This window comes from Leptodactylus fuscus, chromosome 4, assembly GCF_031893055.1.
Source record: "Leptodactylus fuscus isolate aLepFus1 chromosome 4, aLepFus1.hap2, whole genome shotgun sequence".
NCBI classification, from domain to species: domain Eukaryota; kingdom Metazoa; phylum Chordata; class Amphibia; order Anura; family Leptodactylidae; genus Leptodactylus; species Leptodactylus fuscus.
Window position 1 is genome coordinate 52,047,414 of NC_134268.1, and position 72,089 is coordinate 52,119,502.

General features: G+C 43.6%; 2 protein-coding genes across 2 annotated transcripts; both read right to left on the bottom strand.

The window, feature by feature from the left end:
- Positions 1–4,078: 4,078 nt before the first annotated feature.
- ADHFE1 (alcohol dehydrogenase iron containing 1) lies at positions 4,079–42,295 on the bottom strand. Its single transcript, XM_075270441.1, has 15 exons — positions 42,214–42,295; positions 38,518–38,591; positions 35,984–36,021; positions 35,744–35,781; positions 33,811–33,864; positions 32,572–32,726; positions 18,840–19,036; positions 17,368–17,445; positions 15,359–15,464; positions 13,205–13,357; positions 12,968–13,066; positions 11,874–11,952; positions 11,458–11,554; positions 8,108–8,265; positions 4,079–4,569 (listed from the first exon to the last, which is right to left on the bottom strand). Exons 2-15 carry the CDS (start codon positions 38,571–38,573, stop codon positions 4,486–4,488), a joined length of 1,392 nt encoding a protein of 463 aa, XP_075126542.1. The 5' UTR covers positions 38,574–38,591; positions 42,214–42,295; the 3' UTR covers positions 4,079–4,485.
- Positions 42,296–50,123: 7,828 nt separating this feature from the next.
- RRS1 (regulator of ribosome synthesis 1) lies at positions 50,124–51,427 on the bottom strand. The gene has a single exon (XM_075270389.1). The coding sequence runs from the start codon at positions 51,404–51,406 to the stop codon at positions 50,378–50,380; it is 1,029 nt and encodes a 342-aa protein (XP_075126490.1). The 5' UTR covers positions 51,407–51,427; the 3' UTR covers positions 50,124–50,377.
- Between the last annotated feature and the right edge of the window lie 20,662 nt (positions 51,428–72,089).

Consider the following 72,089-nt stretch of genomic DNA (forward strand, 5'->3'; position numbering starts at 1 on the left):
CCGTGTTGATTCAAAAGACCTTCCGGAGGAAGACGTATACCTTCGCTCCGTGACATATATGATTCAATAATCTGTCCATGGGTTATAGTGTTAAAACATCAGAAACTTTAGAAATATCAATTTGCAAGCACAAAAAAAATCAAGCAAGTTTATGAAACTTCAATGGGTTACTATAAATGGGTTTGCCAGTCTTTTGATATTGATAATCTATCCTTAGGATGGGTCATAGATACCACATAGATCCAACATACTGTAGATCTTCTGTTTCCAAGCAATCTGGACGGAAATATATTTAGTTATGTATAAGACATGTGATCAACTACGAATATGTACCACAACTAAAAACACAAAAATAAGAGACAAAACCTCACTTATTCTTTATTTTATATACAGTTTCTTGAAATTTTGCACAGTGCACTGTTATAACAATGTGCAGGAAGTATGGTATATAACTGCCCTCAAATATTTCCTTCCTGCCCTAGTAATAACTAGAGATGAGCGAGTAGTATTCCATCGAGTAGGTATTCGAACCAATACTATGGTATTCAAAATACTCGTACTCATTCAAATACTATCGCTATTCGCAGTAAAGATTCGATTCAGAACCAGCGTTGATTTGCCAAATACTATACACTGTATAGCATTTGGCAAATCAACACTGGTTCTGCAGCAGGCTCGTCCTTGCTAGTCGGGAGAGCTGGCAGCTTGCGTTTATGCGGGAGCTGACTTTTTCTCATAGGAATGCATTGACCAGTGTTGATTGGCCAGTGTACAGTATTCGGCCAATCAACACTGGTTCTGCCGGAGGCTTATCTGTAAGGAGGCGGAGTCTAAGATCAGACCACAGCAGTCTCCATAGACTATAATGGGGTCCATGCGCTTTAACTGCACAGCGTTCCTCTTAAACACTCTCCTCCTGCTACTAGTGGACTTGGTGACTCTCCTTTAGTTGAATAGTGGTTTCCCCTGAAACAAGCATTTTTTCCCATAGACTATAATGGGATTCGATATTCGATCGAATATTTCACTACTCGCTCATCTCTAGTAATAACGCATGGTTATGACAAAGTGCAATCCAAAAACCTGCAGCAAAGATCAACTTACACTGAATTTTTTTTCCAGAATGTGGATGAGATTTGATAAAATCGATGGCTAATTCACAGTGATTGATACTGTACATCTAGGGTTGCACCTGACATGAGGCCATCTGAGGGGCAAAATTTTTTTAATCGTCCACTTCCTACAGGTTTATTCCAACAGATATCTTATTCTCTAATCTCTGTTCTGTCCAGTCTGGCCTCCGTTATTCCTCCAGAGGGCGCTGCAGCATCCCTCAGGTTTTGCACCCTCCATTCAGAAGTGGAGGCCAGATGCGACATAAGTGGGGATCTGTATGTAAAGCTTCTACCACAACCTATTGGAATAATCTAATAGGTTGCGGATGAACTTGTACAGCACAAGGGGAGGTGAGTGAAAAAACAACAGTTAAACTCACCTCTCCTGGACATCCAGCAGATCCTCAGCATGCTCTTCAGGTCTCTTACAATTGGCATCTGTCACGTGCTCCAGGGTCAACACTGAGGCCTGTGATTGGTCCTAGATGGTCATGTTCATTAACTGTGGTCACTAACTGGGCTTACATGCCCCATGTGACTGCAGAGGCCCAATCCCAGGCCTCAGCGGCGACCCCCACAGAATGTAATGTTAGATGGAGATCTGAAGAGGACACTGGGTACTGCCAGCACCATGAAGATGCCCAGGAGAGGTGAGCCAAGGTGAGCATAGGTGTTTGTTATTTTCCTCACCTTCCCTGGGCCTTCTCCTATTATACTCTAGAGTCTGAGGAAACCCCAGAATATTGGTGAAGAAAATTCAAGTTGAATCTAAGGCAAACATATCATTGTGTGGGGGCATAGTCTAGAATAGTCTATGAATATGGAGCAACCAAGCAGCAGCCAGATGTGGCTTGAAACCATTCCAGCATGTCGTGGGCATAGGTCTTTAAATGGTGGACATGTGGCCATTACCAATTCATTAGAAAACAACACCAATTTTTGGCCGCTACTTGAGACCGTATCTTGAAAAGGCTTCAACTACGGTAACTAAGATTAATACCATCTGATGTTGTACCACACATGATCTGATTAAGCCAAACCATTATGAAATGAATTAAACTGGCCCAGATTTAGGCTGGAGCCCCACATAGCATAAATGCTGCGGAAAACCCCCCAACATTTTACATTCACTGTGTAATGGATGGGATTGTAGCAAATCCCATCCCCATAGAGCGGTAAAATACGTGCGCCAGACACGCTGTGATTTCCAAAACCATTGCAGTTTTGGAAATCACAGCATGTGAAATATACCTGCGGAAATACCAGCGGTTTCCTATACCTATAATGGAAGTAGAAAGTCCACAGTGGTTTCCTGTGAAAAATGCTGTAGGAAAAACCATGATGCGTTGCCACTGCGTTTTTTTCCACAGCGCTTTTTTTTTTGATCTGGCTCAGGGTTCAACATGAAGTAGAAGGCTAAAGCCCCACTTAGAGAAACACTTTTTTCTCATAGTGTCTTTCACTGAGATTTGGCTGTGTTTTTCTTCCTGTATTAAATCTATTGTGAGAATACTTGCAATTCCAGCTAAAATTAAAATGCTGCATTTTTTTTTCAAACATGCATACGCACCACATTAGTAAATCTGGGTCCTTACACCAACACCAATAACTGTGGTCAGTTTCCAACCAGTTTTAGGTAAAGGATACTCTGTGACAGGGTGCGGTAAAGAAAGATGGAAGTAATACCAGCCTATAGATGACACCACAAGGTGATACCAGCACATTGACTTTTACCAGCACATTCACTTTTAAGCCAATAAATAATTATTGCTGTCACCCAAACACAAAGGAAGAATCTAATGGCCTTTTGGCTTTGTGTGGGTGACAAGAACAGCCCATGAATAGTGAATATGGGATTCATCAGACAACTAATATTAATCTTCTCTACTCACCACCTAAGTTGTGATATTGGAGACAATCGGTTTCAAATGAGATGGAAGAAAAAGCACCATATGGCCAGACATGGGAATGGGGAAGAGAAATAAAGTTCCATTTCTCAAATTTGGCAGGCTGTGTTTCCAATTATGATGAAATCCCCTTTTTCGTTGACCGGGGGGGATTGTTGATACTTGATCATCTCTTCCTGCGTAGAAGACCAGCCTTTATTCAGAGACAATCAGCCTATGAGTGGACTTAAAGGGGTTAAATAAGATTAGAGAAAAGGGTATACTTTACTTATAAAGCGTCACCTTTTACCTAGGGGTGGTGTTTAATATTGCAACTGAAGGCAAGAATGATGCTGTATCTTGAAAAGTGAAAACCGTTTCTTGTAATCCCATAAACCTTAATGAGCAATTCTGAATATAATATTTTCATCGGAATTATTTTACGTAGTATTGAGAGTATCCTCAATAATACAAGCAATGCTATATCTTTTACATAAGGCCTTGTTCACATCTGTATTGGTATTCTGTCCGGGGGAGTCCACATGAGGACCCCTTCCTGAATGGACTACCAAACGCAACTGCAAGCGGTGTGCCAGTGAAAGCACACGGACCTCATTATAGGCTATGGGGTCCGTGTGCTTTCACTTCACACCGCTTTCCGTTGCATTCGGTATTCCGTTCGAGGGGTCCCCATGCAGACTCCCCGAATGGATTACCGAACACAGATGTGAACGAAGGGTAAGGCAGATGTATTAAGCCAGAGATACAGCCATTTGAAGTGACCATCCCCCTTTGGCAAATGCTACAGCTCTACATACTGCATTGAGTACAGGTGTATGGGAAAGACTCTATCTGCCAATGATAGAAGGATTTGTATAGTCTGTTTTCTATTAAAAGGAAGTTAGATAGGTTAATTAAATGCATTACAAACAACCCCGAAGACAACAGCAACAAAAATAAAATATGTGTTACATGTTAAGGTGGTAATGGTAGAGTAAAACCTTATTACAAGATTTGTTATGGGGCCGCACGGTTACTTGTTATCCCTCTGCATGAACTAAATAATTTTCCACAATAACAAGGCAATAGATATGTTTTATTTAATTGTTTAATACAAACCTTTTGTTCCTGTTTTTAACTTAAATTTAGAATAACCAAAGCTAGAATGGATATTTCCAATATGGCACATAAGATTCACAGTTTTTAAAAAGATCAGAAATTATCACTGAAATGCAATACTTTCCTGCATGGTAGTTACATGGAAACAAGTCCTATATTTGCTCAGATTTAATGTATCTATTGTAATGTCATTTACTGTAATTCATAGGTATTTCCCTCAGTCCACTTGTGCATATACTTTCTCCACTAGTACAACCATTATCCTAGTACTTGTAATCCCCAAATCAAATGAATGATACAATGTGCGATAAACCTTATTTAGAAATATCCAGAGGCCTCTTTAGATTTGTCATGTATGCTGTAGGTCAATAAAGCTTCATGGATGCCTCAAACAACTTAGAAAGGTCTTCTTCAGAGTGCTGTCTAGGGGATAATCGTGTTACTCTTTCCTAAAATGTAAAAGAATACACACATACATTTATTAATTAGTCAGAAACAGAATGAAAGTACAACACAAATAATATTATTATGACATTATTGTTACATATTTAGTGTTCACAAAAAATACAAGTCTTGACTAAGGGAGCTTTCACACTACCGCCACTGTCCGCCCCAGGGGTCCTGTCCTAAATCCTAGGGAAACTGGATAGGGGACGACTTGCCGGCAGTCAGTTTTAAAACCCATTAATTTTTTTTGCACGGGCACAAAGTCCTGCATTTCCCACTTTGCAAAATAAGCAGTTTCCAGGTGGAGAGGCTGCAAATGGATTTAGGACAGAAACCCTGGGGTGGACAGCGGCAGTAGTGTGAACGCCCCCTAGGGTTACATTCAAATTTGTGCTGGAGTCTCAGTGGGAGAATTTGTTGCAATGTCCACCTGTAATCAGTAGAAGAAAAAATCTTGCATGCGTGGTTTTTCGTCCATCAGTTTAAGCATAAAAACAACAGATAACTGACAGACAATTGATAGCTATCACTATTAGATGTCTGGGGGTCAGGCTCCATTGCCAATCAGCTAACTGAAGGGACCGAAATGTTTGGGTACGCTCTGTAACCATTTCAGTGTTTACCAACTCAGTCCCATTTAAAGAGGACCTTTCATGTTCTCGGCACTTGCAGTTTTATATACCACTAGAAAGCCAACAGTGCGCTGAATTCAGTGCACTGTCGGCTTTCCCGTTATGTGCCCCGGGGGAGAGATATCAGTGCAATTACTGATAATTCTTCACTGTCAGAATGGTGTTCCTGACAGTCTAGCTGGGAACGCCCATCCTGACAGTGCTTTGTGTTTCACTATACTGTCAGAGGGGACGTTCCTTACTGCCCAACCATGACGCTGAGCAGTGAGGAACGCCCCCTCTGACAGTATAGTGCTAAACACAGTAATGTCAGGACAGGCGTTCCCAGCTAGACTGTCAGGAACGCCATTTTGACAGGGAAGAGCTAGCGGTAAATGCACTGATATCTCTTCACCCAGGGTACATAACAGGAAAGTTGACGGTGTGCTGAATTCAGCGCACTGTCTGCTTTCTAGCGGTATATAAAACGGCATGGGCTGGAGAACATGAAAGGTCCTCTTTAAGTGAATGAGAATATGTGCATGACCCAGCAAAGTGTCTATACAATGTATGGAGCCATTTCTGGTGAAGAAAAGGTTGCAGCACGTTCCTGATCACTGCAGCTCTTTAAATTAGCTGATCAATGTGGTTGCCGGGAGGTAGACTCCCATTTATCTGATACTTGGGGATTATTCTCTCCAGGTAAAATGTAATAAGAGGGTTAATTTAAATATCATGATATATATTTCCTGCGTAATCTAACGTCGCGAATATGCCCTATGACCCCTAGTATAATGTCACATCACAATACGTCCCATACCTAGTAATGTTACAAAACAAAATTGTAGTGGAGCCATAACTAAATAAGGTTCCAATATATACTCAGCAGGGGAATAAAAGCTAATAACATCAGTTCCTTGGTACATAGTGACAGATGTGCAGTATTTTCAGACTTCTCATAAGAAATGCAAATCATCATATATCTACGGCAAACAGGAGCCAAGCACAAGACAGCTGTTTCCTTCTTAAAGAAGTACCAGTCAAGCACAGAGTGCTCCTCCTACCCTTGTATAGCGAATGATAAGGAAGTTCAATGAGAATAGGCTACTTTATGTAAGTAAACCCTCCACTTTGTACAGGTTTTGAGACCACCCAAGTTTACTTTATGTAGAGTCCACTATTCAGCCCACCACTCATTGTTGCATTATTGAGATGTTCAGCTGTTTTTAGACTTTGGTATGGTTTTGTGATGTCTCTTTTATACTGATATAATGCAGTATAATTATAATATAATGATATTTCCATCACTGAATGCTTTGTCTGTATTCATGTAGGTTTTCTATTGTTAGTCCAGTTTTCTCCTGTATTGGGTACACATAGAATAATTTTATTCCCATAAATCTAGGACTACAAAGCAACATCACACATCACACAGCCAAAGATCTCAATGTAGTACTGCCTGCATTACAGCTAATAAAATGGAAGGTGGTAGCGTTGTGACCCACAAGTTGCTTCTAGCAAAAATCACTAAAAATCCAGAATGATGCCATGCAACCCTAATCTGAAACTGGACTAGTAGGTTTATATACCAGTGTAAGGAAATATAATAATGAGCCCCCCTGGTGAAATGATCAACATGAATGAATGTCTGTGCCATAGTACTCTATAATATACATGAACAATGTCAATGGAGGCAGAACAAGTCATAGTTACATAGGCTGAAAAAAAGACATACTGTATGTCCATCAAGTTCAACCAGGGACCATCTTGTAACAATGGATGGACTGGGTCTTCCAGAATAAGAGTTGCTCTTTGTGGCTCCTTACTATGATTGACAGAGTAATTTCATGATCAACGAACCCCTATCCTCCATATATAGTAACAATCCATTCCCAAGGAGGTTCTTTTAGTTAGAAAACCAACCCCAAGTATATGACCAGTTTAATGAAAGAATTTGGTTACTACTCACGACAGGTGCCCCCCATGTTGTGTAACTATAATGTACAAAGCTGGCTGGATTGTCCTGAGTCCTTTTAGATATAGATGTGGTGGTGAATGCTGCCATCTATTGACCAAATAATTGGTGTGCCTGTGGTGAGTAATAGGGGGGTAGCTATAGGAGTAGCAGTCGCGAACCAGGCCCTAGACCCTGAGGGAACCCTGAAATTCCCTCAGTTCTATAAAATTTACCAGTATTCTAAATAGCACAAGGTAAGTAGGGCCCCATTACAGATTTTACATTGGGGCTCAGCAGCTTCTCATTACACCTCGTATAGAGGTTTATGTTTGTTATGACTGGTTTTGTGCTTTGATTTGTCTAGAAAGCGTGTAGGGCCGGCTTTTGACCATCTCACTGTCTGGTTCTCTGAGGGGAGGTTTTACAAAGTCTGACAGTAAAATGTAAAGTTTAGATTGCAGTTTGAGTGCTAAAGAACACAAGTAAGATCAGGTGCCAATCCGGGGATCCCTGCAGGGACAACCCAAGCTGGGATTGAGCCTTATGCTGTTGACAACTGTCAAGCCTTGTTTGATGTCTCCAGTGTGGTCAAAACAATCCAGAAATAACATGTAGGCAAGGAGAAGGAGACTCCCTCCCCACAGGCATATCACTGAAGATGGGGATCTCTGTAGAACATAATGGCTACTGAACTGTGTTATCGCTTTCTTTAATTCTACTCTGTACTCTACTAAAGACTTACAAGTAAATAGTACTTATACTGCTAATAGACTCTCTAAAGTTTGTTGCTATCGCGCCTCTACAACGTTACATGACAGCCTCTACAATGCTATATTGATCATTGACTCGGGATCCAGTCATCCATTATAAAAAGAGTTCCTGAGAGTTCTGTGACCTGTTTACCAAAAACATGGCAACAAGGAAGACTTTATATCAGTTTCCATTTATAGTGTTACATTATGGATATCATACCTGAGGCAAAGTTCCTTTCACTAATGCAGGAATATCTGTTGTACTGTACCCCACAGCTGCCAAACCATCATCCACGTTCAGGTCAAAGAGAAATTTCCGTAAAGTGTCGGCCAAGATAAGCCCAGCGTCTTTGATTTTGGCATTCTGGACGTCGGCCCCTAAATGAAAACATAAAGGTAACTTAGCATCATGTATCCACTGTAAGGGTGCTATGCCAGGTCTGCCTAGTTTTAGGAATTTCAACAGTGCCAGGCCTAGGTCAAGTGTGGGATTGATGCTGATGGAAAACTGCAGTGGTAAAGGAAGGAAAAAGCCAAAGACACCGATTTCAGCAGCCAGACATATGCTCTGCGCCTGCCTGCGGAGCCCTGCAGTCAAGACTGGAGCATAATATTGGGAGTCATTGTTTATCATAGGCTCAAAAACCTTCAGGTTCCATGGAGCAGATTAACGAAAATGCAATTTTAAGGGGCCGTCCTGGATTTTTATTTTTTATGGCCAATTATAGGCATTGAATCCTGGTTCCAGTACTATACAGTGCACAGACCAGGATGCTCAGTACACTGCTCAGTGGTCAGGTGCCGTTACTGCAGCTCTGCTCTCATACAGTGTATGGAGCTTCCAGCTCTGTGCACTGTATAGTACCAGTACCAGGATATATGGAACTAGGATTAATCTGCTCCACAAAGTCTGAAGATTTCAGAGCAGATGATAAACAATGACTCCCTGTATCCGGTGCATTTCCAAATGGTGGAATAGGTTGACAACCCAAGATAACAAGGTGAATTTCCCTTAGCTGTCTGAGGATTTCTAGGTCTGGCTGGGCACAATATTCATCAAAGGTTAATGGCAGAAATTTTGTGTGCTACAGCTAGATAAATTAACACATCATATTGTGAAGAGCCTGTGCATGTCTTAATAAATCTCTCAGTAGTAGAGACATCATGCAGCATCTAACAATATGTAAAAAAAAACCTGACTGAATCAGTATATTGTCCCTATAACAGCATTATTGTCATATTATATTTAATTTTGTGAGATGAATGTGGGTGTACAGCGACACCTATTGGTGATGCATGGTAAAGATTGCAATAATTTTCTGTCTGTAGATAATATTTTTTATTCATAAAGAATCAACGTACTCTGCATCAGTTTACAAATCATAGGGCTCATTTACAAACAAAATGAGACAATACAGAGTAATAATTCACAAACCAGGAGCGAGCACCCTGCTCTTGAGAGCTTACTACTTTATATGATGTCATGTATGTTCTAATTAATATGAGGATGCCATTGATGACATCAATGAATATGACATCAATACTATGAAGTCATCCATTATGTCACTGATAATGTCATTATTAGCAATGAGGATGTTATCAATGATGTCATTAATACGAGGTTATCGATGATGTGATTAACTATGATGATGTCATGACAATGGCATTGATGATTAAAATGATGTTACATAAGGTGATTATGACATTAATGATTTCATGGATGATGTCATTATTATCATTGATGGCGGCATCAATGATGTAAGTAATCTGATGATGCCACTGATGATGCCACTGATGATGTCATCAAAGATAATATGCTGTTAATATAATTGATGATGTCATCATTATCAGTGATGATGTAACCACAGATCATGTCTTCATTTACCAGCTTATACTATATACCAGCTACTGCTTATCAGTAGATGGCTTATAGTTATATATTATGTTTAAGATATTAATCATATATAGGTGACTGCTTTACAGCTTGATTGTTTAAAAATAAAATGGATATTAAAGACAATAGCACACAACAAACATATATCATATTAAGGGAGAACCCGTTCTTTGAGACAGAGAAAAGAGCTCCTAGCAAAAGAATGGTTTCTGCTTTGATGGAGCGCCTGTCCATTTATTATATAGTCCGCTATTTATTTGAAGATAATTTGCACCTATGTTAAGAAAGAATCCACTCTAACTATGGAGAATAGGAAGTAGGGTAATATACACTCACCGGCCATTTTATTAGGTACACCTGTCCAACTGCTCGTTAACACTTAATTTCTAATCAGCCAATCACATGGCGGCAACTCAGTGCATTTAGGCATGTAGACATGGTCAAGACAATCTCCTGCAGTTCAAACCGAGCATCAGTATGGGGAAGAAAGGTGATTTGAGTGCCTTTGAACGTGGCATGGTTGTTGGTGCCAGAAGGGCTGGTCTGAGTATTTCAGAAACTGCTGATCTACTGGGATTTTCACGCACAACCATCTCTAGGGTTTACAGAGAATGGTCCGAAAAAGAAAAAACATCCAGTGAGCGGCAGTTCTGTGGGCGGAAATGCGTTGTTGATGCCAGAGGTCAGAGGAGAATGGCCAGACTGGTTCGAGCTGATAGAAAGGCAACAGTGACTCAAATAGCCACCCGTTACAACCAAGGTAGCCAGAAGAGCATCTCTGAATGCACAGTACGTCGAACTTTGAGGCAGATGGGCTACAGCAGCAGAAGACCACACCGGGTGCCACTCCTTTCAGCTAAGAACAGGAAACTGAGGCTACAATTTGCACAAGCTCATCGAAATTGGACAATTGAAGATTGGAAAAATGTTGCCTGGTCTGATGAGTCTTGATTTCTGCTGCGACATTCGGATGGTAGGGTCAGAATTTGGCGTCAACAACATGAAAGCATGGATCCATCCTGCCTTGTATCAACGGTTCAGGCTGGTGGTGGTGGTGTCATGGTGTGGGGAATATTTTCTTGGCACTCTTTGGGCCCCTTGGTACCAATTGAGTATCGTTGCAACGCCAAAGCCTACCTGAGTATTGTTGCTGACCATGTCCATCCCTTTATGACCACAATGTACCCAACATCTGATGGCTACTTTCAGCAGGATAATGCGCCATGTCATAAAGCTAGAATCATCTGAGACTGGTTTCTTGAACATGACAATGAGTTCACTGTACTCCAATGGCCTCCACAGTCACCAGATCTCAATCCAATAGAGCATCTTTGGGATGTGGTGGAACGGGAGATTCGCATCATGGATGTGCAGCCGACAAATCTGCAGCAACTGTGTGATGCCATCATGTCAATATGGACCAAAATCTCTGAGGAATTCTTCCAGCACCTTGTTGAATCTATGCCACGAAGAATTGAGGCAGTTCTGAAGGCAAAAGGGGGTCCAACCCGTTACTAGCATGGTGTACCTAATAAAGTGGCCGGTGAGTGTATTTCCATATTATAAAATAACTGAAAAATTACTGAACCGAATTTTCACCATTTTGTCAAAGAGAAATTTTGAAGATATGTACAGAGTACTACATTTTCTTCAGCGTATAACTGAGAAATTCTTACCCAGTATCTCTGCTGCCTCAAGGTGGCGCTCTGGGCACATTGCTGCAGTAAAGGAGAACACTGCTGGTGATGTGAGCACGACTGACAGTCCATGAGGCTGGGGAAAGATATCATTTATTACAACCAGATGAATAACACATTTACAATAAAGAAATCAGTTCTGATCTAACTAAACTAAAGCCCATAAATCTACCCATACAATGCTATGGGGCACGGTAATGCTCACAGCAACACAAGTGTCCAAACTGAATAGTAAGTTCTATTAGTCTAAATCATTAAACTTGATACCGAGGTGTTACATTACATTTGATACAACATCTACGATTCCCATTGGAGGTGCACTACAAAAAAAGTCAGCTCTAATCTACTGATTACTATGGAGAATATTATCATGAGGCAAGTGAAGATATAGTTACCACTATTGGGTGGTCCACATTGTAATCCTTGGCTCGGTACTTCTTCACCAGCCCTGCAATTGGATAGGACATCCCGTGGCTGGAAATACAAGATATAATAATGGAGTGCTGTCACACCGAGGTGGAATGATGTAATGTCATATTTGATGGGGGTGTATATAGATTTCTGTATGGCATGGGATTTATAGATTTCATCCTTACCTTCAGTAATTTAATGCAAGCATAAAAGCATTATATAGGTCAGAAAAACAACCCTCGGACCCTCACCTATTCTGAGAATAAAGGGGCCCCTCTATTAATTCACATGCAGGTATTTAACACTGAATTTGAGGTGGAATCCACCTAAAATTCCGCCTGAAATCAGTCTCCCATTCATTTTAATATAAGACAATGACAATGAGCAGAAAAATTTTAAATTTTAAAACACGGATTCCGTCTGAGAACTTCCATTCAATGAATAAAAAGTGGAAAACAGACACTCTGTCAGCGCACAATTGGAAGTGGAATTTGTCAGAATTTTCTCATGGAATTTTCAAAATCAGCTTCATATTCAGCATCAAAATCCTTGCCGTTTTTTCTGACAAGCAGAAAAAATCAGCTTCAAATTTCTGAAATTTTTGACAAATTCAGCGTCAAATGTGTGAATGTCCCCTAGAATATTACATGTCAAAACTTTTATAAAAGTTTCATCATCCTTTCAAGGGGCAGTCCAGGAAAATGTTTTTATGCTCTCTTGTTAGGATGGTGGGGGCCAATAGCCGTCCCCCAAACCGATCAGCTGTATGGAGCCGCTTCTTGTAACTATCCTATACACAATACAGAACAAGAAGCAGAAAGCTCCATCTGCAGCTCCCATTGAAGTTAGTGGGTGCCAAGAGGCAGCTCCATGCAGCTGTTTGGTTGGGGGATGGCTGTTAGCCCTCTACCGATCAGGTATTTATGGTCTATCCTATGGATAGCCTATAAAAACTATAAACTTTGACAAGCCCTTTGAAGCAATTTATGAACAATCCTCTGTGGTAAAGTATTTAATAATAGAATATAGATTTCTACTAGAGGATACATTGAAAGTATAGAAAATAAAGTAAACTCACCAGAGATGTACTCCTGCATTCCCAAAGCCGATCCCTGCAAATGAACTTGCCAGGTGCATAGAGAAGCGGGCTTCACGGTCATCGGGGTTTTTAACTGCTCTGTATACAGAAAATTATAAGCATGTTACAAGAATCTTCCAGTTTAGAAATAATAGGAATGCTGTTTTTAAGTCCCTGGGATATATTATAGATTATAACATTCCATTATTTAGTAGACGTTAGGAAAGGCTGACCCACCGCTTCAAGTACTTAGCGACAATCCTTAATGCATGTTTGGCCCACACATCGCTGATGGGGTTACTGCCTTGGTACGCTGGGCGGTTGATGGGATTGGTCGGACAAGGACTGCGCATATTATATGGGATTGCCGTATAGGATTCCAGTGAATGGCTGTAAAAATATTAGATGTTTTACTGTTCAATATATCACAATAATAATAATAATAATTAATAATATATGGATAGATAGCTGGATAGATAAAGAGATAGAGAGATAGATAGATAGATAGATAGATAGATAGATAATTAGATGAGAGATAGATAGATAGATAGATATGAAATAACATATATATAGATAGATAGATAGATAGATAGATAGATAGACACATAGATAGAGAGATAGAAAATAACATAGATAGATAGATACGATAGATAGATATGAAATAACATATAGATAGATAGATAGATAGATAGATAGATAGATAGATAGATACAGTTAGGGCCAGAAATATTTGGACAGTGACACAATTTTCGCGAGTTGGGCTCTGCATGCCACCACATTGATTTTGAAATGAAACCTCTACAACAGAACTCAAGTGCAGATTGTAACGTTTAATTTGAAGGGTTGAACAAAAATATCTGATAGAAAATGTAGGAATTTTACACATTTCTTTACAAACACTCCACATTTTAGGAGCTCGAAAGTAATTGGACAAATAAACATAACCCAAACAAAATATTTTTATTTTCAATATTTTGTTGCAAATCCTTTGGAGGCAATCACTGCCTTAAGTCTGGAACCCATGGACATCACCAAACGCTGGGTTTCCTCCTTCTTAATGCTTTGCCAGGCCTTTACAGCCGCAGCCTTCAGGTCTTGCTTGTTTGTGGGTCTTTCCGCCTTAAGTCTGGATTTGAGCAAGTGAAATGCATGCTCAATTGGGTTAAGATCTGGTGATTGACTTGGCCATTGCAGAATGTTCCACTTTTTTGCACTCATGAACTCCTGGGTAGCTATGGCTGTATGCTTGGGGGTCATTGTCCATCTGTACTATGAAGCACCGTCCGATCAACTTGGCAGCATTTGGCTGAATCTGGGCTGAAAGTATATCCCGGTACACTTCAGAATTCATCCGGCTACTCTTGTCTGCTGTTATGTCATCAATAAACACAAGTGACCCAGTGCCATTGAAAGCCATGCATGCCCATGCCATCACGTTGCCTCCACCATGTTTTACAGAGGATGTGGTGTGCCTTGGATCATGTGCCGTTCCCTTTCTTCTCCAAACTTTTTTCTTCCCATCATTCTGGTACAGGTTGATCTTTGTCTCATCTGTCCATAGAATACTTTTCCAGAACTGAGCTGGCTTCTTGAGGTGTTTTTCAGCAAATTTAACTCTGGCCTGTCTATTTTTGGAATTGATGAATGGTTTGCATCTAGATGTGAACCCTTTGTATTTACTTTCATGGAGTCTTCTCTTTACTGTTGACTTAGAGACAGATACACCTACTTCACTGAGAGTGTTCTGGACTTCAGTTGATGTTGTGAACGGGTTCTTCTTGACCAAAGAAAGTATGCGGCGATCATCCACCACTGTTGTCATCCGTGGACGCCCAGGCCTTTTTGAGTTCCCAAGCTCACCAGTCAATTCCTTTTTTCTTAGAATGTACCCGACTGTTGATTTTGCTACTCCAAGCATGTCTGCTATCTCTCTGATGGATTTTTTCTTTTTTTTCAGCCTCAGGATGTTCTGCTTCACCTCAATTGAGAGTTCCTTTGACCGCATGTTGTCTGGTCACAGCAACAGCTTCCAAATGCAAAACCACACACCTGGAATCAACCCCAGACCTTTTAACTACTTCATTGATTACAGGTTTACGAGGGAGACGCCTTCAGAGTTAGTTGCAGCCCTTAGAGTCCATTGTCCAATTACTTTTGGTCCCTTGAAAAAGAGGAGGCTATGCATTACAGAGCTATGATTCCTAAACCCTTTCTCCGATTTGGATGTGGAAACTCTCATATTGCAGCTGGGAGTGTGCACTTTCAGCCCATATTATATATATAATTGTATTTCTGAACATGGTTTAGTAAACAGCTAAAATAACAAAACTTGTGTCACTGTCCAAATATTTCTGGCCCTAACTGTAGATGATAGATACAATAGATACTCACCACAAAACATCAAATCCACTATTGGCAACTACTCTCTCGGGCATGTGTAAGGTGTGCTCCGGGTCAATCAGTCCTAGAGTCGGCTTTATGGATCTTGAAGCTATACCTACAAGACACAATCTTATGAAGCTATATGCAGCTTGTACTATAACTGTTCTACTTCACTCCAAGGTAGGAAATACAACTACATTTCTGCATAGATCAATACATCTCAAGCTGAAAAAATAGGGGAAGATTTATTAAATGGTCTAAAAGCAAAACTTTCTTAGTTGCCCATAGCAACCAATCACTATACCGATTTAACTTTTCAGGAAGAGTATACAAAATACAATATTGCGTTTGGTATTCCGTTCGGCAGGTCCTCACACGGACTCCCCCGGACAAAATACCAATGCAGATGTGAACCAACCCTGACTCCCATTAAATGAAATCAGAGTCAGAATCCACATCAATATCAGTAACAGAATCTGTCATGTGACGCTAGGTTCACACCTGCGTTCTACTGTCCGTTCTGTGATTTCCGTCTTCTGCATGCCAGAAGACGGAAAGCACAGACCGGGTCCGGCCGTGAGCGGCGGTGAGCGTTTTATGCTCTCCGCCGCGAAACCGGATTTTTTAATCGAGACACAGAGTACTGCATGTCCGACTCTGTGTCCGGATTAAAAAACCCGGTTTCGCGGCGGAGAGCGCAAAACGCTCACCGCCGCTCACGGCTGGACAGCTTTCTCACCCATTCAAATGAATGGGTGAGAGAGACTCCTGCAGGTTTCCGTATCCTGCCTCTGTTTTATGCAAGAAACGGAAACGATGTGAACGAGCCCTGAAAGGACCCTACTATTCCAATTTTACGCTAACTATTAGTTGGCTTGGTTTCCAAAAAAAAAAGATCCAAAATATTGCTGCATTTTTGCCAGGATGTTAGGATGTTGTAAGCATGTCTCTTTCCTGCAAGCTATGCCTTTATCCAATAAACCAAGACCCTTGCTGAATAAAGTGAAGAAAGTATTAGGGTATGTTCACATTTGTGCTGGAGTCTGTGTTGGAGACTCTGTTGTAAATATCCCCCTCAAATTGGAGGATAAAAAAGTCCCACACAGATAACTTTTTTGTCCCCGGTTTCCGTTTTAAAATGACGGATTGTTTCCACATGTATTTGTTGCAGTCCACTTGTCTATTGTTCTGGTCCTCTGACAGACCAGAACAATGAACAGCTCAGAGAAAGTGTGTGTTTAGTGTTAGAAGGCGTCTGAAATGGTTAAATAAATGTGATGTAAAAACATTTATGCCAGTTATTTTTCTATGTAAATGATGCCAGAACTCTGGGGCATTTTCAATGGCAAGTCTGCCCCATTGTTATTTGTGGCTATCTCTTCTGAAGTTTTGTTACAATTTTGTTTTCATTCTTTAACAGGTTTCTGTATTAAGAATAAATTTATTTGTGGTAGTAACACATTGACCTGAAGAGCTTGTAAACCTTTTCACTACATTGGTCCAATCATTGTCATGAATCCCTAATCTGCGCAATTCTCAGAAATGAGTGTACTACTCTTTTCCATGTACCCTAGTTAGTAACATGAATGTCCCATAGGAGAGTCTAACAACAGAAATAAGCAGCACAAACAGCAATCTAGATCCTTAACAGTGGCTGGTGCAAGCGGCAATGCATTCTTGGTCTAAAGGAATCCACTCATCCATAGATAAAAACAAATACCTCAGGATCCCAATTATATGCAAAAGGTGAACTAAGGCAAGAGGGGAGTCCCTCACTAAGGAGCTGACAAAAATGGATCACATCATCACCAACAAATAAGGAAGGGCATTGGGTAATACTGCATTCCCCTATGTAAAAAACTTTTTCCTGGTGATATCAGTTGACTCCTGGGGCTTAGGAAAGAGGGTTCAATAAAAAAAAATACTTGCAGAATACCAAGTGCTAAATTGTATCAGTATATCAAGAAAGATATGCAAGAAAAAAACCCATTGATATAGGATATACAACTTCCTCTTACCAGTTTTGGCTTTGAGTTCTTCAAAATCAAAGATGGCGATTCCTGTAGTTTCACTTCCAGTTCCAGAGGTTGTTGGTACTATTAATAACAAACAGCATGATAGTAAGGTTAAAACTACACTACTTATAGATTCATAACATAATAAGTAATGCCTTACAAATCCCACACTACTATGGCTTTACAAATCCTCAGTCCACCACCATTTTCTATACTCTGGTCTCCAGAGATGACGTCCCAATATGGACAGATCATTGCTGGGGCCTATAACTGGCTGTGATAATCAAATGTCCATAATAGGATATCCTCACTGTAGGTCAAAGTACAGAGATCCTCAGGGGGCTGGGAAGGGGTGAAATTGGAGATGTGGGGGACTTACAGGAGAGTATGGCTGTAGAACCCTTTATTATTGTTCTTATACCTTATATGATGCAATATTGATCTAGAGCAGCGGAACTTTGGTCAAACGACCATTTCACAGAGGTTGCCTCAGACCATCGAAAAACCCATATTTCTGATGGTCTTAGGAACCAGGATACCACTCCAATACCTCCCAACCGTCCCTGATTCCAGGTTGTTTCCCGCAGACCTGGTTGGCAGGAGGCATGCCCCAGATTCCCCGGAGGGGACGCAAATGAGTTAAATACAGTGGTCAAGTAGGAGTGGACAGCCCCTACCTCACCGCTGTGCCACTGCGTGCTACGGCTTCAGGAGCTGTAGGCGTGATGTGATGACATCACTCACATCGCACCTGTAGCTCCAGGCAGGTGAGTATCAGTTTTCTTTATGATAAAATTTTGCAGCTCGGGACCGACTGCACCATGCCTATGATTGTTCCGGCATCAAAGCAGCTCGCTGGGATGCCATATAATGAGTTGGCGAAGATGATACTCCTAAGCTTCGCTTCAGGAGAAGTCTGTGACTTCTGGCTACCTTCATAGCTCTCGTTGTTTTAGAATTTTGCGACAAATTAGATTTTCTTTTTCGCCGACATGTTTAAAATTGGCAAACTGCCAATTTGGATTAGAGAGATTTTCCTATCTGCCTGGAGCAGATCAGATAATATGCAGAGGCTTGGACTCAGTATTATCTGTGTCTTTACATATAAGAGATAACAGACCAGGCTTTATCAGCAATCTCCAATTAACTGAGATACTGCTGCTGCCAAGAGCAGTTTAATATAGTATATGAACATAAATTCATAACAATTTTGAAACCATGTCATTTATCGGGATAAAAATTAGCCTATGTGTTAATCGAGGTTACAAACTATCTATGTGTCAAATTTCATCCAAATCCATTCAGCCGTTTTTGCGTGATCGAGTAACAAACACACAAACTTTCACATTTATAATATTAGTAGGAGAAAAGAGGGTATCACAATCCTCTGGTTCCATGAAAGTTTCCCCAAGCTCTAAAGCAACAAAAATGTATAAAAAAAAATAAATACTGTAAAGTGAAATATATATTTTTACCTGCAATGAGGGGCTTAAGAGTCACAGTCACTGGTTTTCCTTTTCCAATAGGGGCATTGACATAGTCCATAAATTCAGCGTCAGGACTAGAGGCATAGAGATTCGCAGCCTTACAGGTGTCCATCACAGAGCCACCTCCAACAGCGACATAGGCATCAAATGACTTACTTCTTGCAAACTGAATTGCATCCATGAAGCTGTATACATATAAGAACAACAATTTTAGAATTTTCTTTATTAAAGAGGACCTTTCACCACTTTTGGGCACATGCAGTGTTATATACTGCTGGAAAGCTGACAGTGCGCTGAATTCAGTGCACTGTCGGCTTTCCCGATCTGTGCCCGGTGTACAGAGCTTACGGTGCCGGTACCGTAGTGCTCTATGGTCAGAAGGGCGTTTCTGACCATTAGCCAGAGACGTCCTTCTGCCTCGCGGCGCCAATCGCGCTGTGCTGTGGAGCGGGGAGGAACTCCCTCCTCCCGCTCCTGATAATGCTCGTCTATGGACGAGCTGTGTGAGCAGAGGGAGGGGGCGTTCCTCCCCGCTCCACAGCACAGCGCGATTGGCGCCGCGAGGCAGAAGGACGTCTCTGGCTAATGGTCAGAAACGCCCTTCTGACCATAGAGTACTACGGTACCGGCACCGTAAGCTCTGTACACCGGGCACAGATCGGGAAAGCCGACAGTGCGCTGAATTCAGCGCACTGTCAGCTTTCCAGCAGTATATAGAACTGCATGTGCCCAAAAGTGGTGAAAGGTCCTCTTTAAGGGATTTGGCCAGGAGTTTTCATTTATGGGCTATCCTTAGGATAGGCCAAAGGCCATTAATAGGAGACCCCACACCGATCAGCTGTTTAGGGCTGCTTCTGACAGCTTCTTGACTTCAATGGTATCTGAACTGCACAGAAATCAGAGCCAAGTGTTTTCAGATGTATGCTGTGTATTGCACATGTGTCAGAAGTTGCCCCAAACAGCTAATCCGTGCGGGTGCCAGCTGTCGAATAGGCCATAAAACATTCAGGCTCAACCCCTTTAATGATTTTATGGTAGCTTTCCATAAACAATATTCATTATTTACTATACTATGAAAATGGAAATGTTACTATACAATTGCCATAACAGACTAAAAGATTAAAACCTATAATTGTATACATTAGAATTATATTATATTAGAAATATCACAAAGCAGAGTTCATGAGGGGCCTAAATACCTTACTTGAAAGTAGAAATATAACAGATTATAGGAGCTAGAAGTTTTTGGAACATGATGTTGATACAGGAATTTTTACCTGAGAAATGGATCAACTGGTGCCTAGTAGAGATGAGCGAACACTGTTCGGATCAGCCGATCCGAACAGTACGCACCCATAGAAAGGAATGGAAGCACCTGTGACGCTGTATTTGCCGGCGGCCAGCCGGTGTCACAGGTGCTTCCATTCATTTCTATGGGTGCGTACTGTTCGGATTGGCTGATCCGAACAGTGTTCGCTCATCTCTAGTGCCTATAACTATTTTTTTTTTTTTTTTTTTGCCTTCAACTGGATTATCAGGTTAATATATACTGAATATAACCGAGCAAAACCAACAAGGTAGATAGTAGAGATGAGCGAACACTAAAATGTTCGAGGTTCGAAATTCGATTCGAACAGCCGCTCAATGTTCGTGTGTTCGAACGGGTTTCGAACCCCATTATAGTCTATGGGGAACAGATACTCGTTAAGGGGGAAACCCAAATCCGTGTCTGGAGGGTCACCAAGTCCACTATGACACCCCAGGAAATGATGCCAACACCTCTGGAATGACACTGGGACAGCAGGGGAAGCATGTCTGGGGGCATCTAACACACCAAAGACCCTCTATTACCCCAACATCACAGCCTAACAACTACACACTTTACACACTCAATACCACCTCTCTGACAGTAGGAAAACACCTTGAAACATGTGTATTTGGCACTTGCAGTGAGGAGAGCTTGTCACCAGCAGTGAATTTGGCCCTTGTAGTAAGTTGAGGTTGGCACCAACATTTGTTTTGAAAATCAGGGTGGATTGAGCCTCTAACCAGCAGAGTTTGGGCAAATTCATGGTGGAGGGAGCCTCTAAAAACCCCAGTTTGGACCAATTCATGGTGGAGGGAGCCTCTAAAACCCCCAGTTTGGACCAATTCATGGTCTAGGGAGCCTCTAACCAGCCCAGTTTGGACCAATTCATGGAGGAGGGAGCCTCTAACCAGCCCAGTTTGGACCAATTCATGGTGGAGGGAGCCTCTAAAAAACCCAGTTTGGACCAATTCATGGTGGAGGGAGCCTCTAACCAGCCCAGTTTGGACCAATTCATGGTGGAGGGAGCCTCTAAAAAACCCAGTTTGGACCAATTCATGGTGGAGGGAGCCTCTAAAAACCCCAGTTTGGACCAATTCATGATGGAGGGAGCCTCTAAACAGCCCAGTTTGGGCAAATTCATGGTGGAGGGAGCCTCTAATCAGCCCAGTTTGGACCAATTAATGGTGGAGGGAGCCTCTAACCAGCCCAGTTTGGGCAAATTCATGGTGGAGGGAGTCTCTAAAAAACCCATTTTGGACCAATTCATGGTGGAGGGAGCCTCTAAAACCCCAGTTTGGACCAATTCATGATGGAGGGAGCCTCTAAACAGCCCAGTTTGGGCAAATTCATGGTGGAGGGAGCCTCTAACCAGCCCAGTTTGGGCAAATTCATGGTGGAGGGAGCCTCTAACCAGCCCAGTTTGGACCAATTCATGGTGGAGGGAGCCTCTAAACAGCCCAGTTTGGGCAAATTCATGGTGGAGGGAGCCTCTAAACAGCCCAGTTTGGGCAAATTCATGGTGGAGGGAGCCTCTAAAAACCCCAGTTTGGGCAAATTCATGGTGGAGGGAGCCTCTAACCAGCCCAGTTTGGACCAATTCATGGTGGAGGGAGCCTCTAACCAGCCCAGTTTGGACCAATTCATGGTGGAGGGAGCCTCTAAAAAACCCAGTTTGGACCAATTCATGGTGGAGGGAGCCTCTAAAAACCCCAGTTTGGACCAATTCATGATGGAGGGAGCCTCTAAACAGCCCAGTTTGGGCAAATTCATGGTGGAGGGAGCCTCTAAAAACCCCAGTTTGGACCAATTCATGGTGGAGGGAGCCTCTAAAAACCCCAGTTTGGGCAAATTCATGGTGGAGGGAGCCTCTAACCAGCCCAGTTTGGGCAAATTCATGGTGGAGGGAGCCTCTAACCAGCCCAGTTTGGACCAATTCATGATGGAGGGAGCCTCTAAACAGCCCAGTTTGGGCAAATTCATGGTGGAGGGAGCCTCTAAAAACCCCAGTTTGGTCCAATTCATGGTAGAGGGAGCCTCTAAAAACCCCAGTTTGGACCAATTCATGGTGGAGGGAGCCTCTAAAACCCCCAGTTTGGACCAATTCATGGTGGAGGGAGCCTCTAAACAGCCCAGTTTGGACCAATTCATGGTGGAGGGAGCCTCTAACCAGCAGAGTTGTGGGAAAGCAGGGTGGAGGGAGCCTCTAACCAGCAGAGTTGGTGGAAATCAGGGCGGAGGGAGCCTCTAACCAGCAGAGTTGTGGGAAAGCAGGGTGGAGGGAGCCTCTAACCAGCAGAGTTGGTGGAAATCAGGGTGGAGGGAGCCTCTAACCAGCAGAGTTGTGGGAAAGCAGGGTGGAGGGAGCCTCTAACCAGCAGAGTTGTGGGAAAGCAGGGTGGAGGGAGCCTCTAACCAGCAGAGTTGTGGGAAAGCAGGGTGGAGGGAGCCTCTAACCAGCAGAGTTGGTGGAAATCAGGGTGGAGGGAGCCTCTAACCAGCAGAGTTGGGGGAAATCAGGGTGGAGGGAGCCTAGTATTAGCAGAATTGTGCAACGCTTATGGTGGATGAGTATGAGGATGCGGAGGAATTGGAGAGGTTGAGTACAGACATGGAGTTTCATGTTGGGGTGTGTCACGGAGCAAAAGTATACGTCTTCCTCCGGATGGTCTTTTGAATCAACACGGACGCAAGAGGTCAGGAGACAACAGCAATTTATTGTAATCCACAAAGTTAGTAGCCGGCGGCGGTCACATCAACCGTAACAACAATAAGTCCACAGAAGTCACAATCCAATGATAACTTTGGTTCCTTGGTCCTGTAACTAAATTCTGGCTCTCTGCAGAGCTGTGCACAGGCCGGCTAACACATACTAACTGCTAGCTATATACTATATACTAAGACTGTTACTTCCTCTATCTGTGGGTGGGGAGGGCTGAGTCACAGATCCTTCCCCCCTCACCTATACCAAGGAGAGCAGACTCCCTGTCTCCTGTGGACAATGCACCGTCCAACATCTTCTTGGAGACACTGATCAGATTATCTCCACCCATTGTCCTCACTGGTCCTCACTAGTTAGAGGTATTTGCATACAATGTGCTAACACACTAGACCCTAATCAGCCAACTACACACTGATGTTTACAACAGGTTAGAGAATACATTCCACATGAAATATATATTACACATTGCCTATAGTATAGACTCTAACCATCCCGTGACAACCCCTCCCCCTCTCAAAACATGTGCATGACACAATTGGCCTACACAGGTAAATTGGGGAATGCACATCAGTCTCTATAGCTCATATTTCCTCCTGCCGGGATAACCCATCTGCGTTCTGGTGTTGGTTCCCTCGGCGGTACTGAATGGTAAAGTTGTAGGGTTGAAGGGCTGGCATCTGTCAGAAAATCCGGTGGATCCATGTTGGCTTCTCCCTGAGCTTGGCTTCGGGTCACTGCTCCCACAAAGTGGCACTGTAGATTTCCAACATCGTTGCCTAACAGAACATCGGCCGGCAGCCCGCTCATCACACCAATTGTGCATCGTTTTGGTCCATAACCATAGTCGAGTTCCACGGTAGCTTTAGGAATACGTTTCCGAGTACCCCCTGCCAACTTGATAGAAATGCCAGGGCCCTCCTCTAGGGCCTCGGGTCGCACAACTCGGGGGTCCGCTACCGTTAGGAAAGCTCCCGAGTCCCGGAATCCAACAACTGTTCGGCCATCCAGTAGGACCTCCTGCAAGTGCTTCCTCTGAAGGTTTGCGGGATGTGTGGCGGAAGGCTGAATCCCATAGACCCCTGGAGGTGGAACAGATGGGTCATTCATGGAGTCATCTGGAAATGGGGCCAAACTTTCTGTCCTAGGGGTGGTTCCCAGGTAGTGAATAGGCCGGGATGCCACGGTGGCCCGTGCCCCCATGTTAGCAGGGCAACTAGCTTGCAAATGTCCAGGCCGCCCGCACCCAAAACATCTGCGCTCTAGCATTCTTCCAGTAGGTCGTTGTCTAGGGACAGGGTTGTTCATAGCTGGAGGCCGATGGGCTGGGGCAGGGGTAGAGGGGGAATTGTAATCCTGAGGCCGGACACGAAAGGTGGGTGGCTGGCTGAAGGGTGTCTGGCGGACTGTGGTAGTTTTCCGCTCCTCTGCAAACAATCTCTTCCACTGCGGCTTGATGGTCAGGCCCTCATCTGCAAGAGAAGCAGCTTGCTCCACTGTGGCTGGGTTCCGTTCCAGCACCCACTCACGGATCTCAGCGGGGCACTGGGAAAAGAACTGTTCCTTAAGTATGACTTGGAGGATCTTATCGACTGTGACAGCCTCCTCTCCTTCTAGCCAGCGCTTGCATGCTTGCTTCAACTTGTGGGCGAACATGTGGAAGGAGCTTCCCCCATTGTAAGACAAAGAGCGGAACTGAACTCGGTAGGTCTCTGGAGTGACTGCATAATACTTCTGCACCGCTCTTTTAATGGCCTCATAGTCCCGCTGATCACTAGGGTCCATGGCTCTGAGAGCTTCCGCAGCCCCATCTCGTAGGTGTCCCACCAGATACCGGACCCAATCCTTCTCTGGGACTTCCATCAGGCGGCACTGGTGTTCGAAGTCCTGAAAATATCCATCAACATCCCCAGCCGCTTCCTCAAAGGTCTTGAAGTGTTTATGGGAGACATATGGTGGTTCTCTCACTGTTGGGCTGGGGGTCGACGTTTGATTATAATTCCTCATAGTTATCTCAGCCATTCGCATTTCATGCGCCATTCTTTCCTTTTCATACGCCATTCTCTGTTCCTCCTTCTCGGTTTCCTGAGCCCTCTGTAATGCTCTACTCCTTTGCTCCGCAGTTGCTCCTAGCCCCAGCACTGCCAATTCCTCCTCATACAAAACAACCCATCTGCTCTTTTGGGTCTGTACCTGCCACTCCTGTATCTCTACTGTCTCCTGGGGGCAGCCCTCCTCATGGTCGCTTTGCAGGGTCATCTCCTCCAGTGCCTCGATCAGTTGCTCTTTCGTTCTTCCCTGGTAACTCAGGTTTAGTTCCCGGGCCCTTACTTGTAGACTTGCCATAGTCCAGTTCCTGTATTCTGAGGTTGTGGCTCCATTAATCGCTGGGCTGCTGTAGTCCATCTCGCTGTCCGCTGTTGATCCCACCGCTGCCAACCAGTTGTCACGGAGCAAAAGTATACGTCTTCCTCCGGATGGTCTTTTGAATCAACACGGACGCAAGAGGTCAGGAGACAACAGCAATTTATTGTAATCCACAAAGTTAGTAGCCGGCGGCGGTCACATCAACCGTAACAACAATAAGTCCACAGAAGTCACAATCCAATGATAACTTTGGTTCCTTGGTCCTGTAACTAAATTCTGGCTCTCTGCAGAGCTGTGCACAGGCCGGCTAACACATACTAACTGCTAGCTATATACTATATACTAAGACTGTTACTTCCTCTATCTGTGGGTGGGGAGGGCTGAGTCACAGATCCTTCCCCCCTCACCTATACCAAGGAGAGCAGACTCCCTGTCTCCTGTGGACAATGCACCGTCCAACATCTTCTTGGAGACACTGATCAGATTATCTCCACCCATTGTCCTCACTGGTCCTCACTAGTTAGAGGTATTTGCATACAATGTGCTAACACACTAGACCCTAATCAGCCAACTACACACTGATGTTTACAACAGGTTAGAGAATACATTCCACATGAAATATATATTACACATTGCCTATAGTATAGACTCTAACCATCCCGTGACAGGGTGCTTTACACAGGTGGGCACAAAAATGAAGGCTCTATCCAGTGGTGGTTCATTTTTATCAAAGTGAGCCGGTCGGCACTCTCAGCTGACAGACGGGTGCGCTTGTCAGTGATGATGCCACCGGCTGCACTGAACACCCTCTCAGATAGGACGCTGGCGGCAGGACAGGACAGCACCTCCAAGGCATATAGGGCAAGTTCAAGCCACAGGTCCAACTTCGACACCCAATACGTGTAGGGCGCAGAGGGGTCGGAGAGGACAGGGCTGTGGTCGGAAAGGTATTCCCGCAACATGCGCCTATACTTCTCACGCCTGGTGACACTAGGACCCTCCGTGGCGGCACTTTGGCGAGGGGGTGCCATCAAGGTGTCCCAGACCTTAGACAGTGTGCCCCTCGTTTGTGTGGACCGGTGAGAACTTGGTTGCCTACTGGAGGAACTGCCCTCCCTGCCGCCAACGTCACATGCTGGAAACATCTCCATCATATTCTGCACCAATTGCCTGTGGCAAGCATTGATGCGATTGGCCCTCCCCTCTACCGGAATAAAAGACGAGATGTTGTTTTTATACCGGGGGTCAAGGATAGCAAAGATCCAGTACTGGTTGTCCTCCATGATTTTGACAATACGCTTGTCGGTTGTAAAGCACCCCAACATGAACTCAGCCATGTCTGCCACAGTGTTAGTTGGCATGACTCCTCTGGCCCCACCGGAAAGTTCAATCTCCATTTCCTCCTCATCCTCCATGTCTACCCATCCGCGCTGCAACAATGGGACGATTCGAAGTTGCCCGGAAGCCTCCTGTATCACCATCACATCATCGGACAACTCTTCTTCCTCCTCCTCCTCCATTAAACGCGATGAAGCGGACAGATGTGTGGACCTACTCTCCAGCTGTGACGGATCGGATGCTATCCCTGACTCCTCTGTGTGATCTGAGTTATCCCTGATGTCAATCAGGGATTCTCTCAGAACACACAAGAGCGGGATTGTAAGGCTCACCATCGCATCCTCAGAGCTCACCCTCCTTGTGGACTCCTCAAAGACCCGTAGGATGTCACAAAGATCTCTCATCCATGGCCACTCATGGATGTGAAACTGAGGCAGCTGACTTTGTGGCACCCTAGGGTTTTGTAGCTGGTATTCCATCAAAGGTCTCTGCTGCTCAACCACTCTATTCAACATCTGAAACGTTGAGTTCCAGCGTGTGGGGACGTCGCACAAAAGCCGGTGTTGTGGCACATGCAGGCGTTGCTGGAGAGATTTTAAGCTAGCAGCAGCTACTGTCGACTTGCGAAAGTGGGCGCACATGCGCCGCACTTTCACCAGTAGCTCTGGAACATTGGGGTAGCTCTTTAGGAAACGTTGCACCACTAGGTTGAAGATGTGGGCCAGGCATGGAACATGTTGGAGTCCGGCAAGCTCCAGAGCTGCTACCAGGTTCCGGCCGTTATCACAAACGACCATGCCTGGGCCCAGGTGCAGCGGCTCAAACCATATTGCCGTCTCATCGAGGAGGGCATCCCTCACCTCGGAGGCAGTGTGCTGTCTGTCCCCCAAGCTGATCAGCTTCAGCACAGCCTGCTGACGTCTACCAACGCCAGTGCTGCAACGTTTCCAACTCGTAGCTGGGGTCAATGTAACAGCGGAGGAGGAGGCGGTGGCGGAGGAGGAGGCGGTGGCGGAGGAGGAGGCGGTGGAGGAGGAGGAGGAGGGGGGTGTTCTTCTCGTGTCCCTGCCAGGAATGTTAGGCGGGGAGACGAGGTACACCGGGCCAGTTTGGGAAGCAGTCCCAGCCTCAACTACATTCACCCAGTGTGCCGTCAGTGAAATGTAGCGTCCCTGTCCGCATGCACTTGTCCACGCGTCGGTGGTCAAGTGGACCTTTGTGCAAAGCGCGGAACTAAGGGCCCGCCTGATGTTGAGTGACACGTGCTGGTGCAAGGCGGGGACGGCACACCGGGAGAAGTAGTGACGGCTAGGGACGGCATAGCGAGGTGCCGCAGTTGCCATCAGGTCCAGGAAGGCGGGAGTTTTAACAAGCCGGAACGCCAACATCTCCTGGGCCAGCAGTTTAGCGATGTTGGCGTTCAAGGCTTGCGCGTGTGGGTGGTTAGCAGTGTATTTCTGCCGCCGCTCCAATGTCTGAGAGATGGTGGGTTGTTGTAAAGAAGCGCCTGATGGTGCCTTTGATGGTGCAGGAGAAGGAGATAAGACAGGAACAGGGGAGGATGAGGAAGAAGTCAACAAAGTGGCGGAGGCAGATGAAGTGGTGTCCTGGCTCGTCCTCTGGAGTGCATCGCCAGCACAGTCAGCAGTGGCAGTGGCAGAGGCAGAGGCAGTGGCAGTGGCGTGAACGGCAGGCGGCCTTTGTCCTGCCGTTGCTGCCTGCCACTGATTCCAGTGCTTGGATTCCAAATGACGGCGCATTGAAGTGGTGGACAGGTTGCTCTTCTCAGAGCCCCTAATCAATTTCGAGAGGCAAATTGTGCAGACAACACTATATCTGTCCTCGGCGCATTCCTTGAAAAAACTCCACACCTTCGAGAAACGTGCCCTCGAGGTGGGAGTTTTTCGGGGCTGGGTACGAACTGGAACATCTTGGGAGATTCCGGGTGTGGCCTGGCTTCGCCTAAGCTGCTGACTTCTGCCTCTGCCTCTAGCTACCCTTTTTGGTGCTGCACCTGCCTCAACATCCACACTACTTTCCCCGCTTGACATCCCCCCTGTCCAGGTCGGGTCAGTGTCCTCATCATCCACCACTTCCTCTTCCAACTCCTGTCTCATCTCCTCCTCCCGCACAATGCGCCGGTCAACTGGATGCCCTGACGGCAACTGCGTCACATCATCGTCGATGAGGGTGGGTTGCTGATCATCCACCACCAAATCGAACGGAGATGGAGGAGACTCTAGTGTTTGAGCATCTGGACACAGATGCTCCTCTGTTAGGTTCGTGGAATCGTGACGTGGAGGGGCAGGTTGAGGGACAATGAAAGGAGCGGAGAACAGCTCTGGGGAGCAGGCACAGTTGGGGTTATTGTTCTGTGAAGCTTGGAAATTTTGGGAGGAAGGAGGACAAGACTGTTGGGTAATAGGAGGAGAGGAGGCAGAGTCTGACTGGCTGCTGGACAATGTGCTGTAAGCGTTCTCTGACAGCCATTGCAAGACCTGTTCCTGGTTCTCGGGCCTACTAAGGTTTGTACCCTGCAGTTTAGTTAATGTGGCAAGCAACCCTGGCACTGTGGAGTGGCGCAATGCTTGCTGCCCCACAGGAGTAGGCACGGGACGCCCTGTGGCTTCACTGCTACCTTGCTCCCCAGAACCATTCCCCCTACCTCGCCCACGGCCTCGTCCACGTCCCTTTCCGGGAGCCTTGCGCATTTTGAATTCCCAGTTAGAAATTGGCACTATATACCAGTAGCAAAAATTGTGGGTGCACGTAACCCCAATACATTCTTTGAATTACCAGTCAGAAACTGGCACTATATGGCAGTAGCAAGAAATGAGGGTATTTGTAACCCCAATATATTCTTTGAATTCCCAGTCAGACAATGGCACTATATACCAGTAGCAAGAAATGAGGGTATTTGTAACCCCAATATATTCTTTGAATTCCCAGTCAGACAATGGCACTATATGGCAGTAGCAAGAAATGAGGGTATTTGTAACCCCAATATATTCTTGGAATTCCCAGTCAGACAATGGCACTATATACCAGTAGCAAAAATTGTGGGTGCACGTAACCCCAATATATTCTTTGAATTACCAGTCAGAAACTGGCACTATATGGCAGTAGCAAGAAATGAGGGTATTTATAACCCCAATATATTCTTTGAATTACCAGTCAGAAACTGGCACTATATGGCAGTAGCAAGAAATGAGGGTATTTGTAACCCCAATATATTCTTTGAATTCCCAGTCAGACAATGGCACTATATACCAGTAGCAAGAAATGAGGGTATTTATAACCCCAATATATTCTTTGAATTCCCAGTCAGACAATGGCACTATATACCAGTAGCAAGAAATGAGGGTATTTATAACCCCAATATATTCTTTGAATTCCCAGTCAGACAATGGCACTATATATGAGTAGCAAAAATTGTGGGTGCACGTAACCCCAATATATTCTTTGAATTACCAGTCAGAAACTGGCACTATATGGCAGTAGCAAGAAATGAGGGTATTTGTAACCCCAATATATTCTTTGAATTCCCAGTCAGACAATGGCACTATATACCAGTAGCAAGAAATGAGGGTATTTATAACCCCAATATATTCTTTGAATTCCCAGTCAGACAATGGCACTATATGGCAGTAGCAAGAAATGAGGGTATTTGTAACCCCAATATATTCTTTGAATTCCCAGTCAGACAATGGCACTATATACCAGTAGCAAGAAATGAGGGTATTTGTAACCCCAATATATTCTTTGAATTCCCAGTCAGACAATGGCACTATATACCAGTAGCAAAAATTGTGGGTGCACGTAACCCCAATATATTCTTTGAATTCCCAGTCAGACAATGGCACTATATACCAGTAGCAAAAATTGTGGGTGCACGTAACCCCAATATATTCTTTGAATTACCAGTCAGACAATGGCACTATATACCAGTAGCAAGAAATGAGGGTATTTGTAACCCCAATATATTCTTTGAATTCCCAGTCAGACAATGGCACTATATACCAGTAGCAAAAATTGTGGGTGCACGTAACCCCCATATATTCTTTGAATTACCAGTCAGACAATGGCACTATATACCAGTAGCAAGAAATGAGGGTATTTGTAACCCCAATATATTCTTGGAATTCCCAGTCAGACAATGGCACTATATACCAGTAGCAAGAAATGAGGGTATTTATAACCCCAATATATTCTTTGAATTCCCAGTCAGACAATGGCACTATATACCAGTAGCAAGAAATGAGGGTATTTGTAAACCCAATATATTCTTGGAATTCCCAGTGAGACAATGGCACTATATACCAGTAGCAAGAAATGAGGGTATTTGTAAACCCAATATATTCTTTGAATTCCCAGTGAGACAATGGCACTATATGGCAGTAGCAAAAATAGTGGGTGTATATAGCCCCAATTCTATTGCTAGGGGACTTGCAGGGTATTTCTGGGATGAAGGTGGGGGGGCACACTGTTGGAACGGGGATTTGGGGTGTATATATGGGGTATACGGGAATACACTGTCAGTGTATTCCATTCAGGATCCTGGGAAAGCTGGGTTGCGGCGATTGAGCCTGTCAGTGCCACGTTACACTGACAAGCTTCTCCCTGGAATTTAGCTCTTATAAGAGCTGTTGGTTGTCTTCTCCTTCCTATCCTAGCCTGTCCCTGCCTACCCAGAATCTAAGCCCTAGCTAACTGGACGGAAACCTCCGTCCTCGGTGAATTGCAAGCTCAGAATGACGCGAAGCTGGGCGTCGCTGTTCTTTTAAATTAGAGGTCACATGTTTTCAGCAGCCAATGGGTTTTGCCTACTTTTTTCAACGTCACCGGTGTCGTAGTTCCTGTCCCACCTACCCTGCGCTGTTATTGGAGCAAAAAAGGCGCCAGGGAAGGTGGGAGGGGAATCGAGTAATGGCGCACTTTACCACGCGGTGTTCGATTCGATTCGAACATGCCGAACAGCCTAATATCCGATCGAACATGAGTTCGATAGAACACTGTTCGCTCATCTCTAGTAGATATCCCAAACGTACTAAGAAAAATGTACTAAATAAGGCAATACTACCAAACCATAAATATACTAAAAATTTGCAACATTTTATTGAAAAATAATATCACATACACAAAAAAACATAAAGACATGAGGGAAAGGAACACATCCAAATGAATGTGCATGTAGGAAAATCTGACACTAGTAAATAGTATAAATTAAGGGGTAAAGAAAGGGAAACATATCAATGTTGCCCTTTTACAATTCATATACAAAAGTGATCACAATATTATCAAGACCATTCGAACAAAGTAATAATATCAAATACAAAAAATCACCACCAAGTGTAATGTTATAAAAGCCCCTATCAATATATAAAAAGTATAATATCACAATGTCCTATCATGCATTTAAATGCATCCTGAGGCGCGTTTCACCATCTCTGGATTATCAGGTTAGGATTATAGGTTGGACCTGATGGACTTGTGTCCAATCTTAACAAAACGGGTTACTAAGTAAACGTAGTAGATCCAGCTTGATTATTATATAGGGAATACAACTGATGTGCATGTTCTACACATATTACACTATGTTCACATCTGTGCCTGTGTGTGCCAGAGGACCAGAACAACGGACACATAGACCATATATATAGCAGACATCAACGGTTCCTGAGAGACCCCATTGACTATAATGGGATCCATTGAGTGTCCATTCTTTTAAGCTGAAACCGTAGGATTTGCAGCACTTTTTCCAATAGGGATTTCGTGGTCACTGCGATGGAGTCTCCTAACAGAGACTCTGCCACATATGTGACCCCAACCTTATTATGAGCTGCAAAACATAAAAATGACTATGATGTTTTGAATGCAGGTTTATATTAGGTGTACAATATTTTATAATTATACTGTATATGTAATATGTATACTTTTCATGTATATTACCACTACCTTACATTTCAATTACATAGCACTATGGTTTATACCTTGTATCTGTCGGCTCCACTCTGACCTTGTCATACAAGCAGAACTTGATGCCATTCCTTGTCAGTGAATTTATCACAGCTTGTACAGGTGGGAGACGTGCAAGGTTCTTGTCTGTCATCACGCAAACATTTCTTGCACCCATATTCTGCAAATCCTTTGTCAAATATGAAACAAAGAAATCGTTAAAGATGATTTATGTGACGATGTAAAAAAAAAAAGAAAGAAAAAACAGGTGTAATATAGTACATGACAATCTCTACTGTCTGGCCATGGTTGTCAGAGTCAGTGTTGGGCTGTGGGAAAATAGAGGAGTAGTAGATGGTGGTTTGGCCTACTGACTCCACAGTCCTGGCTATGCTTCTTTTGATTTGAGGCAGGGCAGGCTATAGACGTTACATACAGTAGCTCCTGGACGTCATTTTTGGCCATCAAAAAATTATGTCTTTTGCCAGCTTAAAGAGATATTTCAGGTAGTTTTGGGCATATTAACAGTATATGCTTGTCTAATGTGTATGTATGCATATGTAATGTGTATCATGTACCATTACTAACAGTACTATATATGTTTATGGTATAGTTACAAAAATGGGGGGAATTCATTATAATGACAGGTCATTATTTTATGACCTGTGGTTTGCATCTTTTAAACTCAACTTGGAATTTTTGCACCAGCCTCACTTTTTTTTCAGAATGCGGGTGAGGCATTGGTGAACCCATTGGCACACCACGTTCGTCATCATATGCGTCACTTGTGTCTTTACTGAGGACAGAATCCCACCAGTCAGATGATGATAGGGAACTACCCCACACCATCCACAGCCAGCTCAACTCCTATTGTTTGGTTCACATCTGCTTTGGTATTCCGTCTGGGGGAGTCGCATGAGACCCCCCCCCCCCCCGAATGGAATACCAAATGCAATTGCAAGTGCTGTACAGTAAAAGCACATGGACCTCATAGACTATAATGGGGTCCGTGTGCTTGCCGTGCGCTGCCCGCACGAATCATGCGGACGGGAAAGTAGATTGTGAACTACTTTCCTGTCTGCATGTTCCTTTCGGAGATCTGGTGGCAAGCACACGGTCCCCATTATAGTCTATGGGGTCCTTGTGCTTTTACTGCACAGCGTCTGCAATTGCATTTGGTATTCCATTTGGGGGGGTTCCCATGTGGACTTCCCCAGACTGAATACAAAAGTAGGTATGAACCAACCCTATTTATTTAAAAAGTTTTTCCTTACCATTCCCACTTCTTTTGTAACACCTTCTCCATATCTGATGCTAGAAACAGCCATCTGTGAAAAAGAAATGAAGACATGTAAATTTCTTGGGTCATTGTGAAATGTGCACAGACAGTCGTGTAAGTGGCTACACCAGCAACAACCTGACCGTCTAACATTAGCTCGACTTGTCTGTAGGAAAGACCACGTGTCCAACAGTGATCATCTTCTAACCTCATGTGACTAATATATCTTTGGAGACAACAGAATATGTACAAGTAAGTTCAGAAATAGAGATGAGCGAACACTAAAATGTTCTAGGTTCGAAATTCGATTCCCATTCGAACCCCATTATAGTCTATGGGGAACAGATACTCGTTAAGGGGGAAACCCAAATTCGTGTCTGGAGGGTCACCAAGTCCACTATGACACCCCAGGAAATGATACCAACACCCTGGAATGACACTGGGACAGCAGGGGAAGCATGTCTGGGGGCATAAAAGTCACTTTATTTCATGGAAATCCCTGTCAGTTTGCGATTTTCGCAAGCTAACTTTTCCCCATAGAAATGCATTGGCCAGTGCTGATTGGCCAGAGTACGGAACTCGACCAATCAGCGCTGGCTCTGCTGGAGGAGGCGGAGTCTAAGATCGCTCCACACCAGTCTCCATTCAGGTCCGACCTTAGACTCCGCCTCCTCCAGCAGAGCCAGCGCTGATTGGCCGAATTCTGTACTCTGGCCAATCAGTGCTGGCCAATGCATTCTATTGGCGTGATGAAGCAGAGTGTGCACAAGGGTTCAAGCGCACCCTCGGCTCTGATGTAGCAGAGCCGAGGCTGCACAAGGGTTCAAGCGCACCCTCGGCTCTGATGTAGCAGAGCCGAGGCTGCACAAGGGTTCAAGCGCACCCTCGGCTCTGATGTAGCAGAGCCGAGGGTGCACAAGGGTTCAAGCGCACCCTCGGCTCTGATGTAGCAGAGCCGAGGCTGCACAAGGGTTCAAGCGCACCCTCGGCTCTGATGTAATAGAATGCATTGGCCAGCGCTGATTGAAGCAGAGCTGAATCTGTGTGCTTAGCTCAACTACTCCACCGGTGTAGTTGAGCTAAACACACACATTCAGCACTGCTTCATCACGCCAATAGAATGCATTGGCCAGCACTGATTGGCCAGAGTACGGAATTCGGCCAATCAGCGCTGGCCAATGCATCCCTATGGGAAAAAGTTTATCTCACAAAAATCACAATTACACACCCGATAGAGCCCCAAAAAGTTATTTTTAATAACATTCCCCCCTAAATAAAGGTTATCCCTAGCTATCCCTGCCTGTACAGCTATCCCTGTCTCATAGTCACAAAGTTCACATTCTCATATGACCCGGATTTGAAATCCACTATTCGTCTAAAATGGAGGTCACCTGATTTCGGCAGCCAATGACTTTTTCCAATTTTTTTCAATGCCCCTGGTGTCGTAGTTCCTGTCCCACCTCCCCTGCGCTGTTATTGGTGCAAAAAAGGCGCCAGGGAAGGTGGGAGGGGAATCGAATTTTGGCGCACTTTACCACGCGGTGTTCGATTCGATTCCAACATGGCGAACACCCTGATATCCGATCGAACATGTGTTCGATAGAACACTGTTCGCTCATCTCTATTCAGAAACTGAGTTCTTACCCTGCAAGAATATAGGTAAAAGTTACATTTGCCCCTAACTTGTTTGCTGTTGCTGTGCGCTCAGTGCAAGGGAAATCCCTGTGTAGATCCATACTGTGCATGGCCTGGATGAGGCCTCATAGAAGCTACTGTGGCTGCCTATAGTGGATATACACTCCAAATGACAGTATATGTATTTATTTACCAACAATTATCTATATTGTGTATTGAAGAGCAGAGGCAATGAGTATCCATCTTGGGACAATACTATAGAACAGAAATGTATTTCCATAATGCACACTTACCTCAAATGCATAGTCTGTTGTTATCTCAGATGATGGGGCTAAAAGTAGAATAATTTCATTGAATCAGTGTTATTCAACACCTAGAACAGAGAACTGAAGAATCTGATACTATTCTAGGAAACTTGGCAGAAGGTACGTGGTTTTCTGGTTTCTAAAAATTAAAAAACCCTGAAAGAGGCGGTATAACTATAACATACTATACAAACAAGTTTATCTATGAATTACGGACTCGGTCCATACCTTGAGAGTATGTGTGAGAATGGGCTGGGCATCTGCACCTAAAATATAAAGAAAAGTTAGAATAAATAATGGGCATAAAGAACATAAGGCCTCATTCACACTGCAGGTTTATGTACCTTATTCTGTTCCATCATTATTCCGCGAAAACAAAAATGTACAACTACAGCAAATGAAACTATAGTAAATGCAATGAAAAAGATTTTAAAGGTTCTTCTATTCTCTCAGATAGACATGAGAAGTTTCTATGGATTTGGTCCCCATGGATAGATTAGGCTATTTCTTTCCACCTTGGATAGACCAATGCTCTTCATACAGCGATTGCCCCCTTCTAACACAGCTAACCCTGAGCACCATGCAGGAACACCAAGCCCAAACCTAACCTCACCTTTCCCTACCCGTCCATCCTCTTCTACCTTGTTTAGTCTTTCTCTGTCTTTTCTTTCCTATCCCTTTATGGTTGCCCATTCATCCCCTTATGCTGTTCATTGACATTCATGCAAATATACAGAACTCTTCTCTTCTGGATTCTATATTTACGACCCTCTTTGGGGATAGACCTGGACAATCTGGGACCGCTCATACTGCGTATTTCTTTATTGTATGTACTATATCTATTATAACTGTTTATTGTATGCTATAAGCCATTTTACTTCTATGTACACTGAGAAAAAAACGAATAAAAACCTTTATGAGAAAATAAAAACACAAAGCCTAAAGAGTTTAAGTCTCGGGCCCCATGTTGTCAAAACGCAGATTTTTTTTAGTTGCGGAAAGAAACGCTGCAATTTACAATACCTACAAAGTGGTTGGGGTTCTGGTTAATTTCAACCAGAAATTACAGAAAAAAATCGGCAGCGGAAATGCTGCGTTTAAAAAATGACTGCATTTTTGTAAATCGCAGCATGTCAATTATACCTACGGAAACGTTGGCATTTTCCGTATAGGCATAATAGGGGCAGAGAGTCTGCAGAAAAAAACTCTGCAGACTTTCTGTGAAAAACGCTGCAGAAAAAAACACAATGTACGGCTTGTTACATGGGACCTTAACCTTAACCACTTCAGTACCGGGCCAATTTGTGGTCCAGAACCAGACACATTTTAGGTTTATTTTGTATGTGCGGTTTTGAGGGCTGTAACATTTTCCCGTATGTCTCAGTCAACTAATTTTTGCGTCTTTTTTCGGGGACACATAGGGCTTTATTTTTATGTTATCTTTATTTTCAAATGTGTTTTAATTTTTTTTATATCTGGGAAAATATAAACAAAATAGGAGGGAAATTGTGTCTGGTTTTCAATTTTTTTTTTTTTAATTTAATAACACAGTGTCACTGAAAAACTTTATAATATAGTTTTTCCTCTCCGTTATGGTAATTTTTATTTTGTATGGTGTCGTCGGGGGTGGGGCTATAACCTTTAATAACGGCATTTTATTAGCGTATTATTTATTTATTTTTTATTTTATTTACATTTTTAAAAAAACTTTTTTATTATTATTATTATTATTTTTTTTTTTTTTTTTTTTCAGATTGTGTCCCCATAAGGTGATAAGAGACCTTTGGGGACATCTGATCACTTATTTTTTTGTACTTGAGGCTGATTTCGCCTATAACTGGGGCTGCTACATTTAACCTCAGGTACAGGAGGAATCCAGCCTCCTGCACGCTGTATACACAGCTTACTGAGCTGATCTGGGGTCCTGTAGGACCCAGCAGCTCTGGTAACACACTGAGCCCGGGGGATCACGTGACCGCCGGGTCAGATGGCGACTGAATTATGGCTGCGTTCATAGCTGTGTATACAGCGCTCATTGAGCATTGTATACACAGCGATCTAGAAGGCAGGGGAGGTAATAAATCTGCCCTGCTATCTCTCTGGGAGCTCCAGCTGAAGTTACAGCCGGCTCCTAGTGAAAGCAGCTACATGATCTCAGTGCAGCTGCTGTGTTCTGATGGACGTACAGGTACGTCCTGGCAGAACAAGGCAACCACTTCCCGGACGTATATAGTCTATGGGCGGTCCGGAAGTGGTTAAAGGGTTTCTCTGAACAAACTCCTCCTCACTATAAAGGCGCTAATAAGGAGGATATGGACTTGGCCCCCTCCCTTCCATACTAGTGATCATAGGGGTTCTAGTTATGGGGCCACAATCATCTTAATATCATCACTTATTCTTTGTTTTTGGCTCTGTTTCCATCGATCTTGTGGTTTCTGTTATAAAGGGAAATCACAACCTAGTGGTGAATCCATCCTATGGCTGAATGGCGGCATCTGATGGATCTCACCGGCTTATAGCAGGGGCTGTTGGGTTCTGTTGTGAGGTCTGGTGCTTTGATGGCAAGCAGAGCACTATGTCATTCTTCCTGTCCCAAATGACACAATGTATAATGGAGGCTCCAGTTTCTGATACATACCGTAAGTTATCTATGGGTCTAACAATCTAGGGTGAAATTGCACATAAATGACATCAAATATACAAAAAGCAGATATGTTTCCACAATTTCATTGGTGAATAAATATTAGAAGTGATACGCTTACGACACGCTCTGTAGTTGTCTCAGGAGGTGAATCGCTTTATCCCGTCCAGAAGCCATTATATCGAACCGTCAGGGCTGATGCAAGTCAGAAAGACAAAAACAAAAAGTAAAAAAAAAACCACTTTGTTACTTCTTATATTGCTTTTTGCATTGCTATTGTTTTACTGGTTATTCCATTTCCAGAGTGAGTGTCACATGGAAAAAATTTTTCTGGAATAACTATATTATTAACATTATATGCAAGTCTTAGACTAGGTTCACATCTCTTGTGGTCTCTCAGTCGTTCAGGTCCATTGGAGGACCCAAACAATGGAGAGCCAGACCGCTGTTTTAGAGATTACTCCCAAACACTGGCAGACCCCACTAACTATAATGGGGGCCATTACAAAACTGAAACCGGCTGCATGCAGGACTTTTTTCTCCACTGATTTTTGGTGGTTTCTACGATGGAGGGGCGGATGTGAACTTAGCCTCAGAGTCTATTCCCACTGAATCTGCAGGATATGTTACATAGATGTGCCATACATTGGTATACATTACCCTTCAGCACCTATGTTAAAAGAATATATGCTGTACATGAAAGTGTTAATCCATACAGGTACCATTTATAGAGATGTATACTAGCCCGACAGATACCAGGACATTCTTTCAGCCTCTATCAGGTAAATAGGGATTCTAGATATCCTTTAAATATCTTTGATGTATATGCTAAGAGCAGCATGAACTCAGCCTTACTCTGACCCCCATTGTTATAATCATACTAAACATTATGGTATAGAACCTGTTTACTGATAGTAGGTACATAAACCCGGGCATACATAGTAAGGTGAGGACTATACTGAATACAATGTAAGATCATGACTGAGTTTGGTGAGATTTACAGTGTTTCACACCCCACCATCAGAAACCATGTGAATGGTGTTACAGAGAGTGTTAGAGCCATCCTGTCTCTAAGGGTAAAAGGAAGGGCGTTGACATCCAAATATTCAGTTATGAAATCTAGATTTGCAGAATGCTAAATATAACTCTAGTTAAAACCAATGCCAGCAACAGGCAAACCGGGGAGGATGCCAGGGCTCACTTGGCTTAGTGGAAACCATGGTGAGCTGGATGACCATGTCCTATGCTTGTTAAACCATGGGTGGAGTAGACAACACATATAACTGAGGCCAACTTTGTCACTGGTGAGGGTGAAATCACTAAATATTAGACATGGAAAGTACAACATAATACATAATGAAGAGAAAATGCAGAGTGTGTGCCATTTTATGATGTTCCAAAGCCATGAATGACTGTTTGCTGGCTTATATAACCAGTAAATAAATTATATTATTCTAAAATTATATTAACCTGTAGAAATTTGATGCCTATGATTGTGAATAGACAGCAAAGGAGTAAACGTTGTGGCCTTACACTCACAATGGCCTCTTCCCCAGCTCACAGTGGAGACAACTAACCAGATTTATAGACAACTGATACAAGTGTATGACCGAGAAAAGGTTCCCAAATATCAGATGAAACATGGCTCTATGCCATCTGGTGCCAGGTAAGCGTGACCTTTATTTCAGTGATATGTTTTTCTATTATGTCCTTTTTCAGTGATATGTAACAACAAGTGGCAGGAATTAATGGGCTTGATCTGAATATTTTTATTTATTTGCAAACACTTCTGGTATCTGCGTATTGAGGGCTTACTACTATAGCGTGATATCACAGTAATCCTTTAATATGCACATGTAACTTACTGGTCTGACTCACCATGGCTGCCATATTATATTTGTAGCTAAATCTGTGACTTACGGTTTCATATAAAAAATTACAGCTATAAATGACACTAAAAAAGAATATTATGGTGGCCACACACATTAGATAATAGTAGTCCTTATAAAGAACAAAAACCATTTCCTGACTATTGGACACAAAGGTCACACACTTTCGGTTGGTAGTTTTCGAGGTGATGATAGTGTCATAAACGATTATTTGTTGTGGTTGATACTGTACATTCTCACCAACTTCAGTCTATAAATATATTTATTGTTTCAATACAATGACTCAGGCTGCCCATACACCGGATGGATATCTGTCAGCCAACTATAGATGTTGGAGTCCATAAGGCTCGTGATATTGGATTTCAAGTGTCCGAGTATTTTGTTTTCGATGAGATAAGCCACTGAGGCTGAAAGTGTTTTGCTTTTTATCAAATGAATGTCCAACATGGATTGAAGCGGACATGCTCTGCTCCTAGAGGAGAGAACATTTCATCAGCATCATAGACTGGGTCCTTACTGTAACAGCAGTAACGCTATAGAACTCATTGCCACACAATGTTGTGATGGTGAATACATTGTACAAGGACCAGGACACCTTTCTTAAACAGAATGTGACATGGGGCAATTGGCATCAGCCTCATTGTTTTGTTTTTTTTTTGCCTTCCTTTAGATCAGCACTGTAAGGGTTGGGTTTTATGTTGGACCTTAAAGGCGTATTCCCACGTCGCATACTCACCAGTCTTCGTTGCTGTAAAATCTTCTGTCTTCCTGCTTTGTTGCGCCATTGGTGGGCGGGGTTACATATGCAAAGCCAGCGGTGAGATGCCGCTGGCCCTGCGTGCACACTCATAGATAGTGAGACCAGTCTAGCCTTCACAATGCGAATACAGACCCGGCATCCGCTGTAATAGAGAGGCGGATGTCGGGGAGTGTAGACGCCGGCACAGGTGCCTGCGACATCGCTATGCTCCTGCCCTGCATGAAGCCAGCAGCGGCAGGAGCAATGCTGTTATTCCGCTCCTCGGCCCACCCCCCACCCCGGAATAGCAGCATCGCTCCTGCCGCTGCTGGCTTCATGCAGGGCAGGAGCATAGCGATGTTGCAGGCATCTGTGCATCTGTGCCGGCGTCTACACTCCCCGGCATCCGCCTCTCTATTACAGCGGATGCCGGGTCTGTATTGGCGGCCCCTTCCCCCCAAAGGGTAAACTACCCCCCCCCCCCCTCCAGGCTCTCTCCCGTGCACTTAGCCCCTCCTCCCTCCCCCCTCAGAGCAGCAGATACATCACTTGACTTATGACCAGATAAGTCAAGGGATGTGTAAAAAAAAAAAAAAAAAAAAAAAAAGAATAAAGTAAGATAGTGGACAAACAAAGCAGTTTTGCTGAAGCAATGTATTTAGGAAAAGTCTTACATCCACATTAACAAGCAGTATAGATAGGATCCTTGAGATGGGACAACCCCTTTAAACTGTCAGCAGTCACAAGAAAGGAGAAGAGACAAACTAGATGGAATCCCAGGGTTGTGTTGCAGATAGTATAAGGAATTTAGGACTCTTACTAAGCTCAGGATCTTTGTCCGACATGGTTTACATAGTCAAGAGCCACAGGACAGCGGTGACATTGTCCCCCAGTGTCAATTGAACAAGCACAAACATAGTTGCTTAATAAACAAATAAAACTGATGGATTTCGTAGAAATGAAGGAAAATCCAGCACTCTGACATAGCACAACTAGTGATATGGTGTAAAGTTCTCACACATGTACTATATATGCTTTACCCTGGATGATTTCTTCATATTGTTTGCAGTATTTCTGCTGTACTGTCTTTGCTGTATGTCACACTTGCAATATTCATTAGTTCACAACATTACATTGTATTGTATTACATTGTATTTGAGAATAGGAGACTGAATGCTAATGGCAATACCTGCAGCAGGTTGTATATGTAGTTGTAAGGCAAGACAGCAAATCCTGCTTTCTTCTCTCACCCCTTCACTGGAAAGTGTCTTTCCCAGCATTCATTGCTGCTGTTACTGGCAGGCGGTAATGTGATCTCTAGTACACTCCCTCCTTCTCTAGGACACTGTTACAAAGTGACTACAGCTACTTAGCATGTATTCATTCCCTATATACTGTGTGCAGCAGCTCCTGACTATTCTCACATGATCGTAGGTGAAACAAACAATGTAGCACCGTTATATAGAGTCATGTACTTCACAAATGGCATACAAAGGTTGTGGAAACCAATGCGGATAACCTGCACCACACAAATAGCCTAAGGAATTGTGGTGAACTCCCCATATGTTACATTGTGACTGCTAAAATTCAGAAATGGGTTGGAGATGCTACAGATTTCTGCTAACAATTATTACTATTTATTTTTAGAGCATCATTGCTTCCATGGTGCTGTACATTATTATATTAATTCCACCTGCTGTACATTATTATATTAATCCCATGGTGCTGTACATTATTATATTAATCCTCTGGTGCTGTACACCATTATATTAATCCCATGGTGCTGTACATTATTATATTAATCCCATGGTGCTGTACATTATTATATTAATCCCATGGTGCTGTACATTATTATATTAATCCCATGGTGCTGTACATTATTATATTAATTCCATGGTACTGTATATTATTAGAACCTGCTGTACATTATTATATTTATTCCACCTGCTGTACATTATTATATTAATTCCATGGTACTGTATATTATTACATTAATTCCACGCTGCTGTACATTATTATATTAATTCCATGGTACTGTATATTATTATAACTTGCTGTACATTATTATATTAATTCCATGCTGCTGTACATCTGATGGTTTACAAACAATAGACAAAATATACAACAGAAATACAATATTAATAGTGACCACTGGAATTGAGATATAGAAGTCCCTGCCTCTTTGATGGATGGAGAGAGTAGGTGTGGGTAGAAGGTGTTGGGATGTTGGTGTGGTGTCAGTAGTGTTTTTGAAAGTTGAAGGCTTTCCTGAAGAGGTCCTTTGGAAAATTGTGATTTTAGGGATCATGTTAGGGTAAGTTCACACCGGGTTTTTGGATTGGAACCTGAGGCAGAAGCCGCCTCAGGTTCCAATCCAAAAACCGGGTAGCCGCGACTGAAAGCCGGTGCACTGCACTAGCATCCAGCCGCGCATGCGATTAGGCCCAATGAATTTGCCTAGTCCGGAGGAGGGAGTTTCCGAATCGTGAGGCAACTCAGCCTGAAGAATGAGCACCTCGCTTTTTTTTTTTTTTTTCCGGGAGTCGCAAGAAAAGGCTCCTGGAAAAAGCTCCTGAGCGGCTCCCACTCATTTCCATGGGAGCCGTCTTTTTGGTCATAGTTTTGAGGCGAATACGGCCTCAAAACCCTGACCAAAAAATTCTGTGTGAACTCAGCCTTATAGTAGTAAGCTCTAGAGTATGGGGAGTGCACAGGATAAGTCTTGGAGATGGTTGTGTAAAGAGTAGATAAAAGTGGAGCAAGGGGGCGTTCACACTACCGTCGGTGTCCGACATGTAGTGTCCGCTCCTAGTGTCCGCTCCAAATCTGTCACGGACACTAGGAGCGGACACTAGATGTGTCCGTGACACCTGTCATTCACTTGAATGGGCATCGGGTGCGTTCTTTTGCACTCCGTGCCCGTCCTTTCCTGTCCGCAAGAGAAGATGTCCGACTTCTCAAGCGGACAGAAAAACCCTGCATGTGTCCGTGACAGATTTTGAGCGGACACTAGGAGCGGACACTACATGTCAGACACCGACGGTAGTGTGAACGCTCCCTAACCCCTCATTCACATCTGCGTTTGGTAATTTGTTCCGGGAGTCTGCGTGGGGACGCCCCGGACCGGAATACCAAACACATTGGCAAGCGTTGTGCAGTTAAAGCACACGGACCCCATAGACTATAATGGGGTCCGTGTGCTGCCTATATGTATCATGCAGACATGAAAGTAGATCACAAAGTATTTTTCTGTGCGTATGTTCCGTGTGGGCAGCACGCGGAGAGCACACTTACCCCATTATAGTCTATAGGGTCTGTGTGCTTTTACTGTACACCGCTTGCCAATAGGTTTGGTACTCTGTTCCCCATGCGGACTCCCTGAATGGATTACCAAACACAGAGGTGAACAAAAGGAGTAGAGAAATGGAGGTTACAGTTGGGCAGGTAGTGTAAGATTAGGTCAGAGATGTATGGAAGGGACAGGTTGTGGATGGCTTTGCATGTTGTAAGCTCTATTCATTGGGCAATGGGTAGACAGTGAAGGGATTGGCAGAGGGCAGCTGATGAAAATAGTGGGAGAGGTGGATTAAGTGAGCAGCAGAGTTTAGGGTGGACTGGAGTGGGGCAAGAATATTTGCTGGAGAAGGGTGTTACAGTGGTGGTGGTGGGAGATTATAAGCGGGTGGACTGAAATCTAGATTGTGAGCTATATACGGGACAGTGACTGACAGTGTCTGTAAAAGCGCTGCGGAATATATTGGTGCTACACAAGTAAGCAAAATAAATAAATATACATCATACTATGGCATATAGTTAGATTTATGTGTTACTGTGCTGGTTACCTTTTTGTCTGTCAATTGAACCAGTGCATTGTATATCCCCTATCACATATTCTCTTTACAGTTTTGGTTGTTATATTTAATTTCCTTTCATAATGTGTTCTTTTTGTTCTTGTTTTGTGTATAACATGTTTTATATATGAATTTCAATAAATATTGTATTTGTATCTTGATATTTGATATATACTCCTGGTGTTTGTTTTTTTTTCTTCAGCATTGGAATCAGCCTGAAAATCAACTTTTGACCCAAATGGAACCCTATAGGAAGTACAAGGTTAAACAGGCCCTAGATAACACCTTTAGTTTGCTGCTTATGGGGAAAACCATCAACCAATATTAGCAATGTGATGAGGCCACCCAATTGGTGTGTATGATCCCTTTTGCAACAGGGATCCGAAATATTCTGGCACGCATGAGGTCTTGTATGTAAAGTCCAGCTGGTGCAGTATTCTACACATGGGACATGCTGCACAAAATACAACATAAACATCTTGTGTAACCTTAGATCTTATATAATAGCTCCAAACAATGGAGCCCTAATACAGTGCCCATAGAAGAGGCTAGTGCTTACTATACCCTAGTATGCTTCTAACTTTTGTCATGTTTCCTATGACATTTTCCTATATCCCTTTAGTTGTCATATTGTCTCTAAGAAGCAAAATAGATCTACACAACAGCACACAGAAGTCCCTTTGCCTCTGTACAGTCTGCTTTCTCTTTGGGCTCCTCAAGGTGCATTTCTGGGTGACACCCAATCCAGACAATAATAAGGCCTAATTCACACAGCAAACAAAAAAACAGCCACGTGGCAGCCATTTTTTAAACAATGACAGTGAATGAGTAGTTACATTTATCTTTTTTGGACGGATAGAAAAAACTGTTGAAAATAATTTACATGCTGTGTCTTTGTTCGTTTTGACAAACAGACCAATAGAAATCAATGGACACATTTTTAGCAGATGTAAAATGGATTGACATCAGACTTACATCCTTTAAAAATGGATCAGTGGGATGGGTCAAAAAAGAAAGACCAATGGACGGCACATTAAAAATGGATGCAAAACAGATGACACAACATCCAAAATAGAATAGATGGAAAGAGGATGCACAGCAGTAGTCAAAAAACGAACATGTATACTATTGTTCACAGAAATTAGCACTCCCAAAAAATGGCATAATGTTATGAATAAGACCTAAGGATTTTTCCTGTTTTCACAATGAGTAAAAGTGCAGATTCTGGAACAGGCACACACTGGCTGTGATGACAATCCTAAAAATCTAAGGCTGGGTTCACACAGGGTTTTTTGGTCCGACTGGAGTATACTGGCATTCAGTTGCACACTCTGCTCCGGATTAGGCCCAATGAATGAGTCTAGTTGGGAATGTCTTCAGGCGGATGTCGTGAGGTGAATCCGTCTGAAGAATGAGCATGTCGTTTCTTTTTTCCGGGAGCCGTTTGTTTGGTCAGGATTTTGAGGCAGATAGTGTGAATCCCATGCCCACTTTGCAGTAAAATCTGCAGTGCGAACACGCTGCGATTTCCAAAACCGGTGCGGTTTTGGAAATTGCAGCATGTCAATTATATTTACAGAAACGCTGGCGGCTTTCCCATAAATATAATTGTAACAGAAATTCAGTGGAGGAAAACTCAGTAAACTTTATGTTTTGACGCGCTGTGGGAAGAATTGCAATGCGTTGCTGACGTGTTTTTTCTGCAGCGCTTTAGTGTTGCAGATCATCCCGTGTGGCCTTAGCCTTAAAGAGGTCATGCAGGATAAATTTTTTTTAAAATTAGGTCACAGAAGGTGAAAACAAAAAATATGCTTACCTGTCCCCGGATGTTCCAATGCCTCCCAGCACAGTCACATGCCCACTGAGGCCAATCAGAGGACATCATAGGTAATGACATCCCGTGATTGACCTCAGTAGTCATGTGTGGCAGGAACTTCTATCAGAAGAGAGCTGCGGAGCTGCAGGACCAGACTGTGCTGGGAGGCATCAGAGCACTGCGAGAGGAAAGTATGTTTTTTTTTTAATTTTAAACAGCTTCCGCAGGCTAAAATAATAATAAATAAAAAATTATCCTGGATTACCCCTTTAATTTTAGCATCAAAATAAGGAAGCCAATTACTGACCGAATCAGCAATATGTTAAAATTAATCTTCAATAGGGTACAACATGCAGCAGTACAGTGAATGGTGGGGACTGTCCTCTAAGTGCCACAACACTTAGCAGTCATGTTTATGAAAATCCGCATGGCCTCAGATACATTACATGTATGAGATGTTGTTCCTAGACTGGTAAGTGCTGAACTGGCTATATGCGGAGCTGCTCGGAAAGCATTATCATGGAATGCAGGCGTTGTTCACTCGGAGAAATCGGACAAGACTTCAAGAACTGAGAACTAGAGTTAGTCGTCTTTAATAGGCTAAGGAAGATTTAAACATTTGATAAAATTTACATATAAACTGAGTTTTTAAATAAGGTCCCAGCCTGTGAAAAAATTTGGGTCTCACATAGAAAGATTATGTGAATGTGTATGTATGTGTGTTGGTGGTAGCAACAGCCCGCCATTGATCATCAAGCAACGGACCACATCCTCCTTTACCATCATGGGTATACCACTTTAAGTGGGTCTGAAATATAAAATAGCAGCACTAGGCAACCTCATATATTAAGGTCCCCCCTCCTAAGAATGTTACAGAATTCTAACATACATTGAAAAATATTTTACTCAACTATACTTCATGTTTATGCAGCCCCATGACATCAGACCAGAGGAAATAGGAAGGGTTTCAGAGCTATTCCAAGGCTGGGTGAACTTTTGCTTTTCTTAAATTTTGTCCAGATTCATCAATAAGTCTCTACTAACTTAATGCAGCCTATGAATGTATTAAGAATTCTCCTACATAGCAGAAGCAACCTGTATAGACAAAGTGTAGTGTATACCCGTTATATGATGGCATATGTGAGCGTAAAACCAGACAAGGCTTGTAGGACAGATCTTAAAAGCCCTGCTCAGACAACTATCACACCTAGTGTAAGGGGAGGAATTGCACCTCGTGTTTACATTACACTCCCAATTTTGGCTTATATATACTGAGCCAATACGTACAGTATGAAAGCAGCCTTACACTGGGTTCAAACCAGCGTCTGGACTCCGGTATCAGGTTTCTGTCTTCTGCATGCAGAAGACGGAAACCTGTCATGCTGAGTCTGGCTGTGAGCGCTGGTGAGCGTTTTATGCGCTCAGCGGCGAAACAGTTTATTTTTAAACCGAACACAGAGCACTGCATGTCTGACTCTGTGTCCGGTTTAAAAAAAAAAAACGGTTTCGCCGCGGAGAGCATAAAACGCTCACGGCCGGACACTCTTCAAACCCATTCAAATGAATGGGTTTGGAAAGATGGCGGCAGGTTTCTGTCTCCTGCCCTGTTTTGTGCAGGAAACAGAAACCTGCAGAACGGAGACCGGGCGCAGATGTGAACGAGCCTTTACCCAGTCTATACAGGATGACTGACATCTCTATCGACCTGTTTACAAAGATGGTTGCCAATCACTATGTGGTCAGGTAATTGGGACCAATTAACTTAAAAACCCAGCTATAAATTATTATATAAATCTATATTTCCAAGCTCAGCTTCTATCAAGCTCTTAGAGGCAGCCGCAGGCACCCGACCGGTTTATTTGAAATGGAAGCCATGAGGGCTAGTTAGAATACTAAACCATGCACAGGTAATCATGACCTGGTGGTTTAGTCTCTTAATTAGACTACTCCCAACCCTGTTGTTTTTTTTTTAATTTTTTTTTAAAGTTTTACAAAAACGGCCACGCTTACCCAGCTTGTGTACTCTCGGCAAATGCGAGTCATTCAATGAAGCTGTAGTACACTTTGGTTAGTGTGCAAATGGCAGCAAAACTCACGCTCATTCACAGTGAAGATGAGCTGAACTTCCTTGGCTTCAATGAACAAACTACACAATCACCAAGAACATCAAAGATGTGGTCAATTATATTCAAACTAATCTCTAGGTAACCCCTCGTTCACATCTGCGTTTGGTAATCTGTTTGGGGAGATCGCATGGGAACCCCTCGAACGCATTTGCATGCGCTGTGCAGGAAAAGCACACGGACCCCACACACTATAATGGGATCCGTGTGCTTGCCACAAGATCTCCGCACAAATCATGCAGAGAGAGGAAAGTAGATTGTGAAGTACTTTCCTCTCTGCATGTTCCCTGGGGAGATCTCACAGCAAGCACGCGGATCCCATTGTAGTTTATGGGGATCCGTGTGCTTTTACTGCACAGTGCTTGCAAATGCGTTTGGTATGTCGTTCCGGAGGGAAGGGGGTGTGTGTGTGTCTCTCCATGCGGACTCCCCTGAACGGAATACAAATGCAGATGTGAACAAGGAATAAGTCTATAAGGACTTAGGAGTGGTTTAGCCTCCAAAATAGACCAAAGAGGTTCCCTTTAAAGACTACTCTCGTTTTACCCCATTATCATAACCAATTCTCAAAACTGCTTGCCAAGTTTGTCTAAGAAAGTTGTCTGGAGGTATGAGATATTGTAGAAAAAAGGAGCAGAATGTATTAGGGCAAGTTCAGACGGGTTTTTTTGGACTGGAACCTGAAGCGGAAGCCGCCTCAGGTTCCGGTCCAAAAGACGGAGTAGCCGCGACTGAAAGCCGAAGTACTGACCAGCCACGCACTCCACTCTGGATTAGGCACAAATGAATGGGCCTAGTCCGGAGGAGGGAGTGTCTTCAGGCCGAATCGTGAGGCAAAACAGCTTACAGAATGAGCACCTTGCTTTTTCCGGGATCCGGAACAAGCTGGCTCCTGGAAAAAAAAACTCCTTAGCGGCTCCCACTGATTTCAATGGGAGCCATCTTTTTGGTCAGGATTTTGAGGTGGCTATGGCCTCAAAATCCTGACCAAAAAACTCTATGTGAACTTACCCTTAATATAAGCCTCATTACCTTACAAGTTCTCCTTCTTGGGTCCTCTTTGCTCTCCACACATGAAATGAACACTAATCCAGTCTCTAGCCACAGATCCATGTTAGCTAGTAAGTGGCTGAGCAGCATTGACTGTGTGTTAAGAACCAGGAAAAAGAAAGTGGCAACAAGTAAACATTCCCCATCAATTCCTTTACATCCTCACATAAAATATGTACAATGATAAGTCAACCTTCCCATCCACATGCTGCAGTTTGCATTTCTACTACAGAATCAAGAATACATAGAATGACAAGAGGAAACTTTATTGCCCAGGGTACCCACTCTCACTGCAGAGGGGCAGAGATCATCATACACCCAAATATCATCAAATCTGAAGTTACAAAAATAATTTGCAAATGCAAAAACTTATAACAGTAATGACTTTGAATGTGCAACACTCTGCACTAATACAGGCATCAGGAGTCCTTGTACCCATCAACCCTGCAGCTGGGGTGCCAAGGGGCACTTAAGAGGGCAGCAGTCCATACCACAACTTTTAACATGTCTCTTCTACCTTCTTTTACCCTTCCCTCCCTTGGCAGCTCCCTTCCCTCCCCTGGCTGGTCCCTTGCCTTTGCCCTTCTTGGGGCCACCTCTGTCTCTGCCCCCCTTGCCCTTCTTGGAAGGCTTCCTTCTCTTGGCAGAGGCCTCAGCATCCTCCTCCCTCATCTGTTTGTTGACTGCCTTGTTGACATCCATCCTGGGCTTCTTACTGTCCATGAGCTTTAGGATTTCTAGTTGTTTACTCCTCTCTGCTTTGAAGTCTCCGACCAGGGGCTGGAACTTCCTCTTCTTGCCCATGTTCTTGGGCTCCTTCTCCTTGGGTAACTTGTCTTGGAATCTGCCCACGGAGGCGGTGGCACGCTTGGCCACATGCATGGCTTTACCCAGCTCATCTTTGGAGGGCTGACTGGTGGGGGTGAGGCCAACACCAGGCACTTTACCCTTGTGTGCCCGGGCCAGGTTTCTCAGACGGTTTAGTTCATTTTTGGCCACACGCTCCTTCTTGGCTTTTATCCGTTTGGCGAACTGGTCTTCGTTGGGGTCGGCTGTGTCAGGCACCTCGACCAGCCAGCTCTTGGTGTCATCCTTGGCCCTCTTATAGCCCCAGCGCCGCCGCCACTCCTTGTGCTCCTCATCCCACACCAGGTTTGTCTTCTTCTTCTTCTGGATCCCCTTCAGCTTAGCAAACTCCTCCCAGCGGGTGGGAGCCCGGGGCTTGGGCGCAGGCTTCTCCCTGGGCAGGCGGGTGCTGGCCTCCGGTAAGGTGGCAGTCACACACTCCTGGACTCGCTGTGTGGGCAGAGTCCAGAGCTGGTTAACCAGGAGCTGCGTGTTGTCCCGGGCCAGGGAGCGCAGGTACTCGCCTCTGTTCTGCTGCCGGAGCGCTCTGCTGTCCGGAGGATTGGGGTCTATGGCCAGCAGGTTCCCCAGATCAAACTGCAGCTCCAGCTCCTTGTGCACAGTGATAAGCTTCAGCTTCTCCTCCTCATCTCTCTCCGCCCGGGCCAGCACCTCCTCTATCGTGGTAGCCGCCATGATTACAGCAGCTAGCGGAAACACGTGTAGCCGACAAGGAAAAGCACGTGACTTGTCAGGTCAAAGGTTTCCTTCCGGGGAGGACCGGCTGTTACGTAGAGAGGCGAGGAGGAGGTGATGTAAGAATGCGCTGCTAATACAACACGTGGCCACTAGGAGTCGCACTATGCTCGACAATGCGCTCACAGGTTAGAGGAAGAGTTTGCACCGCTCATAGGAATTGCTTGTACTTGTAGTTCCTAAAGCGATTACTTACAAAGGTTGGCTTTATAAAAACGGATTCAGCATGCAGTGAAGTTTGTCTATGCAAATTATGTGTTTGCAACTTTGCAATTTTTGCAAAGCATTTAGTTATAATAGTATAGTATTATTATACTGCTGTTGCCACTTGTGGAGGAGCAGGCATGGCATGGGCGCGGTGCGGGCAGGGCCATAGGCAGAGCTATCGTTAGTTGCATCACTTTTTTTTCCGTAACTGATGACTGAAATCTATTAAACTGGCGTACATTTCATTTGCAGACTTTCGGAGGATACGTTAAATTCATTCATGCGCAGGGTGTAGCGAGGCGAGAGAAGAAATTGTAATGTACATTTTAATAAATCTCCATTCTTATGTAAATTGAAGACCTTTGCTAAATATATTGCTTTAGGAATTCTGATTTGTTTGCCGGCTATGTGAACTTATTCCTCCCATTGTATACACTGCGTTGCTATAACCACGGACCTGGGAGATAGGACAAGTGACATCAGACACTGCTCTGTGTGCAGGACAATCCGCTCAGATAACTGCGCTTTGCTGATAAAGCCGTGTCTGTGCTCTCTCTATGTAAACACACAGATAACACTGAGTCCTTTCTGTAGAAGCATGTGCGTATTATCTGATCTGCAAAAGGATTGTGATATTTCATAATGCCCTGTTCAGCAAGAAGGGGTGAGAAATACAGGAAGTGAGAAGAAGAGACAACTGGCAAACTACTGAAACGGAGTCGGGAAACCCCTTTAATGTTTTACCTGTGAAAAGAGAAAACACAGCAAAAAAAAATGCAAAAGTAATGCACGGATGCATGGATTTGTGGGTGGAAAGTCAGCAGCATTTATAGGGTCCCTTCACACGGCGTAAGCGCGCTGCTCAGTTAGACACGTATACACGTGTCCGAGCGTGGCGTTTCAAAACAGAGCCCATTGATTTAAATGGGAAGCGCGCATGTATGCCGATATACACGTGCCGTGTTAAAGGGCCCATAGTGTGTCTTGACGGTGGTTTTTCCAGCAGTGCTTCTTTGCTGTGGCCTGCTACATGGGGCCTTTCGCCTAAAGCAGAATCCACAGAGAATGTGACATGTAAAACAGCACTGTGTTGTGGGTTTTCATTGCAGATTTTAGTCATTACTGGGGGTATATGGGGTGAAAACAGCAGCAAACCCACAGAAAAGCAGCATTTTTTTTTTTCTTTTTTGAGCCAAAGTCAGGAGTGGATTTAGCAGAGGAGAGAAGTATAAGAGCTTACTTTATTCCTTTATTTCCCATTCCTTCCATAACCACTCCTAGGGTGGGCTCAAAAAACAACATGGGTCCTCAGCCTAAAGCTGGCTTGAACATGACTGCGTGCTAACCGGTTGCTATTAATGAACGGCACGGGCGACACATGCTTTGTGTGGATTGGATTAGCCAGAACCCCACCCACTTTGCATGTAATATAAAACGCAGCCTTTTCACAACATAGGGCCTGGCGTAAGTCTACATTTGTTTGGATGGTCCCTTAAAGGGGTTGTCCAGGTTAAAATTTTATTTTTCAATTAGGTCAGGGGAGGTGATCAATAAGCAGCTTCAGCGGAAGACAGAGGGTTGCATGGGTGTTTATTTATGCCATTATCCTGGTTCCCCCCCCCCCCCCCCCCCCTCCTCTCTATCATTCCTTCCCTGCACTTAGGCTTGTCTTGTAGGCCAGTAAGTTTGTGTAAGGGTGCATTCAGACTACGTAACGCCGGGCGTGTATGAGAGCCGTACACGCCGGCATTACGGCAGACTGCCGAACACTTCCCATTCACTTCAATGGGAGCGCTCGTAACAGCGGCGTTTACGAGCGCTCCCATTGAAGTGAATGGGAAGTGTTCGGCAGTCTGCCGTAATGCCGGCGTGTACGGCTCTCATACACGCCCGGCGTTACGTAGTCTGAATGCACCCTAAGGCGTTAGCCTGTTCCACTCCAGTCTATTAGGTGGACTGGCTGATGGACAACCCCCTTTTTTCCACCCGGGACATTCCTAGATGAGGGTTTGCTGAATTCTGCCTTGTGGGCAGGCATTTATGCTGCAGGGGTAACTTTCCTGACTTGCCTTTTGACTAAAGTGAGAGAAGCTTCTGCCCCTGCGGTGATGCTGTCTGTGGTCCCCATTGCTGGGAGTAGGGGGATAGCTTGGCGCTCACTTCCTCCTGAGTGGCTGAGTCCAGGATCTCCCCCCCCCCCCCTTCCTGGCGTGAAGGTGAGAGTGCATGTGCATTGGCCAGTGTACAGTTACGGTGGGCAGAGCCTACTCTCCTGATGGAGCTGGATGCTGCCCACCTTCCCCTAATGGTTATGGGCAACATCTTGGCTCTGCAGCATCACCTCCTATCCAGGCCTTCATCTGCAATGGGTAATAAGGAGTCATTCACCTCCCACCAGGGCACCCTTCCCACGCCCCCCGCCTCTCAAACAACTGAGCCAAAGGTGCGAAGCCTGAGGACAGAGTGTCAGTGAGGCAGAATGCATCTCTTTCCCCCAACCGGCTTCTCCCTCTGCCTCCAGTTATGGTTTGCATAGCCACAGTTCTCCCAGGGTTGCACCATTGGGCTCCTCTGGTAGGTGGGGCAGAGCCTATTCCTCCTCATCCTGTTCTTCATCATAGGCCTGACCCAGGAATAGGCATCAAAAGGCCTCTCGGTTACCTCCATTCTAGTTCATCCTGCAGGAGTGGGCACTCCAGAAGATCCCAATCTTCCCCTTGTCAATCTCCTTCAAACTCAGAGAGGTCTTCCTAAGGCTCTCCAGGTGTTGGCAGGTCTGAGCATCATAGAAGCAAGAGGCTGGAGCTTGAACAATTGTCTAAACAGTCTTTCTGCCGTGTCAGCCAGGCCAGCGCTGTTCTTGTTCCCCCCGTGGATTCTCCACTCCCAGTGATGAGTGGTGAGCTTGATTTAGTGGGGACCTGAGGGGCTCCTGGTCTTTAAGGCTTGTTAACACAATTGGAGTGAGGTTTGTCCGTTCAATAAGTATGTGGATATCAGTGGACCAGCATACTGGTGATAAAGGGAAGCAGATAGTGAAGGAGCAGTATGCTACTGCTTGGGTATTTGGTAGGAGGCCCATTGTAGCAAAGACCATTGGTAACTGGTGGTTCCAGGCTTTCACGGTTTTAGGGTGCAGGAAGGGGTTATAAAATTTCATCGAAAACTAGATGTGCAAGAAAATTTTCCATTATACACCAAAAATGCAGAGATATGCCAAAATACTCCACATGTGGACAGGATCAATTCTTAACCACATTAGAAAATCTGTCCTTGTAAGTTTATTATAGAGTTGCAGAATCTTGTTAGAAGTGGAGTTTTTTTTTTTTTTTTAAATGTAGATTGAGAGCCCCATATAGGAATCAATGTACATTTTTTTTTTCCCTATCAATATGTCTTTTGTATAATGGGAGGAAATCCACGCAAATATGGGTAGAACATACAAATTCCTTGCAAATATTGTTCCTGGCAGGATTCAAACCCAGGACTCCAGAGCTGAAAGTTTGCAGTGCTAACCACTGAGCCACCGTGTTGCCCCGGAGTGGAGTTTCTATCAATATTATGTGGTCTGAAATTTGACTTCATGTTTAATGTCACCTACTGACTCTGCACTGTGCTGTTACTCCGTTATTCCTCCTAGAAAATTAAAGGTGGGCTCCACATTGTGTGACACTGGTAGTGCTGATCGCTTCAGTGCCAGACAGTGTAAGGACATGGCCTCAAGTGGTAACAATGAGTTGTCCTACATTTCTAGGAGGAATAACTGAGGCGTGTGCACAATGTGGAGCTCTAATAAGCTCCGGGACTGTAATTTCATAGGAATTACAAGTATTACTAAACCCGACATGTCAGAGGAGGTGAGAGGTCTTCTTTAAGTACCTGTGAGTCTATCCATCAAACCGGTTTCTGGAGGATGTCTCACTTTCTATCCAATAAATATATTTCTCTAAATTCTAGCCAGTAATAGTTTTTGTTTTTCTGCAATTTTCAGAGTTATATAGATTAGGACATGGTACTCTACATATTAACCCGGTTCACCTCCAGTACATTACATCTAATGTGGAACTTTAAAGAATTGAAGCTTGAAAGCAGAAATGGTTTGAGATGATTCAGACTGAGCGCACGCCTGCTGTGAGGATAGTTACAGTAACTATTGCATGGAAATCTAAATGTTCCCTGGGAAGAGCCCTTACCATTCTTATATATTATTCTCATCATTCTATCACTTACATTTTTTAAGTGTGGCGTTACAAGAGTTTGCTAGAATAATCCTTAGAGATATGATATTATATGACTAATGCCTATCTAGTAGTATTATCTTCTGTTTTTCCTTACATTGACTACTGTTGCTGTTGCTTTGCAAAGTTCTCTTACAAGCTTTTTAAGCAAATCACAGCTATGACTAAGGGTTTGTTGTAAACCTGAAACGCATAAGCAAGTCTTGCTGGTGTCATGTCTTATTTGTATTGCAAGAGATTTCAAGTTTAAGTATCTGGAGCCCTCTGTCTGTTCAGAGATCAGTGTATATGGATCAAACATTACCCCAAACCCCCCAAAGCAGCAAGGGAAGGAATCGGTGGCATACCTGACATCACTGATTCCTTTCCTGTGTCATGCACGGCACAGGACTTCTTCTGGAAAAGTCACGTAACACACTGGGTCGGAAAGCGGCAGCGGACAATGGAGTGCCAGAGATAGGTGAGAATGATTCTCTTTTATCACCTTCCGCAGTCTCCTCCCTCGGTCCTGAAATTAGTGGACATGCCCTTTAATAACGGTAGTGTGAATGTAGCCCAACACAAGACCACACCGTGGCAATGCAGTGAGCCTAGCATTCAGTTAGGGTAAGTTCACACAGGGTTTTTTGGACCAGATTTTGACATGGAATCCGCCTCAGAATCCGGCTCCAAAAAACTCCTCCCCTTGACTTCAATGGGAGCCGTTCACTTCTTTTTTTCTGCTAGCGTTTTTTTGCTGCTCGCAGAAAAAAGAAGCGACCTGCCCTCTCTTGCTGCGGATTCCGAGGCGCGACACTCCCTCCCAACTAGGCCCATTCATTTGGCCCTAATCCGGAGCGGCTAGCCGTTTTTTGGACCGGATTCTGAGGAGACCTCCATGTCAAAATCCGGTCCAAAAAACCCTGTGTGTACTTACCCTTACAGTGGTTTTGATACATTGTTAGTATTTAGTACGTAAATGTTAAAAAAAATTATTCAGTTTTTGTCCTTATAAAAGCATGGTATATTGTACCTATATTTTTAATATTGACTTTCCTATGGATAGACGATCAATATTTTTTGTGGCATAATCCCGTTAAGGACGCGGCCTGGTTTCATACTTCAGAACAGGACTGTCCTTTTGTGCAACGAGTTTTACTTTTCTTTTGCTCCATTTTGGGAAAGATTTAGCTTATTCATCAAATTTTATTAATTCTTTATTAGCAGGATGGCAAAAAAGAAGTTCATTTTGCCATAGTATTTAATATTTTAAATTTAGCATGGTGCACTTGGCATCATAAGTAGAGATGAGCGAACAGTGTTCTATCGAACACATGTTCGATCGGATATCAGGGTGTTCGCTATGTTCGAATCGAATCGAACACCGCGTGGTAAAGTGCGCCAAAATTCGATTCCCCTCCCACCTTCCCTGGCGCCTTTTTTGCACCAATAACAGCGCAGGGGAGGTGGGACAGGAACTACGACACCGGGGGCATTGAAAAAAATTGGAAAAAGTCATTGGCTGCCGAAATCAGGTGACCTCCATTTTAGACGAATAGTGGATTTCAAATCCGGGTCATATGAGAATGTGAACTTTGTGACTATGAGACAGGGATAGCTGTACAGGCAGGGATAGCTAGGGATAACCTTTATTTAGGGGGGAATGTTATTAAAAATAACTTTTTGGGGCTCTATCGGGTGTGTAATTGTGATTTTTGTGAGATAAACTTTTTCCCATAGGGATGCATTGGCCAGCGCTGATTGGCCGAATTCCGTACTCTGGCCAATCAGTGCTGGCCAATGCATTCTATTAGCTTGATCAAGCAGAGTGTGCACAAGGGTTCAAGCGCACCCTCGGCTCTGATGTAGCACACACATTCAGCTCTACTTCATCGGGCTAATAGAATGCATTGGCCAGCGCTGATTGGCCAGAGTACGGAACTCGACCAATCAGCGCTGGCTCTGCTGGAGGAGGCGGAGTCTAAGATCGCTCCACACCAGTCTCCATTCAGGTCCGACCTTAGACTCCGCCTCCTCCAGCAGAGCCAGCGCTGATTGGCCGAATTCCGTACTCTGGCCAATCAGCACTGGCTAATGCATTGTATTGGCGTGATGAAGCAGTGCTGAATGTGTGTGCTTAGCACACACATTCAGCTCTACTTCATCGGGCTAATAGAATGCATTGGCCAGCGCTGATTGGCCAGAGTACGGAATTCGGCCAATCAGCGCTGGCTCTGCTGGAGGAGGCGGAGTCTAAGATCGCTCCACACCAGTCTCCATTCAGGTCCGACCTTAGACTCCGCCTCCTCCAGCAGAGCCAGCGCTGATTGGCCGAATTCCGTACTCTGGCCAATCAGCACTGGCTAATGCATTGTATTGGCGTGATGAAGCAGTGCTGAATGTGTGTGCTTAGCACACACATTCAGCTCTACTTCATCGGGCTAATAGAATGCATTGGCCAGCGCTGATTGGCCAGAGTACGGAATTCGGCCAATCAGCGCTGGCTCTGCTGGAGGAGGCGGAGTCTAAGATCGCTCCACACCAGTCTCCATTCAGGTCCGACCTTAGACTCCGCCTCCTCCAGCAGAGCCAGCGCTGATTGGCCGAATTCCGTACTCTGGCCAATCAGCACTGGCTAATGCATTGTATTGGCGTGATGAAGCAGTGCTGAATGTGTGTGCTTAGCACACACATTCAGCTCTACTTCATCGGGCTAATAGAATGCATTGGCCAGCGCTGATTGGCCGAATTCCGTACTCTGGCCAATCAGCACTGGCTAATGCATTGTATTGGCGTGATGAAGCAGTGCTGAATGTGTGTGCTTAGCACACACATTCAGCTCTACTTCATCGGGCTAATAGAATGCATTGGCCAGCGCTGATTGGCCGAATTCCGTACTCTGGCCAATCAGCACTGGCTAATGCATTGTATTGGCGTGATGAAGCAGTGCTGAATGTGTGTGCTTAGCACACACATTCAGCTCTACTTCATCGGGCTAATAGAATGCATTGGCCAATCAGCGCTGGCCAATGCATTCTATTAGCGTGAACCGAGTTTGCACAGGGGTTCTAGTGCACCCTCGGCTCTGCTACATCAGATTGCTACATCTGATGTAGCAGTGCCGAGTGTGCATCAGATGTGTAGTTGAGCAAAACTGACTCAGCACTGCTAAGTCTCTGCATTCGCATAGGAATGCATTGGCCAGCCTTCGGCCAATCAGCGCTGGCTCTGCCGGAGGAGGCGGAGTCTAAGGTCGGACCTGAATGGAGACTGGTGTGGAGCGATCTTAGACTCCGCCTCCTCCAGCAGAGCCAGCGCTGATTGGTCGAGTTCCGTACTCTGGCCAATCAGCACTGGCCAATGCATTTCTATGGGGAAAAGTTAGCTTGCGAAAATCGCAAACTGACAGGGATTTCCATGAAATAAAGTGACTTTTATGCCCCCAGACATGCTTCCCCTGCTGTCCCAGTGTCATTCCAGGGTGTTGGTATCATTTCCTGGGGTGTCATAGTGGACTTGGTGACCCTCCAGACACGAATTTGGGTTTCCCCCTTAACGAGTTTATGTTCCCCATAGACTATAATGGGGTTCGAAACCCATTCGAACACTCGAACAGTGAGCGGCTGTTCGAATCGAATTTCGAACCTCGAACATTTTAGTGTTCGCTCATCTCTAATCATAAGTAATGTTACTTTTATTCGCTTGGACAGAATGATTACAGGGTTCCCAAGTTTATATAGGTGTTATATGTTTGTGAAAAAAAATAAGTTATTTGCCAAAAATAATTTATTTTCGTGTCACCATATTCTGAGAGCCATAACAAGTTATTTTGTGGGATCAGCTGTTATTTGTATTGATACCACTTTGGGTTTTATGTGACTTTTTTGATAATTTTTTTTTTTAAGGCAATGTGATAGAAAAAAAACCTGCTATTTTATTGTAGTTTTTTTCTTTTTCTTTTTTTACAGCGTGCAGAATAGATAATGTTCTTTTTTATAGCATGGGCTATTACCAAATACCAAATATGGCTATTTATTATTATTCATTATTTCTTTTACAAAAAATATTTGGAAATGGGCTATTTGAGTACTTACTTGATTTCTCATATAATCCTTTATAGTATTTTTTTTTTTTTTTAACATTTATACTTTGGTTCATGCTGGGACCTGAATATTTGGAGGTGTAATTGCCTGTATAATACATTGCAATACTTTTGTATTGCAATGTATTATAGTTCACTAATTGAAAGTAAATCTGTAAGGCTGGATTCACACTAGCATTGGAGTCTCTGTTGGAGACAATACTGCGGATTCTGCCTAAAATCAGCGGAGAGAAAAGTCCTGCAAGGAGACAGCAAGGACGGACTTTTCTCTCCACTGGTTTCATTATAAAACTATCGGAAAACCTAATGGACCTCATTTATAGCTTACAGTGTCCGCAAGTAACTGCTTTTTTTTTTTTTTTCTGTAAATGTAGATTGTGAGACCCATATAGAGATCACAATGTACGTTTTTTTTTCCCCCATCAGTATGTCTTTGTAGATTTGGAGGAAATCCACGCAAACACGGGGAGAACATACAAACTCCTTGCAGATGTTGTTCCTGGCGAGATTCAAACCCAAGACTACAGCGTGGCAAGGCTGCAGTGCTATCCACCGTGTTGCCCCATGTGTAACTGCTTTTTAAGCAGACTGGGTCTCCGTCTTTCAGTTCCCCATGCTAGTGTGAACCTAGAGATAGACTGGGAGAGTCTTATGAAGATAATGTGGGGTCCTTGAATATGCCTCCCATCACCATGACAACACATTGCTTTGCAGTTGCATCATGGAGGGGCAAACACAAAGTGACCCCTTAGATGTCACAATCACTATTGATGTGAGCAGTGTGTTACAGCTGACATCCTCTCCCAATGGGGCCAGCTCAGCTGCGGAGCTGGCACCATCTTTATGACAATCTATTACATCAGGTTACAGGAAAGGCAGCCTCTCTTGATCTGCATCCTGGGGAAAGAGGTAGTTAAGAAGATTAACCCTTACTATCATGGTGTCTATCATAATGATATGTGTGTGATAGTGGTGTATGATAGACAACATGATAGTACTTAAGGGTTAAGAAGACCTGCCAAATGTTGTCATGCATAATCTGTAAAAACAGTGACTGATTGAAGCTTGAGTTGTCAGGTGAAGATTCCAGAGATGGCTGTCCCTGCCAGAAGTGCCAGAAGAAGAAAGGAGAGTGGCGCCTGCAGTGATGGAGTCTCCAGGAGGTGCTGTAGCCTCTACATCATCTGGAAGAGGATGAGCCAAAGCTAGTAAAAAGAATGAGGAGGAGCCGCACTGCTTACACATCCACCACAGACCATCCCAGGAGATGACATAGAGCAGCCTTGAAGGGGATGTTGTGATATACCTGTAAAATTGGCCTGAGATGTTGGGGGTGGGGGCGGGGGACATGCTTCTGTGAGTCATGGCTTGAGGAGATCTATCTTGTATTTATCGCAGATGATTCTTGGTTTGTGGTGTTTTTTAATAGTTGTGGTTTTAATTAATTAATTAATTATTTATTTATTTATTAAAATCAAAGTAATTGAGTCTAATTTATTTACTATACCAGGGGTCCTCAAAGTTTTTAATCAGAAGACCATTTTGCTGTCCCTGAGACCATTGGACGGTTGAAATATAGCTTAAAAAGAAAAATAGGATTATACGCTCCACAGCAGGCCCCCCCACAGTATTATATGTTCCACAGTATGCCTCCCCACACACATTATATACTCCTCAGTACACCCCCCCACACAGTATTATCTGGTTCTCAGTACACCCCACCATACAGTATTATATGCTCCTCATTACGCCTGCCACACAATATTATATGCTCCTCAGTACGCCACTCTCCCCAACAGTCTTATATGCTCCTCAGTACACCCCCCCACAGTATTATATGCTCTTTATTACGCCCCCTCAAGACACACAGTATTATATGCTCTTCAGTACACACCTCCCCCCCCGTATTATACTTACCCATGAAGAGCCACCACGCGTCCTCCTTCTCCTTCTGACTGTTGGCACTGATGACTTACCTCATCGCACCTGTGTCGGGGAAGAGGTCACATTCTGCAGTCTGTGTAGGCCGCGGTCGCTTGGACCATGGCCTACACTGACAGCTTTCAGTTGTATGTGCATCTGAACATACAACTGAAAGCAGCGATCGCTCACTAACAGGGAATCCTGTACCGGATTCTCCGTTAGTGAGCGATCCGAGCGATGCCGCGCCCTTGCTGGAGGGTAGGATGTGACCCGCGGGCTGTAGTTTGAGGACCCCTGTAATATACTATGGTTAATCCCATAATAAAGCACTACAGCCTAGTTATCCTCCAATGTGTTGTGTAATTTGTTTATACAACTATTTAGGTCTACAGTGATAATTTAATGTTAGAATTATTTTGCCCCCATGATTATGAACATTCTTAGTATATGAATTAAACAACATGATACTTCTATATGGAGTTTATGCTCAGTTCACATCTGCTTTCGGGCCATTCTGTTCCACTCTCCGCATGAAATATGCGTAGAAAAAAGTCCTTTCTCACCACATTTTTTGTGCGGAAACCAAGTGGAAACCACATGGACCCCATTATAGTCTATGGGGTCTGCAAGTTTTCCTAGGTAACCATTTTTTTATGCAGATAGGTTTCCATTTGGGGGTGTCCCCAAGTGGACTCCCCGAACAGAAACCCGAACGCAGATGTGAACCAGGCCTTAGTTGTTCTGCAACTTGGAAATATTTATTTGTGAAATACTAATTTGTGACTCTAGAGGGCAGTACATCTTCACTAACAATGCATCAAATTTTACGAATTGATACTCTCTTATAGTCTTTGGGTCCATAAAAAGTATTAATTAACTGTATGAAATGTTTTAATGCTCATTGTAGCTATTTCCTGTATGATTGTATCACAATCTTCAAGGTAGAGATAGGACTTACAAGAACCAAAAAGTTTAATTCTAGGAGAGCAAAAATTGTATAGGCTGCCTTTTAAGCTATTAATATGTTTTTGGAGTGCAGGAAAAGAACTGGGAATCCAAAGGACCTCAAGCAAACATGGGAAGAGCATAGAAAGGCCATGCCGATGTTCTTGTAGTCAATGGAACACTATCACAATTTCTTCTTTTTTTTCTACAGTATTCTTGAATGTGTTTTTTTTCTATATCTTATGCTTAATGTGACAATTTTAGGAGGTAATTTTCTCAGTAGGCTTCTGACTGATTTTAAAGAGATATTATTATAATTGCTAAATGCTCTTTAGACTAAAAATACATTTTTCTAGACCCTATTTATTACTCTAATGATTTTTCATATGTGAATGGTGTCATTGAACCACTGCAGAGAATATCTTTGCAGGGGTGGGTAAGATATAAAAAAGAAATGGTGAGTAGTGGAGAACGCTATAGCGCCACCATGTGATTGTATTGGTAATTAAGTGTTAAAACAGTCCCCGAATTTCAGCTCCTGACTAAAGCTGTTTGATGGTTGCAAGGATGAACCTAGCCTCTCTACTGCCTGAAGAGAACTATAGGAAGGTGCCCTCCCCCCCCCCCAAAAAAAAAAAAAAAAAGATACCCACTTGACTATCTTTGGTTGCATGATGGGGCCCCCTAATGAAGATATGTCCCCCATTAGCAGATCAAAAAAAATCCCATTATTTGGTACCCGCACAGTATATGACCACCTTTTTTTTTTTTAGACTCCCACATGGTTTATGGCCACAGTAAATGACACATTTCTTATGTACCCCCACAGTGTACGACCCTTTCTTATACCCCCACAATATATGACCTCTATTTTGCCCCCCCCCCCACCACAGTATCAGAACTCTTTTTATAGCCCATACACAGTATATGACCTATTCTAGTAGCCCTCATACAGTATCTAACCCCCCCTTTTTTACCCCCTCTCCCACAGGGCTCTAGCTACCATGGTAGCAGTGGTGGCAGCCACCACAGGGCCCGGGACATTAGGGGTCCGGCGGCAGCCACTACCACTGCATTTTTGTTTGTTTTTTTAATCGGCTCCAGCAGGTAACGAGCCCTGTTTACTTACTGATCCTGGCTCCTGCTCACAGTGCTTCCCTATCTGTGGAGGTGGCTGTGAGCAGAACAGGGGATCGGTAAGTGAGGACGCGGGCCCCCAAACTCCACAAACACCGCTATCATTATACTCGGGGGTCTGATAATAATGGAGCAATATTTCTGTGTGCAAGGGCCACTATGCTAGCATATGATTCCTCTACTTATGACCCACACACTCTGGAGCGGCAGCGGAGGGGTCCAGGACAGGAGCGTGGACAGGTGAATAATAATTATTAACAGATGCTTATTTCAATTACACAATAAGTATCTGCCAATGTGTGTCACCCAAAGTGTCTTGCCATGTCACCTTTGATACGCGTGTCATAGGTTTACCATCACATCACTGCTCATCACTAGAGATGAGCAAGTAGTATTCGATTGAGTAGGTATTCGATTGAGTAGGTATTCGATTGAATACTACGATATTCGAAATATTCATACTCAATCGAATACTACTAGCTATTTGCAGTAAATATTCGATTCAGAACCAGTGTTGATTGGTCGAATGCTATACAGTGTATAGCATTCAGCAAATCAACGCTGGTTCTGTAGCAGGCTCATCCTTGCTAGTCAGGAGAGCAGGCAGCTAGCTGTTATGAGCGAGCTTACTTTTTCTCATAGGAATGAATTGACCAGCATTGATTGGCCAGTGTACAGCATTCGGCCAATTAACGCTGGCTCTACCGGAGGCTCGTCTGTGAGGAGGCGGAGTCTAAGATCGGGCTACAGCAGTCTCCATTGTGGTCCGATCTTAGACTTCGCCTCCTCACAGATGAGCCTCTGGCAGAACCAGCGCTGATTGGCCGAATGCTGTACACTGGCCAATCAACACTGGTCAATGCATTCCTATGAGAAAAAGTAAGCTCCCTCATAACAGCAAGCTGCCAGCTCTCCCGACTAGCAAGGACGAGCCTGCTGCAGAACCAGTGTTGATTTGCCGCAGGCTCATCCTTGCTAGTCGGGAGAGCTGGCAGCTTGTGGTTACGAGGGAGCTTACTTTTTATCAGCGCAACTGCAAGCGTTGTGCAGTTAAAGCGCACGGACCCCATACACTATAATGGGGTCCGTGCTCTTTACCTGCAGAGCGCTCCTCCTAAACACTCTCCTCCTGCTACTCGTGGACTTAGTGACTTTCCTTTAGTCAAATAGTGGTTTCCCCTGAAATGAGCATTTTTCCCCCTAGACTATAATGGGATTTGATATTCGATTGAGTAGTCGAATATTGAGGCTCTACTTGAAACAAATATCGAATCTGGAATATTTCACTGCTCATCTCTAATCATCACTAACTCTAGTAAGTCATGTGTCTGGCGAGGAATAAATTAGGACTGGTAGAAGGATCAACAGTTTTAATAAATTCCCCCCACTGTCTGTTACATGAGTTAGGAGAGGTTTAGTGCTTCTGGCTGAACATGGATGTCAACCATTTTTGAGGGAGTCTGAGTTGAGGCAGGAGTTGGAGTCAGAGTTGGGCTGTGGAAAAATAGAGGAGTTGGTGGTGGTTTGGCCTTACCAACTCCACAGCCCTGAGCAGCACCACAGTGTGCCAATAGATTTCCTTGTGCTGTGCCCTGGATTCAGTGGGTAACCATGCTCGCACTTTGTTCCTCTGCAAGCTCATAAGAATCAATTACTCCAGGACTCAATGAAATCACAAAACCTTTAAAATGTTGTTTATTTACTCACTGCACAAGGGGTTAATCAGATGTGTCAGAAGGTTTTTCTTACAGCTTGAAAATCCATCAAAGGAAGAAGTAACAGGTGATGAAATCCTCCACATAGTTCTGTCCACCTTACACTAGTGCGTGACTAGACGGATGAGTTCTCTTACATGAAGTACCAGGCGAATTTGCTAAGGCATAGCTGAGAATATAAGTGATTACAAGTGGAGCTTCAACATGGGAACAATGTTCAGAGGCTCCTTATTAAAGTGTTTATGAGAATGGAGCCACTTTACTGTATATACCGTTATTATGGTTAACCCTTAGAGACACAAATAAAATCTTACAGATGCAAAGAGCACTTATTGTATATACTCACATTTGGATATACAGTGCCATCAGCGTGCCTCAAGCTGTGCACAGAATTTCCTGAAACAATGGGAGACTAGTAAAAGTAAAGGCACAATATTTTATGATTATGTAAAATAGAGACATAGTTATATAAGCTAGTTACTTTATTTAGTTAGTACTGAAGCCTGTGTGCTGTCAGGGCGGGTTCACACCTGCGCCCAGTCTCCAGGATTTTTTTGGTCAGGATTTTGAGGTTGTATCTGCCTCAAAATCCTGACCAAAAAGACGGCTCCCATTGAAATCAATGGGATCCAGTCAGTTCTTTTTCCGGGAGCCGGAAAAAAAGAAGCAACATGCTCATTCTTTCGCAAGGCGAATCCGCCTGAAGACACTCCCTCCCGACTAGGCCCGTTCATTTGAGCCTAATCTGGAGCGGAGTGCGCGACTGGATGCCGATGCACTGCAGGGGTTGTGGTAGGAACCCAGTGAGGTGTATTAGCCGGGCTCCTGTTTGTGCAGGAGTAGTGGCAGTGCCCCGACAATCTCTGTAAACTATATGACATGAAGTACAAACTGACCCTCATTTATGACAAAAACATATACGGCATTGAGCATTTTATGTAATCTAGGGAGAAGAGAGAGGTTTGAACTTTTTAAATCTTTTTTAAATTAAAAAAAAAATAGCGCATTTAAGCAGTTAAATGCCTGCGGTTATCAAAGTCTTGTAGGTCCCTGCTTTGTAAGGCTGGGGCCCCACAACGTACATCCCCCCCCCCAAAAAAAATAATAAAAATGTGGCAATTTACAGTTACTGCAAGGTGGATTCTAGCGAATCCCATCCACACCTAGCAGAAAAATACAAGCAGCAGACCCCCATACATACATGTAATAACGAAGTGATGAATCCTTCATATTGATATTTGCGGTGCTGAATCTCCATATTATAGAAGACACTGCTGGCACTTGCAGATTGATATAGCCTTTCCTCCTCAAACCCATCATTCACCTGGCATGCCGTATTCTATTCCCTTAAAAGTTTTCTTACAGTGTAAGTACATTTATCAGCCCCATTTCATTTGGGAAATTGCCTCAAGTCGGAAACAAATCAGAAAGGAGATTTCAGACTTCACTTAAGACAAATAGCTAAAACATATCTTAATGGTTGTAATACTGGAAAGTCTAGGAATATGCCCCTGTGGTTAAAGACTGAGTAACTACTGTATCAACATGACAGGCTGTAAGAATTCACCCAGTGTAACTTTGTGACCTTGTTATGTATACCTATTTGGGTTACAGATGTAGCATATGCAATTGGACCCTAAAGCTGGACAACAAATTATATAAAGCTGGCCAAACCCACTGAACATTCCCTCATTGTCTGCTGTTGGATGAAAAGTAGGATTGGATATGTTGGGTTTCCCAACTCCTTTTTTTGCAGAGATAAGTGGTGTTTCGCAGAAGTTTTGTACGTAGGGTGTGTAGTACTATGAAGTTATATTGGACAAATATGGGTACCCCCCAAACGAAAGAAAATATTAAAACGTAGCTTTTATTAACTCATGTATAAAAGTAGGACGTTTCCTTATAGTGCATTAAAAAGTGAGAAAAGGACCTCCAATAAACAATATCCTGGTCCCAATTCTAAGGTCTACTAGTGCAGGTATTCTTAATGCAACCAACTCCCCACAAACCCCGTTCCCACGTTCCCTATTCTGGTCACTGCCGGGGTATGTGATTAGGGGGTGTATAGGTTTGCTATTCCTGCTGTCTGATATAGAGGAAAACTCCCTGATGAATGTAGGGCTGTAATACCCACTCAATTAACACGAAGGAAGGTCTTTAAGCTGCACCAATATACATAGACTGCAGCCTTGTGTTACGGATTCTTCAAGTTTAAGGCAGTTTGTGCCCGGTGTGGAAGGATGTTCTCTCTTTCCCTATATCAATTCCTATAACCCTTGTATATAACCATAACAAGGGCAGTCCCAATTGCTATCCTTGTTAATGCCCTAATGTACACAAACACTCTAACTCAATGCATTTCTTGCCCATTTAATAAAACAGGCATTTATCAGGGATCAGTTCAATCAGTTGTCCCCGGATTCAGTAGAATACCATCGGATCAAAGTAAACGTAGTTCACCCCTGTCTAAGGGAGCCTGGACATCAGCACTGTGGTGGGACGTCAACATCTTTTGAGTTACTTTTTGTCATTAATGGGCCTGATTTTTAACATTTAATAACTAAAAGTTACATGTTTGATATGAGCCTCATTTGCTTTAGTATGTGGTCTAATTAGAAGGATTACTTGGGGCACGGTTATTAGGCACATTAACATTGGCACAATCTGTATAGCTTGTAAATGATCAGTCATGTTACTATAACAAAATATAATTGGTTTTGGAACATTCTGTAGATGCTGCTCGTGATTCTTCTTCACTAGTCATTACTTTTTACCCCACCAACAGGGAATTCCTCGCACATGTGATCCGGGCCTTAAAGAGGACCTATCACCAAGTTTCAAAAGGCCAATGAAATACCAAATCTGATAGGCGTTGTTATCCCTGAGCATTTTGGATGCTTTGTTGTTCCAAATCTGTTCAGATGTTACAAAGATACAATAGTTTTTATGTAAATTAGGGTCTTTTAACCAAGTTGTTGGTAACACTTCATGACATACAACACCCTGAGCCACAGCCCCCAGACAAACCACAGTGTCACCACCCACTTGGCTAATAGACCCTAATCATCATCAACACTCACGGTTCTTAAACTTTTAGAACAGCTGAATGTATTTGAATAAACCAAGACACTGAAATATTCAGATTGACAATGTATGATACACGTCTTTGGTGAATGGACCTCTTAATGTTTATACCACATACTATACAAAATTTGGCTAAATTCTAATACCAGTAGCATGAGCTGGCAATCTACTGTATATGGAGGCCACATGTCTCTCCCCTATGGCAGCTATAGCCCTTTTATCCCACAAAATATAAGCCATTGCTAGAAGTTTCCTTCCCCGAATGTGCATGTTTATGGATGAGTCAGGGAAAATACTGTCTTCGAGCTTGCTTCTGTCTATGAATGGCCACCTTAAATGGGCATTGTCATTTGAATAAACTTTACATAAACCAATAGGACAAGTGGAGATAAGAAACTTAGTAATATATTTTTATAGAAAAAATGGAGTCTTCAGTAGTTGATACCTTTTTTAATTGCTAACTAAAATGAAGACAGATTGCAAGCTGTCGAGGCTCTAGGCCTCTTCCTCAGGTATAGGAAGAGGCCTAGAGCCTTGAAAGCTTGTAATCTGTCACCATTTTAGTTAGCCATTAAAAAAGGTATCAACTACTGAAGACTCTCAATTTTTTATATTTCATATCCACTGGCTAACACGATACAAATATATTTTTCCTTATTTTAATAGAGCATAATGCTTCTTTCTCCACTTATCATAATTCTCTTCTCGCCCTGCCTCCTGCCCTGATCACTCACTCTCACTTCATATAACTTCACTGAGAGATTACAGTTGCTGCTTATAGAAGAGTATGAAGAGGGCGCAGGATAAGAAGAAGCTATAGTCAAAGAAAAAATGACACACTAGCAGAGAAGTTGCTTGTTCCAGTAAGGGTGTTTCGATCGAAGCCTATTAGTGGATTAGACTGCTCAGCACTTTTTCACAATGTCCCACATTCTGCTGCTACTTCTAGGTATAAGAGAAAGATGGGGAGTGGGATTTTCTCTTCTGTTTAGGAGACATAATAGCAGCTATTCTAAGCCCATTACGGAACGAATGCTAGACAATGGAGTCTGCAAGGTGCGCCCAGGCAGGGTAAATTTATAGTTTTAGTGGTCAGAGGTTTCATTAGTTCAGCATTGCATCAACAACTATACAAACGTCATCATGAACCCTACTGATTTCCTGTCAATGTTTTTGGAAAAATGAAACAATTTGTGGAGTCCATTAAGCAACAACAAGTTTGTAATAAACTAATGTTTGGACAATAAAATCTACCGATACTGCACAATCTGCAGCATGACACATTGTCTGAATATAGTCGCTGTGAGTAGGATATTTCAAGCCCTGTTTGTGTCAATGGATGGCAACAGGGTCTAAGTGCTCACCTTTTACATTCTCCAAAGCAAATGAGGACCCAGGGTGATCCCTACAGTGCATGCTAAATGAATTATTTACTGTAAGCCAAAATGCTCTTTGCATCACAGGGAGAAGAAGCAAAAGCGATGCCAATTAACCAGGGCATAGGAAATGGTACTCGGCACAATCACATTTGTTAGCCTTTGTTAATTGAAGCCCCCAGCTCTGGGGCCGGAGCGATTGTTATGCTCATGTAACACATGATTAGTTTTAAGTACAGTATAAATTAGAGTTTATAAAATCTTGTTCTTTTAATCATTAGGTTGCAAAATAAATTGAGTCAATGACCTTTCGCCGGTAATTCTTTTTCCAGCGTGCCATAATGTCCTGCACTCCAAAGTAATCTATTTTCTCTTCACAAGATTCTTTCCTCTGTCAGGATCTGCAACATTCTTAACACACTATAATTTATTGTGCGGAGGGCTTCTGAACACATAAAAACCCCTTGAGACATTCTGGAATCACGGAAAGAACGCCAAATGGATGACCATCTTTCAAGTGTCAGGGTAGCGCCAGCGCTTGGCATGCTACCATACAAGGAGATCACTTAATTTAAGGATCAATAGCATCAATCACTCGTAAAAGATATAAAACACTAGAAAAGAAAGATGTCCATTTCGTTCTTAAGCACAATTTAATAGGAATATAAGTCTGTATTTCAAACAAAGGTGTGGGGTTTTTTGGCTTTCTTTAGTTTTGGGGGTATAAAAGTACATAATATGGACATGTCTATGGGGTTGTTTATGAAATAATTAAAAAAGATTTAGAAAACCTTTAGATGTCTGATTTAGGAAACCTATCATTTATATGGTCAAGTATGGAGAGTGACTGCTGGTGGAGTAGCCATGTCCATGCCTTACACAAACATAACAATTTCTGTATATCTACCAGTAATCTCTATAGTTACCGTGTAAAAATAGAGGAGGAACTAGACTTTCTTGCACCTGGGGCAAATTTGCTACCCCAGACTTGTTGCTTTTTGAAGCCCCTCACACGCCCCTGTGTCACCCCCTAGCTACTCCCATTGTAAAGATACATTTCACCGGTAATGGTGCTGGAGGAGAATCAGACTACAGATGATTGGTGAGGGTCCCAGCAGTGAGAAACTTGTGATCAGTCCATTGTAGGGGGACCTTTCCAAAAATCTAATCACCAATGACTTCATACTTCAGTGTATGTAATAAGACATGATATTTGGACTTTATATACCTTATTAAATACACTGTAACATTGTTATGTAGAAGAAGTCAATTCATCATGGCTGCAGCTTCTTATAATCCTGATTTCTTGTGTCACTTCAAAGACTATGGACCCACAAGGCGTTGGCAGTAGTTTCAATTTCTATAGTGGCTATGCTACTGATTATTGACAAAAAGGCATGTCTTGGAAGGTCTTGGATAGCACCCTTTATGGAATGCTAAGAGTGTAGCAATCCATATGTGTTCAGTTTCATTTCAGGGTGATGGTACACAATGTGGTTTTGGTCAGTCCACTAGTATCTTTTGATTTAACCATTTATTGATTACTCCTTGTTCACTTGTTAGGCATATTCACATGGAGTATTTTGGTCCGGATTTTGAGGCCGTATCTTCCTCAAAATCCTGCCCAAAAACACGGCTCCCTTTGAAATCAATGGGAGCCGATCAGTTCTTTTTTCCGGCTCCTGGAAAAAAGAAAGGACATGCTCATTCTTCAGGCCGAGTCGCCTCGTGAATCCGCCTGAAGACACTCCCTCCTCCCAACTAGGTCCATTCATTTGGGCCTAATCCGTAGCGGAGTGCGCGACTGGATGCTGGTGCACTGCACAGGTGCAGCTACCCATATTTTGGAATAGAACCTGAGGTGGCCTCCGCCTCAGTTTGCGGACCAAAAAACCCTGTGTTAACCTGCCCTAAATT

What these genes read in the sequence shown, in the direction of transcription:
- ADHFE1 (XM_075270441.1), bottom strand. Translation starts at nt 38,573, where the DNA reads ATGGCTTCTGGACGGGATAAAGCGATTCACCTCCTGAGACAACTACAG. An exon ending in CAACAGACTATGCATTTGAG is followed by an intron (nt 33,865 to 35,743) that starts GTAAGTGTGCAT and finishes TCTTTTTCACAG; the next exon opens with ATGGCTGTTTCTAGCATCAG. An exon ending in GTCGCTAAGTACTTGAAGCG is followed by an intron (nt 13,067 to 13,204) that starts GTGGGTCAGCCT and finishes TTCTGTATACAG; the next exon opens with AGCAGTTAAAAACCCCGATG.
- RRS1 (XM_075270389.1), bottom strand. Translation starts at nt 51,406, where the DNA reads ATGGCGGCTACCACGATAGAGGAGGTGCTGGCCCGGGCGGAGAGAGAT.